We start from the raw sequence: 72,089 nt of genomic DNA on the forward strand, positions 1-72,089 counted from the left end.
ATTTGAATTTACTCTGCAAAAACTATTTTCCAGTATTTTTAATTCTTCTGCATTTCTTCATTAATACACCTCGCACTTTCCGTTGCGTTGTTGCCTTTATTGAACTCATAAAGCAAAATATGCAGAATATGCTCCTTTGACACCTCTGTTATAGCTTTGTAAAAATAACTGTTAAAATCAAACGTAGATTACATGTGCAGTTCATTCAAAGGTGTCCAGTGGTGTGAATGAAATTTTTCATTCACACCACAAGCCCCTTTGAATGAACAGTACATGGAATCTACGTCTCCACACTTTCCATTTGTGACGAGAAAATATGAACTCCTATAGAAATTTACATACTACGGACAGGAAGCAGTTATACCACTTCTACACACCACTTTCCTTGGATAATGGAACTGCAACTATAAAATCTTTATACATTTTAATCTTTATTCATACATTCAGTCTCCTATTTCCCTATATACTCCTCATTTGCTTCCATTTCCAAAATAAATCTTATATTGAACTCTAATATTTCCCTCTATTTAACCATATCACATCATCTCTGATGAAGGGATATCCCAAATATCCCAGAAACAGCTGTAAGACTAACTTTCTCTGTATGAATGTCCTGAAAACCCCACGCAGCCTAGGCTATGTTGTCTCATTTTATTTAACATATACATGTTCATACGAGACCCGCATTAGAATCCTCGCTCGTATCATTATCGAACCGAGAGTATATCTACGGTCCTTCCATTGCACTTACATAGCGTTACCTGCCACCTTAGGTCTTCTTGATACCAACACCTCCCATATATATATATATATATATATATATATATATATATATATATATATATATGTGTGTGTGTGTGTGTGTGTGTGTGTGTGTGTGTGTGTGTGTGTGTGTGTGTATTTATTATGAATGTATGTATAATATATATTTTTATATATGTCTTTATTATGAATTAATGTATAATACACATATTTATATCAGGCCAATTGTGAGGTCGTTCATGAGTGCTATTAATAACATGAAATCCAGTACAATCTGTTGCACGATCGGTCGTCAGCTGCTAAACCGATATTCCCCGCCCCCATTAGTATTACCTGGTGAGGAGGGATGCTAGGAACTCAGCAGGACTAAAAACTAGGTCACTGGGAGTGAGGAACCACTTAACTTTTGTTAAAGCATGTCTCTAGGAGAAATTCCCTCTGCTATAAAACCAGATATACAGGGAATACTATTGGACATTTCGGGAACCTTTTGCTTGCTCTTGAGATCATGAAGCTCCCACATTCCTGAGATTGCGACCCTTATTGACAATGGATATCTTACTCTCGCTTGATCTTGAATCATGTCAGTAGGATGGAGAGAGTCTATTAGGTACTGCACAAACCTTATTGGACCTAATAATTTATGTTGTGGCATCACAAGCGAGGTGACTATTTGATGCCCGGTCGAGAAGGAAAGCACTGCAGCAAACATAGAAGTCGCAGGTCCGAACTCGGGTGAAGCCAGCTGCAAGTGCAATAACCGTGGACATTGCTGGACCTTTGCATTGGGAATAGTCAGTAATGGTCTTCCTCGGTCTCGAATATACAGCCATCATCATCAAAATATATCTATACATAATTTCAATGGGTTTTCGTGCAGTTTCCGAGTAACAAGTTGGTTCATAATATACTTATCGGTCCCTGGCAATATTAGAAGTCCCTTGGTCAAGGTGCCGCGCTGTGGAAGTGAACTCGAAAGCAACTGCTTGCAAAGCGAACTTCTTAGGAACACAACACCTTCACTGGATAGCGTAAACCTTTATATTAAAAGCATTATAGCAGAGGTAATAGCAGTATATAATATGGATTTTGAAACAATATTTTCAGTTACTTTGTATGTTGAAAAATAGCTATATTTCAAGAATGAACAACACAAATTACAGCGTAGGCCTTTTCTCGAATCCCTTTTATTTTATAAATTCAATACATGTTTAATTGCATGAAAATAAGCTTTAATGCTACGTTTGTGATTAGATAACATTGAAACAAAGCGCATGAGATTTCCAAATTATATAATTATTTATACCAATAGTATGAGTTTTATCTAATATCAATAACATTTAAAAATCATTATATATTTATATTAAATAAACGCAATGAAATGCAGAAACATATTATTCCTGTTATATAGAAAATATTCAGTTTGAATATTGAGAAATAGGCGCTTCAAATAAATTGTTTTAAAAGGAAGAAATTGCTATAGAAATATTAGATTATTAAATTTAAGGACATGATACAAGACTTCCTTGCTGGATATTTTATGAAAAAGAATAAGCAATCAGTTATTTGAACAATATACTCATAAATATTTTACATTTTATGTTGATATATAATTTGTTCCTTTGCTTATAAGTTTCTCAAGTAGTATATATCTACAATACAAAAACATAATCTTTACAGGAATATGTATATACTATAAATTGCATATATATATATATATTGGGAGAGAGAGAGAGAGAGAGAGAGAGAGAGAGAGAGAGAGAGAGAGAGAGAGAGAAAGAGAGGGAGAGAGAGAGAGAAAGAGAGAGAGAGAGAGAGAGAAAGAGGGAGATATGCAATTTGTATTATGTCAAGGGATGGCATATGGACTCATTCCTCATTGAAGCCAGCAGCCGCAGTTTTCGAGCTTCCTCAGTACGCTTTTTCAATAGGATATAGATTTGGAAGTCAGACAACGGAACAAAACCAGCAAAGAGACCGGAAGGGTAGCTGAAACAAGCTCAATGTGACTGTAGTTGGTAAGAGGACCTTCTGAAACATTTCCACAAGTGAAGACTAATACAGTCCATGCTGCTCCACTCAGAGGCATACAGGCTAAGGGGCGAAACGTTTGTGGCACTGAGGTACCTGTTCACGATGTGGAAGGATTTCCAGCATTGCAATGAATTTAGGAAAGCTTGTGAAAACCATCAGTTGCTGCGGGAGGCAAAGTATCTCTAATGTATATTTCACCGATAAATAAATATATATATATATATATATATATATATATATATATACACATATATATATATATATTTATTCATATTGTTGTCGACTCAGTCTCATACTGCTCTGTATACGATAATCAGCAAAGTTATGAATTTCTCTTTCACTTAGTCATTTTATCCCTGCCTGCTTCTCTCCTTCTTTCTCTTTCATATACATACATACACACACCTGCATGTATGTATGTATGTATGTATGTATGCATGTATTTATGTATGTATGTATGTATGTGTGTGTGTGTGTGTGTATGTATGTATGAGTGTATATTATTTTACTCTTTTATTCTTGCTTCATTTATTACACTGGAGCCACGCTGGGAAACTAGTTTAGAGCATTTTTCATCGAATGAATCAACTTCAATACATTTTTAATCCTGGTACTTATTCTGTCGGTTACGTTTGCAAGCCGCTAAATTACAGGGATGTAAACACACCAACACCGGTTATCAAGCGGTTGTAGGGACAAAGGTACAAAGACACACGCGCACATAATACACATGCACACACATATATGTATGTGTGTGTGTGTGTGTCTGTGCATGTGTATGTATGCGTGTGTGTGTGTGTGTGCTCAACACAAACACCAATTACAGAACAGAAAAAGGGCATTTCAATTGAATTTGAGCCGCAATTTTGCGCGTGCGCATCAAGAAATAACATAATTCGTACATATATATACATGTATATATATTTTATGACTAATTTTGCATTGACTTCCAAAGAAATGGAGGACTGATAATTTCATATTTTCTAAGAGTATTATGGTCAAGGTTAAATTGGAAAGGGCATGTGCAAAAGTTGAACGTAAATTGAGGACAGAACATGACTCATCTGCAACTAACTATCTATTGGTAAAATTCATTCAGTATTTTGTTAAATGTAAATTTCTAGATAAATCATGTCTGCATATTTACTAGAACATCTCATTTGATATTCGGATGCAATATAACCTTCTTTAGAAAACTAAGAAACCAAAATTTGTCCTGTAATCTATATTTCAGCACATATAACCTTTATGCTAAATATACCGTCTTATAAATGATTCATGCTCGTGTATATGCGTGGTCGTCTGTGTTTTCATATCATCATTTAATGTTGAATTCTAATCTTATATATATATATATATATATATATATATATATATATATATATATATATATATATATGTTACTTTTTTTCTTGTTTTCGCAGCTCAGTTTATGTTTCGATCACACAATAACAAACACTACATTTGAACTCTTCCCTGAAGTTACAGGATTTTTGTGTGGGTCTCTATTTCATAAAGTGTGTAAGATCCTTTCAAAACAAGTAGGTAATAAAGAGTCGCCAATTTATTCGCAGATAAATACATAAAAGAAGGAAAACTCTAAGACTATTGTAACAAATATAAGGTGGAACCAAATACAATCTAATTGCCTCAAATCAAACCCAAATACGTGGTAGCCATTCAGTGGTTATACATATATATATATACATATACATACACACACACACACATACATACATACATACATATATATATATATATATATATATATATATATATATATATATATATCCTAATTCCAAGGATAAGTTTATGCGCAAAATTGTACGTGCGTAAATGAAATTGTCGCCTGAGGGGCACATACAGATTTTGATAATGATCGCTAACAACAAGAAAACAAAATAAAATTTTTTTTTTTCTTTATAAAAAATGTTAGCTAGATTATATCAAGTGATTCAATGCAATCTGCATAACATATTCGGTGAAAGAATTTTATTTCAGCGATATAAGACTGATTGTGTCTAAAGTGGCATCTTCAATATTACTGTCGAACACTGGGAAATGAAAATGCAATTTTTCATTCATGATAGCCAGCAAAAATTAGCTTTCTTGGACATTCTACTTATTTTGCTGGTTTTCTACTTTATGCTCTTATTTTTAGCATATTTTTTTTTTCTTATTGCTCGTTCAAAAAATGTATCTTGTATTACTTTCCACTATTTTGGTTGTTTTGAATTGACTACGGGACGTGTAACATATATTGCATGTATTCATAACATATATTTGATGAGGAGGTTTATTTATCTGAATAGATAGATAGATAGATAGATAGATAGATAGATAGATAGATAGATAGATAGATAGATAGATAGATAGATAGAAATTATTGTATTCTTTCACCTATACTCTTGCATTAGATTTCACTAACATCTTTTGAAAGCGTATGCAAGTATTTCTCTCAATCTGTTTCACCAAATTTATCTCAGAAGGAATAAATCTCTTTCTTTAGAAATCTTTCCGAAACTAGGAATTTCCAATTGAAAGTTAGTGATTACTTTTTCCGTATATGTGTTTGCTATATATATATATATATATATATATATATATATATATATATATATATATATATATATATATATATATATATATATATATATATATATATATATATATATATATGTATGTATGTATGTATATGTATATGTATATATGTATATATGTATATATGTATATATCTACATATGTGTGTATACACATGCACACACATACACACATACACACACACATACACACATACACACACACATATACATATATATATATATATATATATATATATATATATATATATATATATATATATATATATATATATATATATATGGATGGATGTATATATGTTTGTATGTATGTATAATGCTTCATTGAGTAGTATCTTTAATCTTTGAAAATATTGAGAAGTCGAGAAATACAGAATGACTAAGATGTACAACTTATTTGCTATTTAACAGTTTTGTGAGTTCCAGAATGAGACCTACGGTCTAGAAGTAGTAATATGCAATGCTGCATAATCGAATGTTTTCCTGTAGATGTGATCAAGTATGTTTGAGTATGTAGCAGCAACACCATACCAGTGGCAGTAATACTATCCAATTGTGAATATTATGTTTAGAGATACAGTTTCTGTTCTTAGCTAGGGTGTTTTCTGGACCTAAAGAGGAAGACTCACCTACAGGATTTCTTGTTTCTTCTTTATTTTCTTTTGTTTCGCTTTGTTCTTGTTTTCCATTTTACAAAACTGAGAGTGCCAGGTCATGAGTGAGCGTGAGGTGCAGCCATTAGTAGGGACTTTTAAATGAATAATTTATAAATAAGCAGTAATTTTTCTTTGAATGTGTTCTTCCTTACATGTATTCGTAGTATATTTTTTCCATCCATCTTTATACCTCTAAAACTTGCATACGATGCCACGCAAAATAAATAGATATGAAGATTAATTCTAGCATAGTTCCCTTCTCCATTTTCACTACATATTTGCAAAATCGGAATAAGCTCTATTTGTTCTTTCAAGATTTATATAACTTTTATATCCACGAAGAGCGGAGGCGTAATGGCCCAGTGGTTAGGGCAGCGGACTCGCGGTCATAGGATCGTGGTTTCGATCCCCAGACTGGGCGTTGTGAGTGTTTATTGAGCGAAAACACCTAAAGCCCCACGAGGCTCCGGCAGGGGATGGTGGCGAACCCTGCTGTACTATTTCTCTCACTCTTACTTCCTGTTTCTGTTGTGCCTGTAATTCAAAGGGCCAGCCTTGTCACACTGTGTCACGCTGAATCTCCCCGAGAACTACGTTAAGGGTACACGTGTCTGTGGAGTGCTCAGCCACTTGCACGTTAATGTCACGAGCAGGCTGTTCCGTTGATCGGATCAACTGGAACCCGCGACAGAGTGCCAACAACAACAATCCACAAAGAATGTAACCCACAAAGTTACACCTTACATATCCATGAAAGATGTAACTAAAGTTTTGATTTAAGAGGATTTTTTTTAATAATTCAGTTTTATTTCAAGTTTTTATCAACTTTCAAATAATGGTTTCTGATTTAGGCACAAAACCAGTACTTTTGAGGGGGAGGCTGCTAGAGAAGCAAGAGTAAATTATCATGCGATCTCTTTCTCTGGAAACCCACACATAGACATTTGGGTATCGGTAGACTAAGAAGAGCATATAGTGATCAATTGTGGGAGGCTGCATATCAAGTTAATATGAAGACTGTTATGGAAGATCGAGACAACTGGCGAGGAAGAGTTGCATTGGTTCGAGCAAGTCGATACCGGATTAGTACTATATTTTATCAACCTCCAAGAGTAAAGTTAAGCTCGTCCAGATTTGGTTTCATAACTTAAGGAACCGGCCGATCTTATTCCGTCCGTTTAAGTTTGACTTAAGGATCAGACTCAGTCTGCGCAAGTACTTAAATGTTTCTGTCATTTCTTTTTCCATCAATTTATCCATTTGCACAATCCCCCAAGTACTTATAGCCCGTCTCTTCTATCTGCTTCATAACCTCCCACGACGGTATCGTTAGCCCGTCCATACAATTGATTTTGCCTCTCTTCAAGTCTACACCACACTTTCTCAGTCCGAACTCCATTCTGATATCAGCGCTGAAGGTGTACGCTGTATCAACGAGGGAACTGACTTGGGCTTCATCTTTACCATAAAGTTTGAGATCGTCCATGAATACCAAATGGTTGACATTTTGTTGGCGGCTTTTGAATACAAACCCAGCTTATGCTTTCCTCAGAATCAGTGTTAGTGGTATCAAGCACAGTACAAAGATTAGTGGGGACAAGCAGTCCCCTTGGAAGATGCCCCTCCTAATTTCTACTGTCCGTAAACTTCTTCCGTATGCTGTCAGTTCCGTCCTCCAAGTCGCCATACTTTTTCCAAGCAATCGCTCAACATTCGATGCAATACCAAATAGGTTCATACACTCCATAATCCAAGAATTGGGATCATATCGTACGCCTTACGATAGTCGCTCCATGACATGGCTAAGTTACTTTTCCTCTTCTTGCAGTACACTTTTGTCTATCGGGAGTTGATCCTTGTTATCTCTGCACTTACGCTTGCAACCCTTCTACTCATGTGGCAGGACTCTATTTTTTCCCCAGATGTTTGTACATTGACTCTGCGAGTATTCTAGTCAATAATTTCCACATAAGTGGCAAACAGGATATCGGCCTGTAATTGTCTACCGTATTGCCTTTTTCGATTTTTTTCAGGCACAGCACTGCCCTACCCAATGTCAACTAATCTGGTATTATTTGGTCAGCATTTAACAAGGCTATTCGTGCATATTATTATTATTATTATTATTATTATTATTATTATTATTATTATTATTATTATTATTATTATTATTATTTAAGTCAGCGAGCTGACAGAATCGTTAGCACGCTGGGAAAAATGCTGAGCGGTATTTTCTCTGCCGCTACGTTCTGAGTCAAATTCTGCCAAATTTGAGCTGCGCAGCTATTCGTGCATGACATTCACCAAATTGTTTGATCCAGTAGCTTTGAATTCCATTTGATCCCGGGGCCTTCCAGTTGCTCAATTTTTTGCTGATTTCCTTCACTCCCCTAACTGAAATGACTAGTTCTGCCTGTTTTGGACAGACTACTGTTTGTTTCAGTTCTTGCAACTATTCAGCATCCTTCTTGTGATCCTTGTCTTTGCTCCAGATGTCACTCCAAAACCTTTGACTTTCAATGTTATCTGGTATCAACTGTTCATCTGTACACACTCCATTTATTTCTTTATAGAATCTCTTCTACTCTGAATAACCTATTCTAGTAGTAACCTTTCATTGTTTGGTCGCATCTTACCATCTTTGCTTTCTTTGCAACGAGGCGCTGTTTCAGTTCCTCCATTACTACTTTCAGGCCCTTTCTTTCAATATTATACTTCCTTTTCAGCGCCCTGTATTTTTTTACCTGGATTATTATTATTATTATTATTATTATTATTATTATTATTATTATTATTATTATTATTATAATTATTATTATTAATTATTATTATTTTGGTGGTAGTCAAAAATTATTTCAAGTAAAACTATGTCAACAGTATCTGCAGACGTCCGAATTTCTGTCGATATTGTTATCCAAGAATGAAGATAGCAATATGTAAAACAATTTCGAAGCGTATATTTTGTTAAAAGTATATTTTCAGATTACAATAATCAACTTAATAAGACTTTCTTTAGTTAACTTTCATCGGTGCTGATTGTTTTTATGACAATATAACCATAGTTTTATTTTAACGAAGCAGAACTTCTAAGATTTGAAATCAGAATAGTAAAAGAGCGAATATCAGACTGTATATATGAGTATCAGAAAATTCCGTCCCGGCCATTTCAGCTAAGTTTGGTATTTCTTCCATTGATTTCATGTAATAAATAATGGTGATTTAATTTTTAAAATTTTACATGAGTTTTTATTGGATCTAATTATCTAATATGTGACAACTGCATCTATGCGAGCAAATAAGCCTCATCAACAGTTTTCTTATTTCGTTTATACATATATATATATATCTATATATATATATATATATATATATATATATATATATATATATGTATATATATGTGTGTGTGTGTGTGTGTGTGTGTGTGTGTGTGTGTGTGTGTGTGTGTGTGTATATATATATATATATATATATATATATATATATATATATATATATATATATATATATTATACATCTGTACATTTATGTATACATATATACATGTATACATACAACGTTTATTTTGGGAAGCCGAACAATAAATCTGGCTTCGAATACGAGAAATATATAATTCAATTTAACCGAATTTTAATGCATAAACACACGAGGACATATATCTCTTATACACATAAGTATATGTATAAGTATATTTATAAATATACATCCACACACACACACACACACACACACACACACATATATATATATATATATATATATATATATATATATATATATATATATACACACATATATAAGAATGTATGAATGTGTGCATATATTTATGTACGTGCGGATGTATATATATATATATATATATATATATATATATATATATATATATATATATATATAGAGAGAGAGAGAGAGAGAGAGAGAGAGAGAGAGGTATATACATAGACACGTATGTATATGAATACATAATGCGTACGTACATATATTCATATATACAAAAGCTCACAAACGTACATGAGCAGAAAGAGGGGGAGGGACAGTGAGAAAGAGGCACAAAAATTTAATTTAAAATTCCATCCCTTTCTTGATACTATATTATACTCCTTTATTGACACGATTTGATTATCTGATTTTGAATATCAGTTACAAAAAAAATCTAGATGTTTATTTATTCCTGTTGAATCTTAAAGAATATCGAATAATAATTTCAGAAAACAACTTGCAAACGATTTTTCTGAAGCTGCTGTGGAAAATGACAAAAAAGGAAACCAATTTCCTTGAACTTATTATAAATTAAACCAAAGCAAATATTGAAGGCAGATTTGTTTTTCAAATATTTTGCTGAATTACTCCAGAAATATTCCTGCTTATAGCGCTTTTGATTTATTTTCTCGTGAATTTTAATTTAACCGGAGAAGATATGAAAATATATTAACGTTGTGTTTACTTTGAACTTAATTATTAAAATTAAATTTATTTTATTTTCTACTTAATTAAAATCATTCGGCCGAAAAGATTAGACTATGTATGACATGGTAAATATAGTAGCAAGATGCTAGTTGATGTTGTACGTCATTTAATTATTTAACAAGAAAACTGACATTCACTTCAACAGATTATTTCATAAACTTAGATTATTTAAGTCACGAGCCTAACGTCTTTTGTCTCTTCCTTGTGTTTCTTTCATTTGTTTACATTAGCAATTGAGATGATTAATTACTTTTCATTATTGTTAACACTATAGCTAGCTAGAAACCACATTCGCTGCTTATGATTTCTACAATTTTATGTGAACTTACTTTCATTACAATAATATTCGAAATATTTTTTTTATTGATATTCTTTGTAACTAAATTTCCAATCTAGTCGTTAATTATTGGATTGGTTGATATCATCAAATAAAATTACGCTTTTCTTGGCAACACATTTGATTAATTTTCGTTGTGATTGTTGTCGCTGCTATTGTTGTTGTTCTTGTAGTAGTAGTAGTAGTAGTAGTAGTAGTAGTAGTAGTAGTAGTAGTAGTAGTAGTAGTAGTTGATTTGTAGTAGTAGTAGTAGTCGTAGTAGTAGTAGTAGTAGTAGTAGTAGTAGTAGTAGTAGTAGTAGTAGTAGTAGTTGATTTGACGAAAGTTGCGACGGTGGCGATCCTAGTAGTTGTTCATGCTATCGACAATGATACAGCGTTTTAGCATTCACTGTACCACGAGGCATACTAACAAGGCGATATTTTATATTTTCCTTTAATTGCAGATTTCTTTAATTAGGAAAATATCATAACTTTATAGAAACCTAATAGACGTAGTACAATTGGTCAATTAACCTCACTTATAACTGCATATAATAATCTAGTGAAAGAACCTTTGATAATAAAATAATGAAGAATAATTCTGTAATTCGTAAGAAAGAATCGTTTCTGTGAATACCCGAGTTAAAATCACAAATGGCAAAATTATATTGTTCATTGCTTTCAAGCAACAAAAATTTAAGCTATATAACAGAAATTGTTATCTATTTCTCCTATATTCATTTTTCTGAAAATATTCTAACTACTTAAACTCTCAACTATTGCATAGAGTGTATAACATCAGTTTTTGTAGTTTATATAGATATATGTAATCATGAGAGTGATTGTGACTATTTTGGAGAATGGAAATGAAACATACCTATGATCAAACGCATTCCAGCCGTGACCATCACGTATTTGCAAGGGTATTTTTGACTGCATTATCTGGCGGAACATTCGCATTTCTGATTCGATAGGGTGAGTTTGAGGGAAAAATTTCTGATACTGCTAGCAGGTTGAGAGGCCGTGCCGAAACTCCTTCGTTTATTTTGAAAGTCACCTTAAAATGATATTCAACTTACAACTTCTCATTGTTTCCTGAAAGCCTTGGTTTCAGTGCTTTATTTTAAAGCGACAATAATTAAATATTAATCATCATCAATTCCTCTTTCAAAACACAATTATTAAAATCCACTCGTTGATTACAATAAGAAAGAAAATCAATGAATTTATGGGCGATTGATGTAGGATACTATATGCCACATACAGTCAAAAGCATGATCAATCTAGCTATCGAGATCGAACCAAATCATTCATTTTTCATAAAACCAAATAATCTGGTATGGTATGAAATAGATACATGACAAATACTTCATCCAGTTAAATCAAACCAAATATCAAAAGCGAAGTCCCTTGCCGTCAACAGCGACGGATCATTAGCAATACACCAAATCTCCCTCATGGTTTGGTTACTTAAGTATTTCATATCTGGCTGCATCTTAATGTGGATGTTGCACTCAGTACCTTCTTCAATGTTTATCCAACTTCTGTACTATCCAATGTGAACCAACCCCTACTGACTCACAAATCCCCTTCACAACCCCTATCCACCTCACGTTCGGTCATATCCAGAGCCCAAATTCATTTGCTAATACTGAGTAAACCCATAAATGTTCTAACGTTGAACACTCCCAACATTTCAAAAGAACTCAAAGATTAACTATTGCGTATCACCTTATTTCTCTTTTTAAACTATTTCAGAAATTATCTTTTAAACCTCAAAACAAATTTACTTCAACAATCATTTTAAGAAGATTAATCTCCTACATTAGAGAGTTTATAACAGCGAAGAATACAAAGTTTACAAATTCTATTCTGATGGATAAATCCATCGCTACTTCAGAACCGCCCTACTTGAGAAATTTATTTTCTCTCCTTGAAATCCATTCAATATTTCCTTATTATAGGTCCAAGCACTTATGAAAAATATGCGATGCAAATTACCGTCCCAAAATAATATATCGCTCGAACAATAGTTATTGGGAAGTACGAATTTGCTTTATGGAGTTAAAGTTGTATAACATTTAAATGTGTAATATATTTATCTGCATGTTTTTTAAATAACATTACCCAATGTCCAATAAAAATTTTACTGTCGACGAAAAAGTTATATCCTGTGTAATATAAACACCTGTCCTGGGTGTTTAAATGCATTGAGAAAAAAATACATGACTAAAGTTCGTTGAAGCTTGCTACAAATCTTCTGCTCTTACATGAAACTGTAAGAACAGAGCAAAATCATTATTAGATTTCTGGTAGCTGATTCAGTGTCGTTGTTTCCTCAATCAAACGGAAAAAAATTCAAATTTACGTTTTTATAAATTATTTCTAATTTTGAATTTAACATTTTATTACCAGCTATCTAGCTAACTTCCATTTATCTTCGTCAGTATGAGTATAAGGAATGCACTGACGTATTAAAGAGAGTACATTACTCCCTCGAATGGGAAGCTAGCGTTTCGCGGCTTACTTTCCATGAAAGGTATTCAATATATTTCTCCATATCTGTGTAGATTTAAGCATTCTAGAAATAAGCACTTGATATTGAATTAACACGAGGTTGTTGCAGCAAATTTGAATTCATGAATCAATCACCTAACTAACTGAGATAATCGAAAACGAATATTTTGTATTTTATAAATAATTAACGTGATAAGAACTAACAGAAAATCGCGTGGCAATTGAAAATGTTTGATATATCGAAATGTTTGAGTCCACAATGATCTGATAATCGTTGCATTATTTATGACTTTTGAAGTAGATCATTTTTCCCTTGTTTTAAAATAACATGGAGTGCATTACTAATTATAATTTAAAATATTGCTGTTGCAGTTTTTGTTAGCTTTTGCTTGATGTTACAACTACTGCTTACCTCTAATTCAATTAATATGGGGCAATACTAATCTTTATATTCAAGTTGTAACCACGCCACCTTTATCGCCAAGGAATAGCAGATCTAGAATTTCACGGAGAATTGGTTGCTGTTTTTAGACATCGTGTGACCGCATAGGTTTTTCATATCCTCGCTGTTGTTTTAATTTGGGCATGTCTACGCTGTGCTTATGAGTATGCAAATCCTTTATCACACATAGCATTAGTTCCACTGATGAACGTATGTACTTTATGTTTTCTAACCAGAATCTGATTTTCGGCCACACACGTTCTTTCGGATCTCAGTAGCCATATTTTTTTATTTATTTTAGATGAATCTGTGAACAATGTTTGTTGTCACTGCAGCATGGCTGTTCCTACGTTACTACCATTTTTAACCCCATCGCTTGTTTTTCTATATGTTGCGAGCTAAGACGAACTGACTGCTATGTCTAACAGACAGGTGTCCAGTACAGGCGAAGGGACATACTCTGTAAGCAGACTTGTCACTGCTAGATGGGAGTGGCTCGCGTCTCTGCTCACAATATATCGGACAAGGTTGTATCGATAACGAGGTGGAGATGTGGTGAGTTTAAAAAATGATAGTAACGTAGTTCCGTACGGAACAGCCATGTTGCTGTAGCAACAAACAATATATATATATATATATATATATATATATATATATATATATAAGTTTGAAAACGCCACTATATAAAATAAATTTTAATTTATAATTTTCTCAGAGATATTTTACATGTTTCGGTTCTTGAAAAAACGAACTTGATCAAAAATACATATTTTTAAAACAATGTAATTAAACGAAAAGTTCATAATTGTTTCTTACTGATGTCAACATAGTCCACGTGGGAGCGTTTTTTGTGTGGGGACATAATGGCTGTCTAGTGCGTTGACTTGAATCTATTAGGGTTTGTGGATAATTCTTATTTTTTAGTGTAGCTCTGAGTTCCTGGAGACGTGTGTGTCGGGTGTTTGTGTCTGATACTATGGTGAAAATCCTTTTGTCTAAATAGAAAAGGATGTTCATTCTCGTGTGCCTAGGGTGACATGAGTCAAATGGTAGGTACTGTTTAGAGTTTGTCGGTTTATAATAGATATCCGTCTCTATTTTGTTGCCGATTTTCTTCATGAGGACATCTAAAGATGGTAGTTTTTCCTGGTTATGTTCCATTATGGATTTGATGTTTTCATTAATTCCATTTAGTATTATTTTAAATTCCTCAAGTTTTTCTATGCTTTAATCCCAGAGGATGAAGCAGTCGTCGAGATATCTTTTCCAGTTGTTCTGGATATAGTTGGAGAAAGAGTTTCTATATTTTTCGACTGTTTTCTGGTAAAGAACTATGTCGATGTAGCCCATTACTAGGTTAGCAAAAGAAGGTGCAGTACGCGTACCCATGGCTGTTCCCGATTTTTGCCTCTCTCCTTTTTCAATTTTTCCTATGTTTTCCCAAAATACGTCTCGCTTATCCCCGGAATCAATTCCACATAAGTGTGACCATTGTTTCCTAGGACACTTAAGCAACATTTAGCTACCTTGTAATTATTCCCCTAGATCTTTCCTTGTATAGATAGATAGATAGATAGATAGATAGATAGATAGATAGATAGATTCTTTTATTTTTTTACTTGTTTTAGTGATTCCTCTACGGCCATGCTACAGCACTTCCTTGAAAGGTTTTCATCAAACAAATCGACCCCAGAACTTAGATTTTAAAGCCAAGTGCTTATTCTATCGTTTTTTTTTTGTTTTTTTTTTTGCCAAACTGTTAAGTCACGGAGATGTAAATACACCATCACCCGCTGACAAGCGGTGATGGGGCATTTCCAAAGTGTTGATGTGCCATTTTCTGTCATTCATAGAACTGTCGGTATCTTTGAGGATACGGGTATTTCATTATAATTATACTTTGTAAAACAGAATTTTCATCTAGAAAATCGTTTTAACGAAAATTAGTAAGGGATGAAACGCAATGTCAAAGGAATGGACAACCATGGACAACCCTTCTGTTTTTCAGATTTTGTTTATTCTAACTAAATTATTCATTGTCCATTTATAAGGTGATTGTGTGTGATCTATAAAACATTGGTTACTATTCTTTGTCGGTCGTGCAATTATCAGGTATACCTACACGTTGTCTCGTAATCAATAATTGTTTTCATTTTTTCTCAGGTGTTTTCTATAAAACAATATACTACGTATAGTAAATATTTACTTTTTATCTTTAATTTGTAAAGTTAATCTAAATTATTTATGTGGCTGTTTTTACTTAAAAATAAATATTGTTAATCATTTATTTAGATTGCGAGAACAAAAAAACTTTCTAATTAAGGTTAGTCTTCTAAGAATTATGGCTTCAATGATGCAGTAGAGTATTGATTAACTCTATTGTAGTATCTATTTCATACTTTACGGTTCTTAGTTCAAATCTTCACCGAAAACACTGTATTTTGTTTTGTTTTATCCATACGTTTGCAAGTTTCTGTTATTCTATTCTTTTAATCAATATCTATTATCATCAAAACAACAGCTACGAACAGAGAGAGTGCGTATACATTCATGTCTACATATCATCAATTACCATTATCATCAATCAATACCTTCATCATCATAATTTTACGTCCTCTTTCTGTGCTAGCATGGATTGGACTTATCGCAGACCGAATCAGTTCTTATTTGGAGTTATTGATTTTCTATGCGGGACTAAGGACTACATCTTGCTCATATACTGCATTTTTAGATAGATTTCGACGGCTAGATGTCTTCTTAACATAACCATTTTATAAGATTCTAGCTGGACCCGTGCCGTCAAAAATGACGGCTAATTGTAGTATTTTATAGAAAAATAGGGATGGTAAATCAAATTAATACACTTGTCTATGTTATCTAGTGGTTGTCTTTTGAGCACGCACACACATACACGCATATACTCACACAGAGTTGAAACGTTGTTTGATTTTACTTTTCGGCGTTGAATGTTCATCATCCCACTTCCATTGCACACACATACACACACATATTCACACACCTCCCTTGATAGCCTTTTGCAACTGCCTCAGTATTGTACTCTCCATTGATGACGTGGCCCTTTTGAAGATAGTCATCAAAACAACGCCTTTTACATCCCCCAAAACTGAGACCATCACCTGCCCTACAGATGAAACGAACTTGGCCTTCTTTGGAGCAAGTGAGGAGAGGTGTTCCCACTGCATGGATTGTCTCTTTATCTCTGGCTCAAAGTGATAAACCCAACACTCATCCTGGGTTAGGAAACGTTGAAGGGAATTAGCTGGATCTCCCCCACCCACCCCAACAGTGTCAGATTTTCCCGTGATGTCATCAGCCTGATGTGTTTTTGATCGGGTGTCAGAAGACGTGGCACCAACCGAGCAGAAACCTTCGTCATTCCAAGTTTATTGTGCAAAACATTCTCGACTCTCACGGATTATGCTAATAGCATTGGCACTTTCAGGACATCCAGCCCTCGGGCCATCTTCAAGACACTTCTTTCCTCTCCTAAATTCAGCTGCCCACTTTTGCATTGTTGATAGAGCCGCTAATGTAGCAACCATATCAGCATGAATGTCTTTGGGTGTTAAACGCTTTATTTGCAGGAGCTTGATAACACTACGATGTCAAATCTTGTCCATTTTCAAGAGAAATCGCTGCTAGTTTTAAAGTCTTCTTTAAAAGTTTTACATTCAAAGTCTTTTTTGAATAGTCAGATGCCAGTTTACCTGCAAAGAAACAATGTAGTTATTAATAAGTAGTTTTGAAATGAATGCATGCAAGATTTCACAGCTCTAGCATCACTACTTCATAGTCAACTTATGAATAATATATGGTGAATGAGGAAACAGAATGGCGATCGATAGAGGCGTAGATGATACGTGTGTGTGTGTGTGTGTGTGTGCGTGTGTGTGTGTGTGTATGTGTGTGTGTGTCTGTGTGTGTGCGTGTGTGTGTGTTTGTGTGTATGTGTGTTTAATTGTGTGTGCTTAATTGTACAGCCTGGATTTCATTATAGACATTTAAAAAACCATAAAACAAATTAAAAATCTAAAAACGACTGCGAACCTACTAGTTGGAATCCAACTATACATTTCTGGTTTTGCGGCAAAATAATTTTTTTTTTCACCATTTACTGATTACTAACTTTTGTTTTATTGTAATTCTTATTTCTTTATTGCCCACAAGGGGCTAAACATAGAGGGGACAAACAAGGTCAGACAAATGGATTAAGTCGATTTAATTTATCGACCCCGAAAGGATGAAAGGCAAAGTCGACCTCGGCGGAATTTGAACTCAGAACGTAACGGCAGACGAAATACCGTTAAGCATTTCGCCCAGCGTGCTAACGATTCTGCCAGCTCGCCGCCTGATTGAGTAGAGATGGTATTTGTCTTATTGCAGTTATTTTTTGGTTTACTACTAAACATTTTTACCATGCGCTTAAATATATCGTCTTTTTACAAACGGTATCCTTCGGAAATTTTCCAGAGACATTATTTTAAGTTGCCTAAAGGCGGCGAGCAGACAAAATCGTTGGCGCATCGGAAAACTGCTTAATGGCATTTCATTCAGCTTTGCGTTCTGAGTTCAAATTCCAGAAGTTGACTTTGCCTTACATTCCTTCGAGGTTGATAGAATAAGTATCAAGTGATTACTGGGGTCGATTTAATCGACTAGCCCCCTATCCCCTAAATTGTCAAACCTTTTGCCTATTGTAGAAAATATTTATTATGTTGCCCAAGGGCGTCGAGCAGTCAGAATCGAAAAAATTAGCAGTATTTCTTCCGGTTTTACGTTCTGAGTTCAAATTCCGCCTTGGTAGACATCCTTTTCGGAGTCAAAAAAATAAGTACCAGTTGAGCGCTTGGGTTGAGATAATAGGCTTAAATATTCTTCTCTGCTAACCTGGAATTATATCTGGAAGCATGGATGTTCCGTTCATTATGTTTAAACAAATCTTATTCGGGTATCTTATGTGCGAGACGGGCCACTCGACTTGAAGAAAATTCTAGCCTGCAAAGTCATACGCTGGTTATCTTGATGTGAGACCACCATGTCACACACGTATGGTCGTGAGGCATGTTCCTGGTGTAGCCTTATCAGACAGGTAGTCGTGATGACTATATTGGGCTTCGTATATTTGAACACCAGCGTCATTTTGATAGCATATGTTTTTCTCTCACTTGATAAGAAGAAGAAGAAGAAGAAGAAGAAGAAGAAGAAGAAGAAGAAGAAGAAGAAGAAGAAGAAGAAGAAGAAGAAGTAGTAGTAGTAGTAGTAGTAGTAGTAGTAGTAGTAGTAGTAGTAGTAGTAGTAGTAGTAGCAGTAGTATTTCTTATTATATATGTGTATATATGTATGTATATTCGGTTGGGAGTATATGATTTTTGTTAATAATTTTGGATCTCGCAGGAATATCTTACGGAAGTGATTTGTGTTTTATGCCCTGGTTTATCTAATGTCGGCCCTGATTGAGCTGACAAGGCGCGATCATTCCCAGCTTAGCTCAAGTTACATCGAGGATTATTCTGAAGACAATATTTTAACTAGGCGCGTGATATGAGAGAGTTTTGAATAAATCCAGTGATCACATGTAGGTCACTTTTGCTGATGCTTGTGTGCGTGTTCGTGCGTGCGCACGTCCATACGTATGGGGTGCCATAAAATTGTGTTTTCTTTATAATAGCCGAGACTGACTCGTCTTCCCAATTGAGACGATTCACTTTTGTTAAATCCTGTCTGCAATTGACGTGTTGTTATTCTGCAGATATACAGGATATTCGATGCATGCAGGTAGTTTCTTTTACGATAAAACTAAATCCACGCATCTGATATTTATCTCAACCAAGCCATTATATTATACCTGTTTGCAAATTACTAAGATAACTGGAAATGATTATTTTTATTTGATATTTAATATTGGTAATGAGCCATCATGTCGAGCACATGTTTGTTTCATCTTCCTCCATAATTACAAAGAATGTCAATAATCTACAGTTTTATACATAATCATTCATTAGAATATATGTAATAGAAATTATTGTGCTTACACAAATCACAAATATATGACAGCAACTATTTGATTAAAATGCTAGGATGTATCCCTTGAAATATATAGCGATACAGATGTAATATCCTGCCTGTATTGATCACAGTGCTTATTTATCTAACTTTAGTTTTATATTTACTCATTGAACTAAACTAAACCGATGTCGAGCTTTTGGAGATATTATGTGTTCCAATATTAGAACTATAACATATAAATTTAATCTGGATATATTTTGTTTGATGAAATGTATCTACCATTCATTGGTATAGCATTATAACTACGCTTAACAGCATGTGTTAATATACTACTTAGTCAACTTATTAATAAATCCACCCAGGCATATTCCATACAAGTAGATATTTTATTTGATAATCACAACATATATTCTACAGCAGGTTCGGAAGTTATTAAAACTACAAATTGAAAATACCTCTTTACTTCATACTCTCTTTCATTCTCTTCTCTCCTTCCACTCCTCTCTCTCTCTCACACACACACACACACACACAGTGGTTAGGGCAGCGAACTCACGGTCGTTGGATCGCAGTTTCGATTCCCAGAACGGGTGTTGTGATTGTTTATTGAGTGAAAACCCTAAAGCTCCACGAGGCTCTAGAAGGATGGGGGTGGTGAAACCCAGCTGTACTTTTTCTCTCACTCTTTCTTTCTGCTTTTGTTGTACCTATATTTCAAAAGGCCAACCTTGTCACACTCTGTCACGCTGAATCTCCCCGAGAAACGTTAAGGGTACACTTATCTGTGGAGTTGCTCAGCCCCCTGCTCGTTAATGTTTCTAGCAGGTTGTTCCGCTGATCGGATCAACTGGAACCCTCGTCGTCGTAACCGACGGAGTGCCACGATTCATGAATTGTAAGTAAATGCAAGTGGTCGTATTTTGAGGATTATACTTAATTATTGTTGCTAATATGTTCCACAGAATGTAGCCATTTCGTTGTATGCTACTATCTAACCAATAAGATATATTGATAACGTACATTAAAGAATAGTTACTGTAGATAAAATCTTACGAGAATTAACTAGAAAGAAGAATGTTTTTTTTAAATTGTTTTCTTTTACAGGACATGAATTGTTGATGCAGCAAATATAATTCTTCACTTAGAGTGTCGAGTTGATTTTTTTCATTCTTTCTTTAATTACCCCATTTGAAAATTCCTGAATTATTAAAAAACTATATTCTTGTTATTTTATGCTCTTGAAAGTACGATGAAAAATTACTCCTTCCGAAACACGGGCGTTGGCAAAAACACCTTGTGACTTATTAATAATCATTGATTAGGAGAGAAGTGAAAACATTTCTTCGGCGTAATATGAATGGTAGTTTGAATCTATTAGCTCTAAAGTAATTCAGAGAATAAGAGCTCACACGACTTTATTTCTTCTTGTATTGATTTCAACACCAGAAAAATTTCACTAGCATTCTTGTTCCATTCTAAAATTCATATTTTAAAAGCATATTTTTTTTCAGCAGCACAATAAAGGCAGAAATTTTGAACATTAGTGGTATAACTTTGAAAGACATTTCTGATTCACAAACTTTATCGAAAATATCAATCAATTGTCTCATTTGGATTTGTTAATGTTAAACCCAAAGAGAGTTGTATTTGATGTTAACATTCATTTCCTGGATACATCCGTTATTTTCCATTCCGTTCGTGTCCCAAATGATGAGTTACAATGCCATATCATGAATTATTTATATAAATCATATTGTTAGCAAACAATTGTATGTGCTGCAGGTTTAAAAATTGCTTCTTGGATCTGGGATCCGTGCCTGTCATGCACCTAAACTTGGGCTGTCTATAGATCATGTATTGCATATATAGACAGCTTATTTTTGTTTTCTGACGTCTACTCAAAATAATTGGATACTCCTATTCAAATCGACAGATAATTTTCTGGCATTCTGTCATAGCTACCCTAGATAAAAGGAAAAATCTACAACTCTGTTTTGCTAGGTTATTTATGAAATTTCGCTTACGTTCAAAACTGAATATAAATAATGTTTTTGGCTATTGTAAAATTATACGAGCTGAGTTGAAGATCTTATAAAGATGATTTTATGTTTTATTTAAAAAGGAAAACTTGCTTTGATGAGGAATTTATAACATTAAAGTATATGTATGTTATCCTTCTCCTTTACAGATAGCTAGTAACGGTATAATGAAACCTTAAAACTTATTGTAATATTATATTTCATTATATAATATGTCGCGCACAGAAATTCAGGAAAGACGAGATTTTGAAAAATCATATGTTCTTGAGTAAATGTTTGTATATACACAAAGCAGCGTATATACAATAGCTTTTCAAACGCGTAAATTGAAAATTAGCTTCTTTAGCTGAGATAGATTGTTAAAGCTGTATTAAAGGGATTATTTCAAATAGCAATGGAATTAATTTTGAGAGCATAGCACCACCAAGTGACGCCCTGATTTTCCTCTTTAAATATGATTTTATTTTATTCAGGGAACAGTTTTTGATAAGGCTTTTCATATCAGTGTCGTTTCAATTACGTGAAAGATAGATTTCTATAAGAATGTATAACTTGTGAAATAATGTTAGTGGACATAATGATGCAACAATACAAATATAACGGAGAAAAAGAGAACTTGATGCGATGTCTATTCATATCGTATTTGCTATGAATAATGTAAATTATAGTTAATATTAATCAAATTTAAATGTTTATATATATATACCTTCTCGAGTTTCGAGTAGATTTATGATTTTGATTTAGCCTTTTGGTTTTCTGTGGTATCCCCCAATTTCTTCATGGATTAGAAGGATAATGTATAAGCTGGCTACAGATTACGTAATATTATATAAGGCTATAATTAATATCCGCACTTGCTTTATGAATTATTAATCTGCAATGTACCAATTTTCAACAGAAGATAAGATGAAATTAAAAGAAATAGTTGACATTTAACTATCTTTTAACAACTGTATGTTGACAATTGAAAGCAAACATATACGTTGTCTGACATTAAATTTGATGGTATGTATGGACAAGGCAAGAGAAATCTTAGCGCATAATACATTTAAGCGGTTTTCTCTTAATTACTTCAGATTCAGAGGAAATATTTTAACAAAAGTATTCTAAACACTTCTTAGTTATAAGTACTTTCGTTCTATACAGCACAGAATTAAATGTATTTTGTTGTAGTTATAAATGATTTGTAGCGAGAGCTAAGTATCTTTTATTCAAGTCTGGGAGAATCTAACACCTCTAATGGCTTCGCTAGCTACAGACCGTTTTGCATGCAAACATTCATGTATACATAGGCACAGGAGTGGCTATGTGGTAAGTAGCTTGTTTACCAACCATATGGTTCCGGGTTCAGTCCCACTGCGTGGCACCTTGGGCAAGTGTTTTCTACTATAGCCTCGAGCCGACCAAAGCCTTGTGAGTGGATTTGGTAGACGGAAACTGAAAGAAACCCGTCGTATTTGTGTGTGTGTGTGTGTGTGTTTGTGTGTGTGTGTGTGTGCGTGCGCGTGTGTTTGTGTGTTTGTGTGTGTGTGTATGTGTGTGTGTGTGTTTGTTTGTGTGTGTGTGTGTGTGTGTGTGTTTGTATGTGTGTGTGTGTGTGTGTGTCCACCATCGCTTAACAACCGTTGTTGGTGTGTTCACGTCCTCGCAACTTAGTGGTTCGGCAAAAGAGACCGATAGAATAAGTACTAGGCTTGCGAAGAATAAGTCGTGGGGTCGATTTTGTTCGACTAAAGGCAGTGCTCCAGCATGGCCACAGTCAAATGGCTGAAACAAGTAACAGAATAAAAGAATACATACACATCAATAAACATATTTCCCTGTTTCAGCTGTATCCGTGCTTAATGTCACTGAGACTTGTATGAAAAACAAAGAAACTGGGAGGAAACGAAAACTCCGATTTCTCGAGACAGGTTGTGGAGCTCTACACGGTTGCTATGCCTCATAACAATAACACCTAAATTACACTCGTATCACACTCTACTGCAGTAGTTCTCAACGCTTCAGGCCTAGCAGTGCGCCAGAGATTGAATAATTACTGACACAATGCAGATTAAATTTTTTAAATCAGCACTGGTGCTCTTCGCATTGGAAGTTAAACAAAACTATATTCTACATTAAAAGTTACTTAGATTACTTAGATTATTTAGATACGTTTTAGCCGAAGTTAGCCTAGGACATATCTAATTTAATAGCGCCACCTGGAAGAGATACACAGTCAGCTCTTGGACTCCATAGCCCATTCGAGCAGAGAGTTATTGTTTTCAGAGACATATCCGGGTGTTGGCGGTTTGTCTGGTATTTATTGAAGGTAATCCTCTAGGGACCGTTTGAATGCCGTGAAATCACTTTCCTTCTTTATGTTGGCTGGCACGATGGTGAAGTGAGCAGGGCCAGTTGAGGTGAAATAGTTCTGTCTTAGTGTTGAGATACAACACGAACATGATTTCTGTAGTGGACGGATGGCACGGGGGCCAAGCCTCGGATGGATTTTAAAGATGATACCTATATCATTTGGACAACGTTGATGGAATATTTTCCCACATTATACAGATGATATAGCGCTCCCAACGGCGTTGGAGGGAGTAAAGCCTGAGCTTTTTGAGTCGTAGCCAAGGCTTGTCATGTCATCTAATTTTTGGTTTTTGTGTGTGCTATTGATCTTTGGGGAGCTTCAATTTTCCTAATATTCTGTATCGTGGTGGGGGAGCACAGCGGACAACAGTATTCAAGGTGGGAGCGAGCAAAAGTAGAGAAAAGTAGAATAACGGTAGGGGTATCTCTAGACCGGAAGGCCCTGAGGATCCAGGAGCACTTCGAAAACTTTCAGAAAACTACTGCTTACCTAGTTTTCATAAATCATATTTGTGTGTAGAAAAATTATGAATATCACATTTTAAAGAGGTTCAAGTATTTGTATAGCTCTACTAAATCTTTAAATTATATATCTTAGTAATCGATGATACATCATACCGAGCACCGCTTGAGAACCACAGCTCCACTGGCTAAAAAGATCTAGAAGTATAAGTCTGAGTACAGCATCTCATGACTGTTAGTCCAAAAAACTACATCATAGTTAATTTCGAGTTAACTAGAGGAAAGAACCCCCAGTTTCGGGATCCATCACTTAAATAAAAGTGTTACCAATGGATTGAGCATATTACAACATGCACATTCATGAAATTCTTCCAGCGTCAATATCTAATTCCGACAGAGTACGGCTCTCAGGCAAACTTTCCGACTGAAACTGCGGGAAAATGCTTTAAAGCTTAACTAGTGATTTTCTAAATGCAAAGTACGTTAGGGAATAAATTTACAGTTTATCTAATTACTATAAATAGTATTTACTGTAGTGAAACAAAAATATGAGTCTCTTATCAACGGACTATACATGGCTTGCACAGAATGAAAACTCAATTCATATAATAGCGTTATCCGTATATGAAAAAAGTCACGTTTTAGGGAATATATTTTTAAAAAAACAGAACAAAACAGAAACATTAAATCAGTCATTTATAACATTTTCTTTCAGTGCCAGTTTTTTTCTCGGTGATTTTCTTTCCTGTCACTATTTTTTCTGGAATGGTAGCACTGGTTCATTATATTCACGTTTTTGCAGGTTGCTGCGTCTATTTGCAACTGATAGTATAGAAAAGGTTGTATTAAGGCCTCGCATATAAACGTCAAAAACAATGTGTCAAAAAAAGGCAATATTTATTGGACATCGACCAGCGCAAATTACAAACACTGAGGTTTCTTCACTGTCAACAATTTATTATCCTTGTCATGCTATCCATGTCAGAACGGTTTTGGTGTTGATCGCAGGCCATTGTCTATCAAAAACAAAAAAAGGATTTCTTAGAACCGAAATAATCGCATACATCACATTAAGTGACTTTAACACCTATTGTATGTGTGTATGCGTGTGCATATACTTAGACATATATATATATATATATATATATATATATAAGCAAACATGTTCATTTATATATAGGTATGTATGTTCATATATAAAACTACATACGCATACATTTATATGTATATATATACACACACACATATATATATATGCATACACGCACACAGATTCCTTACATATATGTGGATGGTACATATACATATACACACATGTAAATGTACATATATGCATGTGACTATGTGTGTGTATATATATATATATATATATATACACACACACACACACATTTTAAACACACATACGCACACACATATGCATACGCACACATGCGCATAGGTACATTACATACTCACACACAGGTACACACAGATGCACGTACACACACACACACACACACACACACACACACACATTCTGTATTTTTGCATATAGAGAACTTATTCCAGCATGATAATTTTATTTGCCCACAGTTTATTTTGAAAATGTTACAAATTCACTGTAACTTTTTATTGAATGATTCGGCACGAATTTTTTCCATTAGTGATTTTAATGAGAGTCTGTGCTTTTATATGGAACAGATCAACCTCAAACCACAAAATCAAGATAGGAAAAGCAAAACCATGTACCTAAATAGTCACTGAGATAAATCACTCTTTTGTGTAAGCTTAGCTAAACGATTTGTGTTCTCGTCCAGAACGAGAATTCCGTATTGAAGCTTTTCAAAATGTTAATACCCAGAAAAAAAATGAACAAAAAAACAGAATGTCTGGAAATCTAATTTCAATGAAAGAAAGAAAAATAAATTAATATTTGTTATCTGCATTCAACGACATTATTTCGATATGTCTAAAAGTATATGAAGATTTGTACCCAATGACAGGATATCAACAAATATATTTAATCGAATTTAAAAGTCTAAACCAGAATTTTGCTAATATGTTTTTGCTTGTTATTTCTTTATTTCATTTGACTAAAAAAAAAATTAATAAAATTGCTTATTTTCAGATTGATTTTATTTAAGTATTTCAGCACTACAATAAATTATTATAAATTCTGAGAGTCTAAATTTTTGACGAGACAGAATACACTACTATATCTTTTCCTGTACCGAGGCCTCCTCCGAATTCATCGGTGACATCAACGCAGACTCTTCTTGGTTCTAATACTCATCACATACAAGAGCTACTGATGCAAAAACCGAAGCTTCTGCCATCAACAAACAATAAGCTCGTTAATTTCACCTACTACTAAAAACTGACTGATATATGGAAAGTCCAAAGGTGCCTGGTCTATTTCTCGCCTTCGCATCGAACCTCTGTCAAGACATCCCTGTATCGGCATTGAACTACAAATTGTCCGATCACGTCCTTTCGCGACTACCCAAGAAGCAGCGATAAAACGCCTAACTATTCCCGGAAGACTCATCATATCATTTGACTGGTCAGTGCTGCGCCAGGCCTAGGTTAATTATTTGTGCTAGTATATGTTCTTTATGTTTAGTTTATCAGAAACAATTACGATAAATACTAAAGCCATTCACTTTAAAATGTTTTTCTACACATCATCCGCACAAGAAAAACTCATAAACCGAATTTCCACAGGGGGTTAACTCAAATTTATGGCGCAGAAATTCAGGCAAAGAATATGACCTACAATGTTTGGAAAAATTCAGACATTTGGCAATCCTTAATTTTGTGAGACCATCATCGAAAGTGCGAAGGATATCTTCATACATCAAGCAAGATCGTCACCTCCCAAACATCAGCTGATGTTTTTGATCTCATGATAAATGAGACCAACCTTTCGGGAAGCATACTTTCCTCAGCCAACCTTTGAGGAATCATCCTTTCCTCTACTGCCAAGGATGACTCTTCTGTAAGTAGTAAACCGGCTGAGAAAGCATTGACTATTGTTACCCCATTATACGACTAAGCATTAATTGCGTAGTAGATCTCAGAGATTTGTGTTTGAAGTTTTTAAGATGTCTCTAGTATTCGGAACGCCGTATTACTGTATTCACCTTTCAATATAGTTTTGGTCATTTTGTCTTTTGATACATTATGAGCCTTCTTTCTACAGGTATTACTGTTTCCAATTTCTGTCAAAATATACTTTCAACACGGAATACAAATATATCCGTTGTATATGTGAGTGTACATGTGTGCGTGTGCATATTTGTGTATGCGAGAGCGAGTGTACGTATATCTATGTTTGTATTCCTTTGTGTGTGTGTGTATGTGTGTGTGTGTGTGTGCGTGCGTGTGTGTGCGTTTAAGTATTTACGTATATGTACTTTCTTTTGTGTATACCTATGTTGATTAGAATCCAAATTTTATTTTCCTGTTGTTTAAAATTGGTGAGCCTATCTTGTGCTTATCTATCATTCTATTCTATTTTATTTGCTTATGTGTATAGATTTCTTTAGGTATAATACTCACATCTAAGCATTAGGCTTTGAAGTTCACCTTCACAATGAATTGTTATTGTCTAGAAGATCAGTTTTATATTGCTTTTGAGTAGAAGCATATTCTTCAATTACCGAGTCGCAGAATAAATATTTCTTCACAGTCACCATAAGAATATAATAATCTCTACTGCATTTCTTTCGTTACTTGTGTAGTTACAGATTCTGAGATTGTAATCTACTGACTTGAAAATCAATATATTTCAATTGTGATAGGCGAGAAACATGTACGAATTATGCCTATAAAGATGGTATATGATTCTGAAGATCTTTCACTTCAATGAAGCTAAATTTCTGAAGATATCCTCGTGTCACTAAGATCTTTTACATTAATACCAAGTGTTTGTAGTCTCAAAACCATGGATTACTGTGTCTTTATCATTTCCAGGAATTATATTAACTCAATATTGTACGATCAAACAACATAGAAGCTGTCGACGAATTAGATTTAACATTTTCAATACTCCTTACAATAAATTAGTGATTGAACTGGACCTTGAAATATATCTAAATTATATTATATTAGATATATATCAACAGCCATTGTCTTGATGAGAAAATATAGTCGCATTTCGCCATATTAGTTTGAAACTCAATGTTAAGAAACAAAGACATAATATATTTTGAGTAACTTTACTGGAGGAAAAATCAGTTTTAATACAACTGAGTGTCTACTGAATATGGTTAAATAAATGATTATTACATTTTTATTCTAAATTGCAAGTGGTGAAGGATAACGTCTTAATAGTTTCCAGTGGGCTAATCACTAATACATTGCATTTCTTGTGACGAAATGGGGGCAAAGTGGTCCCTGGAACTCGGCGCCGAAGAATTATCTCTCAGGAAAACATCTCCCATATTCATATAGGCTTCCAACCCATAGATTTTAGTAGAACATTTAACTTATCATCTTATAATGAGTTTTTCAATGGTACTGACAACTATATTAATAAAGTACTAGTATTTACTGGATTAAAAGCAAAGCGTATTTATAGCGAAAATCCTCCACAATAACATACTAAGACATGGATACGAAATTAAAATACCAAAAGAAAAAGAATAGTTTTAATTTCTTCTTAGCATTTTGTTTTATTTCCTACTAAGTATCATTTCTTTTTTGTTCCCTCTTTCACTCAAAATGTTCTTTTCTTTCTCCTTTCGATATCTATTGATTGCAGCCGGTAACTTCACAATTAACTTCATAATTTTTCGACTATCCATATTTTAAATTAAAAAGAAATCACTCTTAAGTAAATACGACGAAATGTTCCCATTATTTTTATCTCAACAAGCACAACACAATAAAAAAAAAGCCTGTGGAATTAGAATATTCAAAATCTTGTTACAATATAGTTCAAATAAGTTTATTGCTAGTGTGTGTAAAGACTTTAAACATTCGTGAAAGTCTAGTACGTGAGTAAACTATCAGCACATCGTATACAGCAATAATTTGGCAATAACGTAGCTTAGAAAATAATTCCCGCTTGTGTAAGATCAATTCCGTAGTTAATAGAGACAGAGAGATGTCTAACATATATCTACAGACGTATTTCAGTTAAAGAAAATAACAGTGGGGAGTGAAGACAGCTATAGCCAAGGGGAAAGCGAGAATAAGTTTCTAATATCCCCGAGGTAGAGAACCAGACGTAGGAAGAAATAAATAATAGCCAGGAAATCAAAATGATCGGCGGTGCGACATTGCTACACTACCAACAACTGGTATTGCAATAGCAATATCAGCGTCTGAAATTCAATATCAGATGCAACTATTATATTTGTTACGTTTCTGAATTCCATCTATGTCTATATAGCTTTAGCCACCAAGTTCATGGCTCAAATGATGAAAAATAAATTATAAACTGAAAATGGAGAACATATGAAAGAAACAAAATCTTAATTTAATAAATCCAACATACAATAAGTACAACTGATAAAATCGAGTTACGAATCTCTCATCCTTTATCCATCTCATTCCCAACCTCTCTCTTTCTGTTCTCTCTTTCTCTTTCTCTTCTCTCTTTCTTTCTTTCTCTCTCTCTTTCTCTCTCTCTCTCTCTCTCTCTCTCTCTCTCTCTCTCTCTATCTATCTATCTATCTATCTACCAACCTATCTATCTATTTCTTTGACTTTTTTATATAACAAGCTTACACGTTCTCTCGTTCTACACACAAATATGCATCTGTATATATGTGGTTTTAACTTATGAAATTCCTGTTTTTGATTTGTATATACATTCTCTTGTGTGTTTGTGTGTGAGTCTGTATATGTGTGCGTGTCTGTATGTGGAGAGTGAGAGAAAGAGAGTATAATAAATTAGAAGCCAGTCCAATTGAAACATGAAAAGTAAAAAACTCTTTTTAAACCGCTGTGTTTTTCATAATGATTCAAAATCACATTCACTGGTAACATAAACTCGTAAGGCTTACTAAACATTTTGCAAGTTTAGTAGCATTTCTTTCATGGACTTTCAAACAGATATACTAATTTGCTTCTACCACTGTTTTTGCTTTGATTTTGTGCCAGTGGGATAAATGCAGCCCATAATTTTTGTCAAAGCGATGTTTAGCTCAACAGTAAATGGATATAAAGGACAGTAGTAATCCGCAGGTGCCGTTCTAGCTGTATAGCTACTAGTGTAGTCACAGATTCAGAGATTGTTATCATACAAGCTCCCGTGTTACTTTTCCGATATGTGACCTATGATGACTAGCTATCCTTTATCATTGTATCTAAATTTTATTCTTTCAATAATTCTCTCAAATAAGAGCTGATGAAAGAATTGAAGTTGTATTTCGGCGCATTGTACATGGTAGCGTTATATCACATGGCTTTAAAGTAGTTCGCAGAATAATAATATACACTACTATAATTTTCTATTGACTTCAACTGCAGTGAAATTTCACGGATATTTTTATTCCATTCCAAAAGCAGATTTTTTTTTTTTCATGGCACAAGGACAGAAACTTTGAAATTTAGTGAGAAGATAACTTTAAATGACATTACTGATTCATAAACTTTATCGAAAAATCAATTGTCTCATTTGAGTTTGTTAATGTTAACCCCCAAATAGAGATGTATTTGATGTTAGTATTTATTTCCTGGATACATCAGTTATTTTCTATTGCATTCGTGCCGAAAATTATGCGTTATATCTTTTCATGAATTATTTATATAAATCATATTGTCAGTGTATTATTGTATGTGTGTTCTTGGCCTGAAAACTTTTTCTTGGATCGGGGTATCGTGTCATTCATGCACCTAAACTTGGGTTATCTAGATGTGATATGTTTCCGCAAACTGTCTTTCTTCTCTGAGGACCAGTCGAAACTGATCGAATATTCCTTTTATTTAAATTGGCAAATAATTTTCTGGCACTCAGCCATAGCTCCCCTAGATGAAAAGAAGAATTCTAAAAATCTGTTTTGCTTGGTTATTTGTGAAATTTCGCTTACGTTCACAGCCGAGTATTGATAAAGTTTTTCGCCATTCTAAATATACATGTGTAGCATCAAAGATCATATGAAGAGACTTGTAGGATTTATTGAAAGTTGAACTCACCGTTTTCTTTAGTGGAAGAATTTGGAATAATTGTATTCATAATACATACTTATACATGCAACCGTATACATGCGCGGGTACGTGTGTGTTTGTGTGTGTGTGTGTGTGTGTGTGTGTGTGTGTGTGTGTGTGTGTGTGTGTGTGTGTGTGTGTGTGTGTGTGTGTGTGTCCACCAACGCTTGACAACCGTTGTTGGTATGTTCACGTCCTCGCAACTTAGTGGTTCGGCAAAAGAGACCGATAGAATAAGTACTAGGCTTGCGAAGAATAAGTCGCGGGGTCGATTTTGTTCGACTAAAGGCGGTGCTCCAGCATGGCCACAGTCAAATGGCTGAAACAAGTAACAGAATAAAAGAATACATACACATCAATACACATATTTCCCTGTTTCAGCTGTATCCGTGCTTAATGTCATTGAGACTTGTATGAAAAACAAAGAAACTGGGAGGAAACGAAAACTGTGTGTGTGTGTGTGTGTTGGTGTATGTGTGTGTGTGTGTGTGTGTGTGTGTGTGTATTTCTTCGGGATTTATTTAATTTTTTCCCTTCTAAGAATTCAAGTCACTCACTCTCACAAACTGGTAAACTTCGTTTGCTTAAGCCAAGAGAGCACTTAGGATTTGTAGTTATCTGAATTGGTTGGTGTGACTATGCGCGTGGATAAATTTTGTTTAATGGGTTTCCTCACCAAGTTAGTACACACGTGTGTGTGTTTCATTACAGTTTATTATATGTATGAGCGTGTGGGTATATATAACAGTGCGTATGTTTTGCCGAAGAACATCAGCCGGAGAATAAATGTTCAATATACCTTTAATTGAGTGTATTTATGAAGTGCTTAAAAGTTTTCTCTGTACTTTTTTGGAGAACAATATCAATTCTAGGATTTTTTATTGCATGTGTGTTCTTGGCCTGAAAGCTATTTCTTGGATCGTGTCATTTATGCACCTAAGCTTGGGTTATCTAGATGTGATATGTTTCCGTAAACACGTATGATGAGGATAATATATACAAATGAAATTTTATAACCTGATTATATGAGCTTTAAATTTTTAATTAGTTCTCTGTAGTTAAATTTTTTGACAGATTATTTCCACATCTTTTTTCCTGCTGATTACTACAAGAAGGTGTGGTTTTGTTCCCTATCCGATATCACAATATCAGGCCTATTGTGCTGAGACCGAACTGCTGTTTTTATTGGAATGTTCCACCAATATTCTCTATTGTATATACACTGGTTCTGTTTTGCTTTTGGTATGGTCAAGACAATCCTTTATGCGTATTGCATTATTCATGGGAAGGTAGTATCATTATGCGTACTTTTTGACAGCTTTTGATGGTATGGATATATATCTTCCATGTTGATATGGTACAATCGATATATTCTGCCTCTACGTAAAGGTCTAGGGGAATCCTTTTCTCTCTTGCTAATCAAATATTTAGTAGCTCTCTCATGTTCCTGGATAGCAGATTCGTAACCTTCTTGGTGAAATAATTTATCGCTGGCTCAGAAGAGGCTACCCATCTTGTCAATATTATTTCTATTCTCTAGTTTGTGGAATATGTAACCATACATTATTTTTGCTGGCATAATGAGTAATTATCATATGAGATGTAGTCAAATCCGCATGGGCCACCTCCTTTCAGTGTAAGCGCAAAACTTTTCGTACCTGTAGGTTACGCCAGTCGCCCGTATTGACGCGTTGAGTACAGGCGTGAAGAATGTGCTGTACGATTTTTCTTTTTGAGTCAAGATGACCGAATGTATTGAGCAACGATACTATATCAAACTCTGCCAAAACCTTGGTGATACGCAATCCCAGACTATCGAGAAGTCATCTTTGGAGATGATGATATAAGGAAGAACACTAATAAAAGTGTAGTACAACAGGTTCAAAGATAGCCGCACCTCAGTGGACAGTGAGCCACCTTGCAGCAGACCATCGACAAGTAGAAACGACGAAATACTACCTGAGGGTCCTTCGTCGCCTTCATGAAGCTGTGCGGTGAAAACGACTCGACCTTTAGGCAGCAAAGAACTGGAAACTGTACCATGACAACGCACCCGCTCATTCCGCCCAAGGATTTCTCGCCAAGCAAAACACACCACTTGTTCATCAGGCTTCCTACTCCCCAGACTTGACTCCGTATGACTTTTGGCTATTCCCAAAGCTCAAGAAAAAAAAACAACACTCAGAGAGAGAAGATTTGAGTCAACAGCAGATGTTAAGCAAAACTTGACGACACAGCTCAACAGCATCCTAAAAGGTGATTTCCAGAAATATTTCCAACAGTGGTAGGAACGCTGTCAGAAGTGTAGACTCCCAAGGCGACTAAATCAAAATGTTGAGTTTTTAAATATTACTTTTGTTTTGGCCGAAGCTCAGATACTTTTTGACTATACCTCGCACTATGTACGCTCGAAATACATGTTCAGGCGTTCTTTACCTTATCTATTTCATTGTTACTTTCCTTATCGATGTCACTCGTGGAATCGTTTCTTACTTTGCTCTTCGGTTGAAATTGTCTTAGTGGCACAATGCAGCATTCAAAAGCTGTCTGTACGTCTTTAATGTCACTACCTCCAACTCTCCATTTAACATAGATCCTGTGACACTGTGGTGTGGACTGTACTAATCGTGGCTAGTTCTTCCTAGTCTTGATGTCCAAGCTGCAGATTTTTTCAAGTATTCTGTCTGATATACCAAGTATCGATAGTAGTACTGGCACAGCAAAAACAATGTGGAATATGGGTTTATAGAATACAGAAAGCTCTGATTCCATATCTACTGAAGTCTGCCGAAATTATCTTTTCCTCAACACCAGGCTGGTAAGTGCATGCTAAAACTTCCAAACTTATTCTGATATATTTCCTCACACAGGAATATAGAAAAATGGTATATGATAATCATATGCATGGCGTATAAGTTATGCGTATATGAACATAGCAACATACGCGTATGACCTTTCAAACGCACAGTCAGAGAGGGAAAACGTCTAATATAGCCATGAATTTTTATGGGCATATAGAAGGAAATTTTACAAACAGTAATAGAACCAGTTTCGAGAGCATTATATCGACAAGGAACGTACCCATTTTCCACAAATATTTATTTATTTTATTCATGGATAGGTGAATCCCTTAATAAACAAGAATTTTGTTATAATTTTCCTTTTCAGCATCATTTTATTTTCCATTTATGCTAGTTTAGCTTCTATAACAATGCACGACTTCTTGAACGAATAATGTTAATGAATAGAGTCGATGTTGAAATATAATACGCGGAAAATATTCGAAGGGCATTTGTCATGATGTCTGCCATTATATTTAGTTTCTATTGGATATAATTGATGTCAATTATAGTTAGTACTATATGATATGTCAAAATTCTTTTTATATTCTTTTTCCAAATTTTAAGCTGATTTATGACTTAACCTCTTGGCCTGCCATGGTACACGACATCTACATGGATTAGAAGCTAGCCGCAGATTATGTAATATTATGCAAGGGTTATAAATCATCTTAGCACTTTCTTCATAAATTATTAATGTGCAATTTTGGTATTTTCAGAAGATAAAAGTTAAGGAAATAAATATTTGGCATTTAACTTTCACTCTGAGAATTGTGCATAAACTATTGCAAACAAAGTTTGTGTAAGTCGTATAATACATTAAATTTGATGGCATAGATTAACATCAAGATAAACCAGTGAGAGAAATTGCAGAGAATACATTTGAATGGGTTCCTATTAACTTCTTCATATTCAGAGGAAACATTTTAACAAACGTAAGTTTAACATTTCTTAATTATACGTGCTTCCGCTACATACAGGACAGAATTAAGTGAACTTAACCATAAATGTAGATATACAACAAGATCTAAGTATCGTTGAATGAAGAATGGGAGTATCAATTCGACAGATCTAACGATTCGGTCAGTTACATGTGATGTGTGTGTGTGTGTGTGTGTGTGTGTGCGTGAGAGAGAGGGATGAGGAATGGTGGAACAAATATGAGCAATAGAACAAAGTACATAAGAGTATGTGTATGTGTATGAATTTACGTGTGTGTGTGTATATGTGTGTATGTCTGTCTGTCTGTGTTTGTTTTTCTCTGTGTATGCACATGATGATGTACATACTCATTCATTCTTAATACGTTCAGTCATGAATACGCAACTCGCTGTGGTATTCTCTCCTCAGAAAACAACTCCTTTTAGACGATGTTGATGTACAACACAGCCGGTTCATTGAAGTAAGGGTACATTGAGGCACAACAGCGTTTCGATTTAGTTATGCCATATCAGTGGAAGATACACAAGATCAAGGAATATAAAGAAGAATATTGCCTCTTGTTTACAGAAAACAACAAAGAAATTATGTGCTGATGCTTGCTGATGTCAACCAAACTGATAATATGTCGCCACACGCATGAGAACAGCGAAAGTCAAAACAATAACTAATATAGTCATTTATAGCACCCTCCGGCAGTTTCGAACGTGAGTATACTAATTGCTGTTCTCTTTGACTACGGAAACATCTTTCAAACAACGCGAGTTCAAAACGTACCCGATTCATTGAGGTAAGAGGACTTAGAATATGGAATGCAGAAATGGGTAAATAGAGAATAGAGAAGAAGTTCTACCGACTCCACTTCAGTTGATTACAAATAGCTGGCAGTTTTAGAGGCAAGTTTTTCAAATTTTGCAAATAAGAATCCAAATCATGAACGACATGTAAATATTTCCCGTGGTGTGCAGATCCTACAGTGAATCGAACAAAGCAATGGTGTACCATAAACTCCAAACAACATTGGCTCAGTTCTTCACCTTTAAACCAAATGATGACGAGGAGGAGGATTATGATGATGATGATGATGATGATGATGATGATGATGATGATGATGATGATGATGACGACGACGTCGACAACGATGACGTCGACTCCAACTACGACTCCTATTACTGCTGCGACGACAACGATGACGACAGAAGCGATAGAACATGACATAGTACCGTTCTCCCTTCCAGTTACTCCCATTGCTCCACCTTACATCATACAGCAGTCAACATCTTTTACTACTGTATTATTATTTATTCGTTAATGTATTTCTCTCCAGATGTTGCTATATATACATAATCTATTGAATGTGCTTAAATATTACTTCCATACTCAAAAGTGGTTGTATTACTCTTATCTTCTCGAAAAGATTCTCTCGGAATACGTCTCCATTTAACACATTGAAGTCAATAGGAAAATAGGTTTCATGTAACAGAATTCAACCTTATGGCAAGATTTTTTTAAATACAATCGTTACATAACGTGGGGTATACCTGAGTATCTAAAGCAGAAATAAGTAAAAGAGTATTTCTTACCGCGTTTTAATATAATCTTGTTTCAACTCAAACTGGACCTGATATGGTTTTTGTCATAGTTGTTATTGCTGTTGTTGTAGATATTTAGGACAACATAATCTAATGAGGTACTTTTTACTTTCATTATTATGGTACTGTGTGTGAAGGCGCGTGGCTTAGTGGTTAGGATACTCAGCTTACGATCGTAAGGTTGTGAGATCAATTCCTGGTGATGCGTAGTGTCCTTGAGCAAGATAGTTTATTTCACGTCGCTCCAGTCCTCAAAGGCGGTGAGCTGGCAAAATCGTTAGCACGCCGGGCGAAATGCTTAGCGGCGATGCAATCGACTAGCCACTCTCAAATTTCAAACCTTGTGCCTATAGCAGAAAGGATTATTATGGTACGGTGTAAGGTAGCGATCGGACAGAATCATTAGCACGTCGGGAAAAATGCTTAGCAGTATTTCGTCCGTCTTTACGTTCTGCGTTCAAATTTCACCAAGGTCGACTTTGCTTTTTATCACATGGGAGTCGATAAAATGAGTACCATTCAAGTACTCGATTCGATGTAATCGACAACCCTATCGCCTTAAAAACTGCTGGTTCTGTGCCAAACTTTGAAACCATTATTATGGCATAGTGTGACTTAATGCTGGTTTGGCTGCTATTAGTAGCAGATCGAGTAAATTGTAAGCACACCATGTTCTAATACAAAATGTAAAGTGTGTATATACGTGCGCAATTGTATAACGTGTGTTTGTATGTGCGCATACACACATATACATATTTTACTCTTTTACTCTTTTATTTATTTCAGTCACTTGACTGTGGCCATGCTGGAGCACCACCTTTAGTCGAACAAATCGACCCCAGGACTTATTCTTTGGAAGCCTAGTACTTATTCTATCGCGAACCGCTAAGTTACGGGGACGTAAACACACCAGCATCGGTTGTCAAGCGATGTTGGGGGGACAAACACAGACAGGCAAACATATACACATACATACATATATATATATACATATATACGACGGGCTTCTTTCAGTTTCCGTCTACCAAATCCACTCACAAGGTTTTGGTCGGCCCGAGGCTATAGTAGAAGACACTTGTCCCACGCAGTGGGACTGAACCCGGAACCATGTGGCTGGTAAGCAAGCTACTTACCACACAGCCACTCCTACGACTACATACTTGTTTACTTACATATATATATATATATATATATGTATGTATGTATGTATGTATGTAGGTAAGTATGTATGTATTTATGTATGTATGAATGTATGTATGTATGTATGTATGCCTGTATACGTACGTATACACCTGTGTATGTATACTTTTTAACAAGTGACATTAAATGTAAGAAAGACATTTTTTCCCACACGTTTTCATTACACGTAAACCATTCAGAAAAATACGGGATGTTAACTAAAGTTTACAACATTATTGTTTCTAAGTATATAACTTGACAAATGTTCAAATATCTCAAAACAATACTGAGAATAGTAATTTTGCTTTTCAAAGTGATGCACAACTTTTATACGGTTTCTTTGTAGCTTACTATAAGGAACTATTTCACACGTTTTATTTAGAGTCACGTTTGCGGCTGATCTTCTCCGAGCGATCATGCAAGGAATGTTATATGTCTTCCAGTGAATATAGTAACGATCAATAATATCTGTGTCTATGTGTTTATATATATATATATATATATATATATATATATATATATATATATATATATATATGTATATGTATATATAGCCAATACTATACAGGGATAGAGATAAATATACACAGGGTGTGTATTTGTGTGTATATCTCTATATAAATGAATGAAAATGTATATGCGTATGTGTGTGTGTGTGTCTGTGTGTGTGTGTGCATGTGTGCGCGTGTGTGTCTATTATTTGTATCAGTTTCGACAGATAGGTATAGTTGGGAATATGTCTGCCTCGAGCATATCGTAGCTAATAACATACGAATACACACACACACTGTGCACACGTTTGTGTGTGAGCGCGCACGTGTGTGCATGTGTGTGTATGTATGCACGTATGCTATATATATATATATATATATATATATATATATATATATATATATATATACATACATATGTATATATACATGTATATGCATATAGACACACACACACATATATATATGTATGTATGCACGTAGATACACATATAAACACATACGTATATATATATATATATATATATATATATATATATATATATATATATGCGTTGTATGTGTGTATGTATATACATGTGTGTATATATTATATGTATGTATGTATGTAAGTAAATGTTTATTTCTATGTTATGATCCTTTCCACTATAAGCACAAAGTCAGCAATTTCCGAAGAGGAACTAATTAATTACATCGACCCCAGTGTTGAACTGGCACTAAATGTATCACCGCGAAAAGCCGTAAACTACAGCCAATCACGGCGAAATTCGAACTCAGAACGAAAGATGGACGATTGTATAAGACAGTTGTGCATTTAACTGGAGGATTACTCAATACATTTCGTAAAGTACAAATTTAATTTTCTTAAACAGGAACACTATTGAGAGCTAGGTCATCATTGGACTGTCGGATGATGACTTAGCTGATCGAAACTTCGAAATCACTGTCAATATCATTCGAACTCATTTTTTTTCATTCTCACTCTGTTTATTTCCTCTTATTCCTTTCTGTCGAAGAGTGTAGGCTTGAAACGTAAAAGACTTTTCCATTTTTCCCGAGCGTCAAACTATTACACTTGCTTGTTTTCCCTATACTTGTCTTCGTCTTTGTTTTTCTATAAATTTGAACTATATGTATGTATATATATATATATATATATATATATATATATATATATATATATATATATATATATATATATATATATATATATATGCACACCTCGTTCGTGGTGTAGGAATTGTGTGGTCGAGTTCACGTGGAATCTAGTACTTTTATTAGTCTATAATCGTTCGATGAATAGAACTCCAACTGTTCGATTGGACAGAAACAAACCCACTTCAAACTTAAGGCGTCTGCAGTCTGATGCAGACAACAACAGCTACAACATGTGTGTGTGTGTGTGTGTGTGTGTGTGTGTGTGTGTGTGTGTGTGTGTGTGTGTGTGTGTGTGTGTGTACGTGTGCTATAAAACATATAATAGATACACAAACAAGCAGAAAACAGATACAGAAGGTCGCGTTTGTTTGCACACTTATGTTTTTTAACTTATAATTTGACGGAACGCCACGTACTTTTATTTTGTTTACAGTAATTGTTGATATATATATATATATATATATATATATATATATATATATATATATATATCGAGATTGTGAGACAGACAGACAGATTCATTTAAATGAAGACACATACATAAATGCAGTTGTGCGAAGGCAAACTCATCTTACGTTCAAATCCCAGTGAGGTCAATTTGTCAATTTCCCCTTTCATCAGTTCGGGGTCCATAGAATAAGAGCCAATATATGTGTGTGTGTGTGTGTGTGTATGTGTGTGTGTGTGTGTGTGTGTGTGTGTAAGTGTTCGTGTGTGCATGTGTGTGTGTGTAGGCTGATAGACGAATACATATGAGTGTGTATGTATATGTGCATGTATTCTTTATATATTGATTTTTTTAGTAAGGTATACATCAACAGGCTGCCATTTGTTTGAGTGCCTGTTTGTATATGCATGCGATTCTCTGCATGCGTGTGTGTGTGTGTGTGTGTGTGTGTGTGTGTGTATGATTGTGTGCGCATGCTTATGTGCGTGTATGAGTCTGTGTGTGTGTTTGTGCGTATGTGTGCGCATGCGCTCGCGCGCATGCATATGAGAGATGTGGTGCAATAGGAACAGCCGATGAAAAAATTTGTAACCCTTTTGTTGCTATTTCACTTCACGTATGCCACTAACTTTAACAGGGAAAGATATATATATACACATACTACAGTTCCTATTATCTCTCACTCCTTCTGTATGCTTTAGATTTAATATTCACGAGGTTACTCTGGTAAGGAAGCAGTCAGGGAATTAACGTTTTTTATCGCGCTGACATGAAGTGACTAAATTATTCATTTATTCATATTTCTTCTTATGCATTACAAATAAAAAAATCAACAGAAAAGATGTCAAGACAGCAACAACAATAACAGTAATGATGATAATAATAATAATGATAATAATAATAATAATAATAATAATAAAAATAATAATAATAATAATAATAATAATAATAATAATAATAATAATAATAATAATAATAATAATAATAATAATAGTTTCTTTTATGTACCGAAAGGGTGAGGGATGAAAGAAAAATTACTAGTGCAATTTACAAAATGTAGTGTTTACATTGAAAGAAGATGATTGAAAAAAGAAAAAACTGCAAGACTGTATATATTTTATATAAATGTGTTCTAGAGGCTTCGACGACATAGAGTGCCACCTACGGGCATTTAAGGAGCCACGCCCCAAATCTAGTATTTTACTGATTATCAAAAAGTATGTTTCACCTTTCAGCTGTTATGCTCCAGCCTGAAGCAGTATTCCAAAAGTTGTCTTATTCACTTGTGTTGTGTTAGCCACTTTCATTCGAAATTCAACAACTATAGTGTGGGACAACACCTCCGTTTTCACTTTCGCTTTTTTCTCCAAGAATAACATGAAGTGATTACAGCACGGCTGAAGGAAAAGTGTTCGTCTTTGGTCCTTTCATTTGTGTCCATCACACAATCTCTTTTACCACAACTAGCAAATACAGGAACACCCACTGACCTTCCCCGCCCAAACTGTTATCACAATGGGCTTGGTTTAATGTGAGATCCGACCTAACCGTGACACTCGCTGCTCAGCAATCACCCACAAACCAGCAATGTCTTGACATTAAATGAGTGAATGCAGAACAGTTTCGTCATTCTGCACACGTTTCAGACTGACCAGGCTAATGGTAATAACCCAAGGAATACTGCCTAACTAGAGATTTATGATAGCTATGTGAAGCAGGAGTAGCTGTGTGGTAAGTAGCTTGTTCACAAACCACATGGTTCCGGGTTCAGTCCCACTGCGTGGAACCTTGTGCAGGTGTCTTCTACTATAACTTCGGGGCAACCAAAGCCTTGTGAGTGGATTTGGTAGAAGAAAACTGAAAGAAGCCCGTCGTATACATGTAAGTGAGTATCTGTGTTTGTACCCCCACCATCGCTTGATAACCGATGCTGGTGTGTTGCCGTCTCTGTAACCTAGCGGTTCGGCAAAAGAGAACGATAGAATAAGTTGTAGGATTACAAAGAATAAGTTCTGGGGTCGAGTTGCTCGACTAAAGGCGGTGCTCCAGCATGGCCGCACTCAAATGACTGAAACAAATAAAAGAGTCCCACATAGACTAGCCAGTTGAGTCAAGTCAACACCTAGAATTTCCCTGAAAACACTGTCATCATTACCTCTACTGGTTTACACTATACTAAAGTGGAAATTCTAACAACCGCGTAACCCGAGTGGTGGAAGCTTGCGACCATTTATCTACATCTTTTATGCCTGGCGCCTATTCGTGATCTTCGCTTGATTCGACGTCCCAGTTTTGAAGGGTTACCCCTTAGCTTTTGGTTTGACAACTCCGCCTGCGTGTTTTGAGTTGATTTTATTTTATATCCTTCGCTTCAAGGCAACCGCCACCATTTACACAAGATCATTCTCGTCAAATTCCAGTGTATGTAGTCATCGAAGATGCATGTGTTTCTGAAATCCTAATTGATATGAGCGCATCTATGTCTAGTGACCTGAAATCGAGTAACTAATCTTTTTCCCAAGCCGGCCTCGTGTCACGTCCATTCACACAACAAATGCAAATATGGTCATGTTGTCTTAGAAAATATGCACAAGAAAAGCCACTTACATCGAAAAACTACTGAAGTGTCCTGTCTTCAAGTGCTTTCAAAAGTCCCTGCAATATGGTGCTGTCTCTTGTTTGTCAGAAACATTCCACATATTCGTGAAATGTTTCCTGTAGATCTCTACACAGTTCTGGCATTATCGACACCAAACGTTTACCGGTTGCCGTTTTCAGAAGAGATTCATTGTTGCATCCCCATCTTTGGTTTGTATGGTATTGCTGCATTATTGTGTGTATTCCTTCAACATTACGTTGGTAATAGCTGTAGTTAAGAAGGTGGTATGTGTCGCTCTTGTTGCTGCTGGTGCTGCTGGTGCTGGTGCTACCGTTGCTGCTGCTGCCGTTGCTGCTGCTGCTGCTGCTGGTGATGATGATGATGATGATGATGATGATGATGATGTCGTCGTCTTCGTCGTCGTTGTTGGTGTTTTAGTTGAGGTGGCTGCGGGGATTGTTGACGATGCTGTTCGCTTCTTTTTATCTTGGGAGTTATAGTGCTGGTGGTTTTTGTAGTCGACAAAGGAGACAGTGGTGACAGTGGTGTAAGGAGACAGTGGTGCTACTGCTGCTTTTACCGGTGGTGTTTGCGATGATGCTGACTGTGATAACTGCCTCTGTCACACGGTACCATCGCACTACTTTCAATGTCCATGGTAGTTACAGATACTTAAAGAGGACTTGTCCACTCACTTCCACCAATGAATAACCAGCAGATCCAAGAGACCGTTCTATTGTTACTCTTGCATAAACACCGATATTAAATTAGTTAGACTCCTAACATACCACTAATATCTCCAGATTTAAGCCTTTACACTAGAAAATATAAAATGCTAACTCATATGAACCGTGTAACCGAATAAACCATAAACCTAGAAGTCCGGGAGTCTAAGTGTCGCAATTCTTAGTTTCCCTGACGGCTGCCACGTTTGAACATTGACTTTCAGCTGTATCCAGTTGTATTCCTCATTTTTATGGCTACATCACATTCTAACCCACGCAGCTGGCAAACAATCTTACCTATATTCTTCTTCCACCACCTGTCTGTCATCATCATTACAACATGCACACACATCAGTAGCAGAAACAAAAACAATTTGCAGAAGCTAAAAAAGAAACAAGGCTTTTCCACCAAAAAGCATAAAGAAGTTTCACAGAAGTCATCATCACAATCACCAATATAGGTGCTTCAATACATAGTTTCAACGTAAATGTAGATACTTCCAAAAAACGTATAGCACAAGAAAAATCTAGAAATACAAATTCAAATGCACAGCTCAGATAACCAGTTTGATAGAAGAAGAAAAAAAACAAGACACAACATCAAACCAAAAAGACCTCTGCCACATAACCTATATCAAGTAACTAAATACAACAAAAACAAATAAAATAGACAAAAAGCAAAAAACTAGCAAGGACGTATATCCAGTGTTAACAGTTAAACAAACTGTAAAACACTACACAAAGTAATTAACAACTGTAAGAACGTCCAAACCACATCACTTATCACAATAACAACTTCAAGTAACGAGCTAACCAATAGCAAAAACAATTAACTTACGTAACACTTTTTCTAATTAGTCACTAATGAACACACACACACACACACACAGTTGAAGATATATACCATCTACCTAATTTACGGCTTTGGTCCTTATCTTTTGAGTGACATGAGAAAAGCAATGAACAAATTCCAACTTTCAATCTTTTCAAACTTTTGCCAAACAAAAGCTAAAAATATAGGGTGACCCAAAAGTCACAAGGGGGTTAATAATTCATTTGTTTTACATTTACGATCATTTTAGCACCACATACAGTCTGTGTGTGTGTGTGTGTGTGTGTGTGTGTGTGTGTGTGCGTGCGTGTGTGTGTGTGCGTGTGTGCGTGTGTACATTAAGAGTCACATTTTGTGAATTACGTATAAAAAAATTTAATTAAAGCAAATTTATTAAACTTTTAGACCCTCTCTGTGACTTCTGGGCCACTTTGTATATGCAAACATAACTATTTTTCCTTTTTTTCTTTTATTATTTTGATTTATTGAATTGAATTAAGTAGTTTAATAGTGTTTGTCTCTCTTCCGTATGGTATATACGAGTATAGTGTCGAATAATAAAACGATTATGTTCATCACATTAGTTACGTTAATACGTACGTCATTATTATCCCAACACACATTCTTTTTAACCTATGCGTACACGAACTTCTTACACTACTACAAATCATACATGCAGCCTCAGAGTTAGATGATATCGATATCACATTTTTGCACCGTTCTCTACAACAAACGCCTAAACAAAACTTTGCTCAACTCCTCCAACACTAGATCAATCGCCTAAAACCTGTCTACAAAATGACAAACTAAAACAGCACTTACCAAATTCGCTATCACCTTTTTTACTAATAATACCCGAGATCGTCAAATATGTATAACCAAGCTCATTTATTTAAAATATCTCGTATATATAACAAGACTACTAGGAATAAATCCAACGCCTTTTTGGCATTCTCAGGGTGTACGTTCAAAGTAAAAAAAAAAAATGAGATAACCATATTCAGAGCTTCATGTTTAAGAGGCACCGGCTGTTGCTTGTTTTATTTGAACAAACAAGAGATCATAAGACAGCCACATTGTTTTATTCCATTTCTCTTTCAGTCTGCTGCAGTCGGTAACCATGTGTAGTTTGTTTCACTTCACTCTTTCCTCCCTCTCATTACTTCTCTCTCTCTCTCTCTCTCTCTCTCTTTCTCTCTCTCTCTCTCTCTCTCTCTCTTTCTCTCTCTCTCTCTCTCTCTCTCTCTCTCTCTCTCTCTCTCTCTCTCTCTCTCTCTTCTTTTTTATCGCCCCTACTTCAGCAGGCATTTGCTTTCCTTTATACCTTGCCTCGACAAAACAGAACCCATTCTTTTTGGCAGCCTTAAATCACACACAAACACAAAACTGTACCACTATGGTTTTATTTGTTTAAATTTTTGTCCACAAAATTAACTGACCATCACGTTTTCTTTCCTCCAGTTGTAGAGAAGTTATATACCTCCGGTCATTTAAACCTAAAAAGTCGCCTATACTGCTAAATGCTTTATAGGTGTGAAATCAATGGTCAGTCTCTGATCGGCCATAACAATCGACCTTCGATATATATATATATATATATATATATATATATATATATATATATATATATATATACATGTGTGTGTGTGTGTACACATAGATATGTACAAATACCCAACGGAAAGGATATTTATATTACTGTCAACGTAACTTTGCGGGCTTAATCTCTGAATAAATTTTAGTAAGCTTATTCAGTTCACGTTGCTCCAATCTGATAAATAGAAACGCGTACCAGCTGAGTGCTATGCAGCCCTCTTTTCCTTTTATTCTCATATCTTCAATGTTCCAATGCAAGGGCCGAGAAAGTGTCCACATTTATTTGCAACAATATCTGTGTAAGGGCTTGAGGTATCCCATGGAGTGAAAACCGATTAAGTGAAACTTTGAATGGAATGGATTATTTATATACGAATTTGAGAGTAAATTGCTCTTCTATCACTTCTGAACTTTAGCCATATGAGAATGGTATTCGTTGGACTGTAGATACTAGACATTGCCTTGAATGCGTAGATTGATCATATCGAACTTAGTACTTAATCTATTAACTCTCTTATTGCCGAACCACTAACCTTCGTGGCGTAAAGAAATCCAACACTAGTTGTGAAACAGTAAAACGGCGAGAGAGAAATACAAAGACGCATGAAAACACAAGCATGTGTGAGAGAGAGAGAAAGAGAGAGAGTCTCTGTGTATATAGGTGTGCATATGAGTGTCTGTGTGTGTGCATGTATGCCTGTGTGTATACTAGGAACTTCCACACACTTTCCCTATACAACATTTACTTAAACAGCGTCGGGCGGACTGAGGTTATGCTAGAAACCACTGTGAGGCTGAACTCAAAACCAGGTGGTTACGAAATAAACTTCTTAACCATAGATATGAGTCTGTGCATACTATAAGGCGCCATTTTTAACAGAAGATCATTCGAGCTGTCATTATTAACTTACTATTTATTGTATGTGTGTATGTATGGATGTATGCATGTGTGTAGGTAGGTAGGTAGGTATGGAGGTAGGTAGGTAGGTAGGTAAGTAGGTAGGTAGGTAGGTAGGTAAGGTTCCTCAGTTTCTACTGCAGATTGATTGATAGGTTCTGCGAGTTACTGGGTAAATGGAAGTCGTGTAAATTGAGGGATGTTTTTAAAGATACTAATTAAAAAGCACGCAGACAAAATTTAAACAATTTTATAGTGAAATGGGAATGATAAATGCAATAAATCGTATTTATTATCCCCATTAACTATACTGGTTTGGACTTTTATTTCTTCACCTTTTGTTGTTGTTGTTGTTGGTATTTTTTTATTGATTATTTTTTCCGAATTGTTTTAACAGCTGCCTCGTCTAGATTAACATGATTTAAAGTAGATTACCTTGTTTAAGGCGGCGAGCTGACAGTATAGTTTACACGGCGAGCAAAATGCTTAGCGACATTTCGTCCATCTTTACGTTCTGAGTTCAAGTTCCACCGAGGTCCACTTTGCCTTTCATCTCTTTCGGGATCGATAACATAGGTACCAGTTTCATACGGAGTCGATGTAATCGACTTACTCTCTCCCCTGAATTTGCTGGCATTGTGCCAAAATTTGAAACCAATATATTACCGTATTTGATGGCATAAAAGACACATGTACATATCAGATACGCCCTAATTTAAACAGCGCATATTCAGGAAAGAAGTTTTAAGCACACGAAAGCATGTAACATACACTTAACCTCGCACATACGATAAAAGGGTAGATTTTGGAGTTTTTCCCCCGTTTTTCTTTTGGACAAATATGCATCTGCCGCTATAAAATATGGTAATTTTTATTTTCAAATAGTGTGACTGTCTTGACATTTGGAATTCAATCATTGAATCCCGAAGATTATAAACATAAAAACAAATAATCATTATAACTTAAGCATTAATTGATGCTACTTTGGTATGTGATCTACAAGAGTCAAATTCTACTTTATATTTTTATACATTTACTCTTTTACTCTTTTACTCATTTACTTGTTTCAGTCATTTGACTGCGGCCTTGCTGGAGCACCGCCTTTAGTCGAGCAAATCGACCCCAGGACTTATTCTATCGGTCTCTTTTGCCGAACCGCTAAGTTACGGGAACGTAAACACACCACCATCGGGCTTCTTTCAGTTTCCGTCTACCAAATCCACGCACAAGGCTTTGGTCGGACCGAAGCTATAGTGGAAGACACTAGCCCAAGGTGCCACGCAGTAGGAATGAACCTGGAACCATGTGGTTGGTAAGCAATCTACTTACCACACAGTCACTCCAAAAATTAGAATAAAGCAGATATAAAACAAGTTTACTAATTTTATGAGCGAATCGAAGGAAGGGGCGAATGGAATCAACATCAGCTAGAAAAGTAAAAAATAGATAATTAAAATTTGTATACATTTTATACATCTATTATTAAAAAGAAATTAGAATGAAGCAAATTTGAAACAAGTTTACTAATTTTATCGTTTATACATTTATTACTGTTGCAGATTGCAATATAATACACTTATTATTGTTGTAGATCGCAATATAAAGTGTAGATCGCAGTTTCATGACACATTGATCGTATACCAATGTAGCAGCCATTAGTTTATAGTGTATTCCAACTCACTGTAGGAGAATTCAAACGAAAGTATCATAGAGGGGAAATGAAAAACAAAAACACGAACGCTGAAGTGGTGTTCCTGTAGGCTTTGGTAGAGGTGGGAATCGAACTGCTCTAGAACATTAGTAAAATGAAATCATGCAAGACGTGTGTCGAATGCGCTGAGTCACAAATGTATATATAAAATTCTTGTAAGACAATGCACACGGGCAAACTTGAGGTTGTGAAATAAACTTCATAACCATATGCTGTTTACACTATATATATATATATATATATATATATATATATATAACACGCATAATTGGGCACAGGACGTCACAATCCGTAAACAACATGAAATATGAAAACAAATGAGTTGACAACGCAAACAACGAGAGGAACAAATGGGAAACAGGACAAGTAACATAAATAACGACCCTTCATCAGTTGTTGGCTGTCCATCTACACCTCATTTTGAGCATTGAACGACAATATAAAGGCAGTTGCTCCCGCAAAAACCAATATAAAATTGAGATTTGCGGATGGTCAAAGTTGGTAACAAAAACAGGATAGTGGACACATACAAGGAAACCAAACGAAAACAAGCATGGAGGGTCGCTAGACCAGGTGAAGGTAAAGTAGCGAACGCTTTGACAAAAGAAAAGGAAGAAGAGAGAGACAGATAGGATACATAGAGTCTCTACAATAGCCCTGAAGGAAAAAAAATATGATCAACTGAGGAAAAGAAAGATGGACGATGGTCACGTGTGAACAACGAGAGAGAGAGAGAGAGATAGAGAGAGAGAGAGAGAGAACGGTGAAGGGGATAAATAAGGAATTAGAGAAAGGTTGAGAGAGAAAACGATAGGGGGAGAGAACAGTAAAGGCTAGAGTCGCATCAAAAATATTAAGATAAACTTACTTGGAAATGGATGCGTGGCGTTCAATCAAATAATAATATGAATAATATATCAGGTCATCCCTTAAGTTCTGTCCGAATTTTGAATAAAGAAAACAATTGATCAAATGTTATGTTTAATTGAAATTTAATCATCAATGTACTTTCCCTGATTATCTATGACTTCCTTTCATCTATTTACAAGCTTTTTAATCCCATCAATGTAAAACTCATTTGCTTTCAAAGCGAAGAACTTTGAAATGTCAGTTTCAACCTCCTCCTGGCTTGCAAAAGTTATGTCCCCCAAATGATTCTGTAAACTATGAAACAAATGGTAGTCTGAAGGAGCAGGGTCGGGAGAATAAGGTGGATGAGGAATTTTTTCCGAACCAAGCTCTTTGATCTTCTGTGATCTTTGCAGTCTGGGGTCGTGCATTGTCCTGGTGGAACATCACTCTTTCTCGATTCACTAAAGCGAGTCTTTTTTTTCTTCAAAGCTTGGTTCAAATGCTCTAATTGCTGACAGTAGACTTGAGCATTGATTGTTGCATTAGGTGGTAACCATTCTAAGTGAATTACTCCTTTGCAATCCCACCAGATAGAGAGAAGAAGCTTTTTCCCATGAAGTTCCCTTCTCGGTGGTGGTTGAGCTTTTTCCCTTTTACCAAGCCACTGTTTACGACGTTTAACATTTCGATAGAAGATCCATTTTTCGTCACCAGTCACAAGTCTATCCAAAACGTGCGAAATGAGTTCGCGAGAAGAGAGAGAAGAGCAGATGTCAACTCGGGATTTGTGGTTGCTTTCGGACAATTCATGAGGCACCAATTTTCTAAGTTTAGGAGCCTTTCGAAGTTGTTGAAGATGACGATGAATAGTTGTATGGTTTGAACTAAGCTTTATTGCCAATTCTTCAACTGATAATGCAGGATTTTCTTCAAGTAATACCTCAATGAGCTTATCATAAAGGCTGAAATCTCCACTTCTGAATTTTGCAAGCCATCTTCTGCAAGTTCTTTCATTCAAGCATTCTTTCCCATAAACTGAGTGTATGTTTCGAGTCGCTTCGGCTGCAGAGTTTCCTATTTTTTGTACTCATAAAGCATTATGTGCCTCAAATGCTCTTTGGACACTTCCATGTTAGAAAGGTTTTACTCAAAGAAATTTTAATTCTATTATTCTGTAAAATAATATTTAACTAGTTTAAATGTACACAAATGCATAAAAATTATTTTTAATTCCATTAGACACTCTAAAATACTATTAAATTTCATTCAATTTTAAAAGAAGTAAAATCGGACAGAACTTATGGGATGGCCTGACATATATATATATATATATATATATATATATATATATATATATATATATATATATATATATATATATATATATATAGATAGATAGATAGATAGATAGATAGATAGATAGATAGATAGATAGATAGATACATACATACATACATACATACATACATGCATACATACACATATGTACATACATACATACATATACGCATATATGGCTACAGAACGTCACAAATCGTAAACATCATGAAATACGAAAACAAATGAGTACGCAAACAACGAGAGAAACAAATGGGAAACAGGACAAGTAACATAAAGAACGACCTTTCATCAGTTGTCGGCTGTCCATCTACTCCACACACACAGACACACACACACACAGACACACACACACACACACACACACACACACACACACACACACACACACACACACACACATATATATATATATATGTATGTGTATGTCTTTGTGTCTGTGTTTGTCGGCACCACCGCTTGACAACCGGTGTTTATCTCGCCATCACCTAGCGGTTCGACGGAAGGGGAGGATAGAATAAGCATCAGGGTTTAAAAATTAAATAAGTACTGGGCTCTATTCATTCGGCTAAAAATTCTCCAATGCAACACTCCAGCCTGGCCGCAGTATAATGTCTGATACAAGTAAGAGATAAAGATAAAATATAGAAGTAAAAATTATTTTATAATATCCTAAAAGTTTGAGACAGCGCACCATCTATAAAGGAGAGAATAGAACACTCGAAACATCGGACAAACCAATTCTCCGACTCCAGCGCATATTCGAAATTGCAAGGTCGAGAGCCTTAGGTCAAATTTTCAGAACATTTTTTTAAACAGTATCAATAGGGAATCAATTTGCCAGCAACTGTGACTGTGGTACAAACCACTAGATTGTTCTAACACCAATATATGTTTTGTGTCTAGTCAAACAGAAATTATCGCTTCAGTGTGTGTGTGTGTGTGTGTGTGTGTGTGTGTGTGTGTGTGTGTGTGTGTGTGTGTGTGTGCGCGTGCATGCGTGCGTGCATTGGTGTGTGTGTGTCTGTCTGTCTGTGTGTGTATGTGTATGTGTGTGTGTGTTTATCGGTAAAAAGATAGAAAACGATATAATTACAAATTAACTTATAAAGGTAACAAAACTTCAAAGACGAATCGGTTGCTAGGGAATTTGCTAGACTAACGACAACAAACCAAAGTAAAATATTAAAATAATAGAGAATAACAAAATTTCAAATACTGTTCTCTTGTAGGTGTTGTAACCTCTCGCTCATTCCCAATGTTTTAAATTCCGTTTTCGTGTTAATCGATAACCTTTCAAGGGAGATAACATACCTAACTCTACAAGAGTTACCTCCCCTACCTAGAAATTTATTTAGATCTGTGATTATGGTTGAAGTAAATGAAATTAGTCCCAACAAAATTACATTACAGGCGGAAGGAATTATTGTTTCTCATGTATTTCCTCACAAGGTAGATATACCAGCTTAGTTGAATTAGGGGCATCATTTACATTTTTATAATTGTTTTATATTTATTTAGATAGTAATGTAAGCGCTAGCACACTCACAGTATCGTCATTTTATTAACATCACGTTTAAATATAACTAACTTTAGCATATAGTAATCATATAGAACATTTAAATAGTGTGTACAATAATTAGAACCCAGTGTAAAAAAAACAATCTAAACCTACATAATAAACACATTTTTTTCCGTTATTTTTGTTTTTATTTCTTTTCATTTGTAAGTGAACGATAATTTCATGTACTCAACACTGATCTTTTATATGTATGTATGTATGTATGTATGTATGTATGTATTTAAATGATAAACTTCTGGAAAAATTTTACACATTTCCACACTTCCAGTGGCGTATTCGATCCGTAGCCTTTGAATCAGCTTTCTCCTTTCTCGTTTTGAGTAGCCTAATTTTTCAAGATTAGTATTTAAGTAGTATATTACGTATCCCATTGCTCCAAACTATTACAGGTATAAACCTGAACTTGTAATCTGGATAGAGTAACTGCAGATTTCTCAATATTTCAGCGTAGGTATTCCCCTTTTCCCTGATCTTCAACTTTATGTTAACATCCGCTGGGCAGCTGATTTCCGCAACTTTACAGTTTCTCGTCTCTATCCCAAATCATTATGTCAAGTCTATTGTGTTTACACTTTACTGAGGTTTTCACTGGGACATTCCACCAGTATTCCTTTTTATTAAGAGTAGCTATGGCTTCCACAATACTTTGGGTCCTTATTTCTTTAAACTCGAGGTTATCCTTCCGATGGATCTCATTATACAGTGTCCTAGGTATAGCATCATGTCTCATCAGTAGATAATACCGTGTTGACATTTTCGGACAACTGTTTATGATGTGGGTGATATCTTCGGTGTCAACTCCACAAAGTCTGCATTGGTTGTCAGTTCTTACTGCTTTTTCTGCATCTCTGTCCCTTTTGTGCTTCAGGTATTTGATAGATATTTCCTGTATTTGGCTTGCAAATGCATACCCTTCAAAGTAGGAGGTAGTAATCCGGTTGTTGGTCCATGATAGACCGCTTTGATAATCAATGTTACTATCATCTAAGAGCTTTCTACTAACATATCCATGCATGGTCTTCTGCTGATATACTCTCATCCTTTCATCTGATGACACATTGTGGTAGAGTCGTGCGATTTCTATGGGCATGTATTTAAGATTATCTGACAATAAATGCTGCTCAATGAGCTGCTTTCAAAGTCTCATGAAGTTATCAAGTTATCAGCCTCATGTGTATAAACATGGTCAAGGGATGCACTTCGACACTTGGTGGTTAATAGATTTGCCGAAGGCATATACTATGACATTCAAATTGATCGATGTAAAACCTTTGCTGCCTTGCTTTCGTTTTAAGTAGAGGCGGTCTACGTCACTGTTGATGTGGAAATTATGTGTATTGGTTAGTATCTTCCGGGTTTTCACATCAATTACTCGGATCTCATCAAACGTCCAATCAAGCAGCACAAATGTTAATATGAGTACTGGCACTGGAAACATATCGTGAGCCACTGTTTTATTGAATGCATAGAGTTCCGAGGTTCAAATTTTCTTTATTCGACTGTAATATTCTTTAGCAATACGTGTTTTGTTACAGGTGCCATTGTAAGATATTTTTTCATCCCCTTAGATGCATGTAACATTCCTCATGCATGCATACAGACATGCATACATACATACATACATACATACATACATACATACATACATACATACATACATATATACATACATGCATACATACATACGTACGTATGCATCAAGGTATGTATGTATGTATGTATGTATGTATGTATATGTGTGTTTAGAGGGATATATTATCCAGACGGATACTGTGGTAGCTCTTAGTTATGTTCCAGGTTATGACTAAACGCATCGATTAGTATTTAACGTCTGACTAATAGGAGTGTCACTCATGCTATAAATTACTCCGATACGAAAGTCCGCGTTCGTTTCACTGGTTGGTGGTATTATCTGAATGAATGTGAAGAATGATACATCCTCAAAATTTATTCCCTCTTATTTTACAATATCATACAGCATACTTTTATGATTACAACGACCTACACCTGATTCTGCTGCACAGAGTATGAACAGCTGAAAGACCTTGAACGAAGCTGCACAAAAAAATTTTCCCTGTTGTATATGTAACTACTTATACTCTGAGCTGCGGAAACAGGTGTGGATCGTCGTGAGCATAAAATTACGCTGTATCATATTGTAAGATAGAAGTAAATAAAATTGAGGATGTACCAGCCTCCATATTTTTTATCGTTATATACTGCAAATACACACACACACGCACACACACACACACACACATATATATATATGCAAATGTGTATACACACATATGCATGCACATGTGTGTGTCTGTGAATGTGTATGAATATATGTGTACATGTATATATATATATATATATATATATATATGTATGTATGTATGTATGTATGCATGTATGTATGTATGTATGTATGTATGTATGTAAGTATGTATGTATGTATGTGTACGTGTATATGTATGTATGTATGTATGTTATCAATCAGTTTCATTTCTGTATTTCTTGTCCATAGAGAAAGAGCCGGACTCTAACATAGATTCAAGGCTCCTTCATTGGAACTTTTATCAACATCATCTAGATATGTGTGCATATGTGTGTGTGTGTGCAGTATTTGGTGTTAGTGTATGCACAGATTTGTATGTTTGTTTTATGGATGCGTTTTTATGTATATATTTTCATGTCTAGATGCATGCATATGTATTTATGTGCTAAATTTTTGGAAAGTCTTACATATCTTTACAGTTCCATTGATGGCTTGAATCTGTAGTCTTCTAATCAGCCTTTTTCTTTCAGGTTTTGAGAACCCTAATTTTTCCAGGTTTTTGTTGAGGCAGTTCGTTACATATCCCAATGCCCCAACAATCACGGGTATGAACCTGAACTTGTAGTCTGGGTGGAGTATCTGCAAATTTCTCAGTAGCTCGGCGTGGTTGTTCTCTTTTTCTCTAATCTTTAGCGTGATGTTGACATCCGCAGGACAGCTGATTTCTACTACTGTACACAGTTTCTCTTCTCTGTCCCAGATTACTAATCCGGTCTATTATGTCTGCACTTTATTGAGGTTTTTATTGGGACATTCCACCAATACTCTTTCATATTGTGAGTGGTAATGGCCTCTACTTCATTATGGGTTTTCATCTCCTTAGCCCCGGGGTTATCCTGTCGGCGGATTTCATTGTAGTGTCTTGGCCGCAATATCATGTCTCATAGGTAGGTAATACCGTGATGATGTTTGTATGTATGTATATTTGTATGTATACGAATACATATACTTATACATACATACACACATATATAAGCTTAGCAGTAAAAAGTGAAGAGAACATCTTACGTGTCTGCAGGAAATACTGTCTTCCTGATGACCTTCCATACGACCCCAAGACACCCAGGCTAATATACCTCAAAGAATACCTGGATGTGAAACGCACATCATACCAAAAAAAAAAAAAAAACATTTTGCATGGGTGTGTTTCTCGAAGACTTCAGGAAAACTGTAATAATGTTTTCAAATTTTGGCACAAGGCCAGCAATTTCGGAGGCAGGGGTAAATTGATTACAGTGACACCAGTGCTCAGCTAGTACTTATTTTATCAACCTGGAAAGGATGCAAGGTAAAGTTGACCTCGGTAGAATTTGAATTCAAAACGTACAGTCTGACGAAATGCCGCTAAGCATTTTGCACAAGGTGCTAATGATTCAGCCAGCTCGCCACATTGGAGAAAACTGTAATACTGATATGATGTTCAACTTGTTTTGGACTCGTGAGTGCTACATCATATCCCACTTCGAAGGCCTTGTAATTCAGAACAAGCGATTACTCGAAATGCCTAGAAAACAACACAGACAATAAAGCCCTTGAAACTCCAAGATGCAACCTGAAATGTAGATTATGTTATATTTCTGTGGAAGACATCACACATGTGATTAGCAGCTGCCCAAAAATGTCGTCAAAGTACGACCTCTTAATGTAACACGCTGTTGTCACTAAAACAGTACATAGGAAAAAAAGCTTGTAGTGGAATAAATATAAAGAACTGTGCTCAACTCGTATTTATTTTATCGATCCTGAAATCATGAAAGGTAAAGTCGGCGGAATTTGAACTCAAAAGGTAAAGACGGACGAAATGCCGCTAAGCATTTTGCCTGGCATGGTAACGATTCTGCCAGATTGTCGACTTAATGTGATGGTAACATAACTTATATTACAAAACACTGGATTTATAAAATAGTCTTCGGTAAAAATAATTTGCGGTAAGTATTTATTTGCAGTTATTTATATTCTGAGTTCAAATTCTGCCCAAATCTATTTTGCTTTTCATATTTCCGAGGTCAATGAAATAAAATATCAGTCAAGTAATAAGGTCTATATAATCAAATATATCCACCAGTTAAATTTGTGACTTTGCGACTTTGTAAGAAATCAATATTACCTTAGACATAGCCCTATCCAGGAGCAGATTTGTATCTCATCTGGTTAACGCTATGACCACTCATTAAAACTTTGATCGTTATTATAAGTAGGAAATTTGGAGACATAATTCTGACCATCAACGCAATTAAATACACTCTAACCTTACACAAAATTGTAATTAATCAATAGGATTTCCTATATATCTTTCAAAAAACTATTTAATGAATTAAAAAAGATCAAAGAAGACGGAAAGTTATGATTAATGTGTTATTAGACATTATATAGCTTATTTATATATGTTATTTATTGTTTGTTTATCTATTAATTATTTTATTTTATTATTTAATTATTATTTTATAACTTATTATGTGACCAACAGCGTTGTTGGTTTAAACTTTCCAGCTAGTAATCAATCAATCATCGGTTCACTTCATCCTGAAGGAGACAAGAGACTAATTTTGCAGCTCAGATCGGACGAAACATGTACCGCCAAAAGGACTTTTGCTCGGAAACACCAGTCTAAAATCATACAAAGTTTTATACCCGCCACCAATAAATCGACAGAAGATATAAAAACGCATATACATATACATACATATATTAACTTTATCACACCTATATATATATATATATAGACACGCACGCACGCACACACACACACACACACACACACACACACTCACACATACACACATATACACACACAAGCATGATTTCGAGGACTTATTTTGTAATTTAATAAAACAGCTCTAATCTAGCAAAAACCAAATGTATTTTAATTTTTTTTTAATGTACGCGAAAAACTTTCTTATTAGATTTTATAAATCCATATTCAGCACCAATGAATTTAATTCGGGACTGCGTATGTGTAGGCGGGAAAATGTGGGGATGGGAATTGGTCAGTGCTGGTGTGTGCGTGGTGGTGTGATGTGATGTGTTGTGCGGTATGGTGTGAGGATGTTGGGAGGTGGGGGAGGAGAGAGTGGGGAAAGCGCGGGTGAGGTGCGAGTTAGACTGCGCTCTTTCACCTAAACATAGCTTACAGCGGTTTTAAACATATGTCTAAGTACATTTGGAAGAATTGGAAAATTCCGCCTATACCTGATTAACTTGTTGATATCTTTCCAGCCTTATAATTTAAGGTCTAAGGGAGATAACTCTTTTACTTTTTTTCACCTTTTACTCTTTCGTTTACATTTTCTGTTTTTTAACCTTGCATGTTTTCCATATGCTTCCTCCTCAACTTTTCGCGTTTCTTCCCTCATTTAATTTTTAGTTCATTCTGACATGTGATTTGTGTCTGATGAGTATGTTTGAGGTATTTCTTCTCATATGAAACTATTAGTAGCACATAAAAACATGTATTGTGTCTATTAAATAACATATATATATATATATATATATATATATATATATATATATATGCGTGTGTGTATATACATACACAGATATTATATATATATATATATGTATACCTATATATATGCGTGTATATATACACACATATACGCACACACACACATTCACGCACACACACACATTTATGTATATATTCATATATCATTTTACTATATATGTCGTCGGCAAGGCTCATATGATAAAATCAGTAAAAAAATGTCCAGTAAGCTTGCCGTGGGGAGTGGAAAATCGAACGTTTCGAAGAGAGATATTCTTCAAGAAAAAGTTGAAAGGAGAGAAATTAACGAGAGGCAGCAGAATATGTATATACGATCGTACCTATGCATGTCCGTTTGCGTGTGTGTACATACATAAATATGTATGGATATTCCTTTTAATCAAAAACATATACCAAACACCACACACTGTTTACAAACACAATATCACTGCCAAACACAATATCTTCTAGATAGCGTGTTTACTCTAATTTTAATTACAACTAAACATATTGCGCCAAAGAAAGTGTCTGTTTGTGGTCTCTCGATGTGCTACAAATAACAATCAAATTTTCTTCCTGTACTAGAAGGTAAATGACTGTGAAAACAGGGTCAAAGATGTACACTGTATTAAAACAAAAAAAAAGGTGGGATGGACGTGGCACTAATGCTTTCTATCATAGATCTACTCGATCAGGACTGACGTAGGGCTAAACAATAGCATCAATAAAGCACGAAATTTGTTCAAATCTACAGAAACATTTTCCCCTTCTAATATGTAAGAAGATTAACTAAGTTAAATTTTATGTTGAGAACGTGATAAGACTTCGATTCTAATTTCTTTTCATTTATGCAACTATGCTCTTCTACGTCTTAAGCAGTTCAACATAGTAATTTCCCTTTCCTGAGGCCTTATGTTTAATTAAATTGAATCAATATTTGCTGTGAATAATTGAGAATTCTAATTTTTATGAATTTTCGCTTTAAGTATATAAATGAAAACAAACCGAATTAATTAATTTTCATATGATAAATGTATTCAAGATAATTGGAAAAAAAAAAGATACTCGTGTAACAAAAATTGACTATATATATATATAGTCAATTTTTGTTACACAAGTATCTTTATATATCTATATATATATATAACTAGATAGATAAGCAGACGTTTGAAGGATATATATATATATATATATATATATATATATATATATATATATATATATATATATGTATGTATATACATACAGAGAGTGAGTGAGAGAGAGAGAGAGAGAGAGAGAGAGAGAGAGAGAGAGAGAGAGAGAGAGAGAGAGAGAGAGAGAGAGAGAGCGAAATGTCAAATACAGGGAAATTTAGCTGGAAAGCTAAACACAGAAGAAAACAGAAAACATAGTTAATGTGTAATAAGAATAACAATAATTGGCTTCATCAAAATTTTTTAATGTTATAACTCATGATCCATACAGTTTATTTTAGAACGTTATATCATATACAACCAACCATTAATCCATTAATTATTAAAGTTTAATTTCTGCTCCGGCTGTCTTTTGAGGGATTAGTGGGTTTATCAGAGGTTAAATCCTATATAAAGGCTGTTAGGAAAATAATTCCAAACTCTGGCCGCTTTGATACTAAATATTGAGGTGGCGCCTGTTGCTTTTTTTTTTTTTTTCTCCAGCTTCGTATTCCAGCTTCAGTTTCATTAATATGCATAGTTCTTTATGCCGCTGATTTACAGTAAATATCTTCTTCAGAAAGCAGTATATACTAGAAAGTATTTCCGTTATTTAAAATCTAAGAGACTGAACCATCGAGATTCGAGTGCATTGGTCATTGGTTCAGAGCTGTACCAAAGATAGGCTACGAATCGTTGAACAACTCAGTTGGTATTTAGACTCCGTACCGACTCAACTAGTTGCAACACTATGTTTATAAAATAGCCTGACAGAGTTGAAAGAAACTTTGTCAAGTGTGACAACCTCAAAAAATGAAAAAAATTAGCTAAAGCAATTAAAAGGTTAACAGAAAAACAGTCAGAGAGAGTGGAGTTGGTGGTGAAAATATATAGATATATTTATCAAAACAGTTTGCAATTATTTAGAAGTATTGAAGACAAACACCCTGAAATGAAAATTGTAAATAGATTTCCAAGTGAGTGATAAGTCAAGCCAATATAAACACACGTCTAGGATTGATGTTTTCGGGGTTATATAAAGTAAATTACCTCAAACAACCTCCCAGTCATGATCTCTGCGGATGAAATATAATCAGATAGAATAGTTCTATCGTCTGTTATTTATACTGAGTGACAAATGTCAAATACATTATAGCTTTAATAATAATTTCATGTCTTGATCAGGTTAGCTACATAGGTCTAGCTATGTGCGATATAATTATTGCCAACTAACAAAGCCACCCGATGATTTGATGTTGAATAGTTAATTAAACCCCATTAATGAGTTGCGTGGCGACCGAATTGATCAAAGAAACAACACGAATTGGCAAGAACAAACATTTCTAAAGTTATTTACTTGGAAATTGTTATTTTAGATTCACACACTTATTTTATCCAAAAAGCAAGGAGTTTCTTAAAAATGTCAAAAATAATAACAGAAATTAATTGAACTTATTTTTGTTGTTCTGTTATAAGCAAGTTATTGTTACTTTTGTTATTGGGGGTGTTAATATGATATTCAAATGCGAAGTACGGTTCTCATGACCTTTGTATTCCTCCCTCTGATTAGAGGGATCAATGCGGTTGATGTTCAATTTTTTTTTCTATCTGGATGTCGATGTATGTAAGAACAAATAGGAAATTATAAAAAGTTGCAGCTGTGAGGAGGAGGAATTGGGTGAAGTATTTAGTGCAGAATCTGGGAGTGCGACACTGTCAGAGTCACGTAATGATAAGAATTAGTTGGATATCTCTGATTGGGAGAGTAATGCAATTAGATAGTTTAGAGGAGTAGGACCGGGCTATACGAGAGGTGGAACAGTTAGTGAGATGAAACACAGCATCTGTAAAATCTGACTATTGTTTCTGAATGAATCAGATTTATTTAGTTAAAATGGCTTTCATTCGAATGGTGGATAGGATCTTAGTGTGTATATAAGTGATAATCCAATGTAGTTTTTACTTAACATTTGTAGAATTCAGTTAACTGATAATGTCTAAATATTTCTTGACTCAAAAGAGGAATCATTGTCAAATTAGGTGTGTGTACTGAAGGAAATCTGTCGAGTTTGAATCAGATGATAGGTGTTCACAACATTTGATAGAGTCTAGATGGACACACGCTGTGTTTATGCAGTTTATAAGAAATTAGTTCCAAGAGGTGAGAGATGGAAAGTCCTAGTTAAGTTGCCTAGTTACAAGCAACTTTTCTCCAAGATTGAGGTTTATTACTGAAGACAAAGAGATTAAGGAATTTGATGAAGGTAGAAATTTGCATTGGCGTATAAACGCTGGCGATCGTGGGTATGTTAATTAGGAGCGATTACAATAGCTTTCACATAAGGTTACTGTTTGTAGGTTAAAGGGAAAATGGACGTATGAAGATTAGTAAATCTGAATGGATTTGGGACGAGTTAGAAAAGTGAAACGTGATTGCTGATGACATATCTTGATTAAGAAATGATGGGGATGAGGGTTTGTCAATGCTGGTAGAACACATTGCAACCATTTTTAGGTGGGCTGACCGTGAGATGCACGAAAGCTTTTTTTTTTTTTTTTTTTGCATTTGTAATGATACGAGGCTTTGATAGATAAAAGTGCCCAAGATGATGCTGACAAAGTGGTAGTGGGATATAGTGGATATAGTGGTATATAGTGGTAGTGGGATATAGTTTTGATTGTGTGAGTGATCTAATCAAACTAGGATGAGAGATTTTGTGAACCTCTTAGATTCTCAGATATATAAAACACATTTTCAGCCAAGGCTATTCAGCATAAAGTTAATGGAGACTCAATCTTTGAGGTAAATTGATGTAGAACAGAGATAGAAGTTAGGGTCGTACGCAGTAGGATAATATCAAGTGCCTTGCCTCAAAGATGAGATGGTTTGACACTACAGAGATTGAGTTTAGAATTAAACAGTGTTCAAGGATATTTAGGATGAGTACAGAAACAAGAAGAGCAGTTGTGTACTCTAAAACTACTGAAAAAGAGTATTTCAGAATGAAGTCATGTGAAATTAATGCTTTAATGCGAGTCGTAAACTAGCCCCGCAAAAATTTAAGTGTTGGTAATTGAAAGAATTTGTAAGTGAAAGAAATACCAGATGATCTTAGAGGAATAGTGGATGGAGATTTTGAGGTAAAGTAGCTGGAATGAAATCAAGATAATATACATGAGTGATGAAGTGAGTGGATTCTGCTTACACCTATGGTACCAAATTTCAGAACAAAGCCAGAATCTAGAGTGTAGCCGGGGCAGCAGAGATTAATGAGAAATAGAAGTGAGTGGGGAAAAATGTCTCTTATTTTTTTGTCATGTTTATTCTATTAATTTTTTGTGTCTATTTTTAATTGCTTTTTTTTATTATTTGGTCACTGGCACTTCGTGAAAACTGGAAAGTTCATAAATTCAACGTAGTATAGAAATTTGAAAATTAAGAAACAATTTCTCAATGAGAAACATCTGTGTAGTAGTGGTCTTTCCTAGTATTGCATTTTCACTGTTTTCATTCTATTTAAACGCTCAATTTGTAGTCCTTAAAAATACCGCAGTCAAAATATAGGAATAATTTTTTTTATTTGTCGCTTGACCTATTTTTATTAAATGATTTAATTTATATGCGATCAAATACAATCTTCAGAAGTTCTGGAAAAGTGTTGCGTTTCTTTGATTTTGTCCTGGGTTTTGGCCGCTCTGTATGGTAACCAAATTAGATGTCCCCTTCCTTAAACGTAACATACCTTCAACAAGAACAAAAATACGTATATACAGATGTCACCTTATGCGATCTGCATACCCCGTACACCCAGTTGCCAAGTGTAGAGGGGAGGTAGGGCAAACACAAAGAGACACACGCGAATATATATATATATGACGCGTTTCTTTCAGTTTCCGTCTACTAAATCCACATTTTATCTGTGATTATTCTGTCTTTATTTATCGAAGTGTACATTATCTACTGTGTCTATTTTTGAAGACAGTAGTATGTTTCCTTTAAAAATATTGGCTACTATTTTTAACAGGTCGAATGACAAGTTAGAGGCTCCTATGTTGGTTTTGCTGGTTATTTATTGTTGTTACTGTTATAAGTACTTCTCTGTATGTTCACTAGATTACTGATGCGGTCGGCTAATATTATTTAAGAAACAAATTTTTCTAGCAATTGTTCAAATTGGTGTTTGCTTACAATAGTTAACCTGTTTGTTTTTGCTTTCTTGGCAATAGATTTCGATATCTATTAGTAGTGGATTCCTATTCCTCTAATTTCTTATTCAAGAGATAAAGCAGACCAGCGATTTAAAATCAATCTTACATCATTGAGCAAACTATTAAAATGTAACATTTTTAAATAACATCTTCCAACACACACCCATATATGTTCTAAAATAGCTAAAGCGTAATTAATTATACTCAGTTCCGGAGAATTTCGTGCTTCTGTTGTCATCATTGCGAGAATCATTAGCAAACATCCTTGCTACCAGCTTAACAATAATTAGTTTACCTGGACAGTAGAACGTGCGAAATTCGTAATGAAAGCATTACAGATAATGGCTTAAATTACCTGCAGTTGGCTACACAATTTATGTAGGAACCTTTATTACTAAACCACGGGTATTAATAATGTCTTTATTCACTAGACCATCGATGTACAAATAATTATTGTCGCAACATAATGTTATTTAACATTACCTTTTAATAATGGCGGCTACAATGAACTAATATCAGCGCTAAGCTTACTTACTGAGCTAACAACAACTGTCATGTGCACTGTTTCTTTGATTTTATTCTGGTTTTCTATTAAATATGGACTTTTCATTCCACAGCAATATACGCTTTTCTTTTTCGTAACATCTGTTCGGCATTCATGATAGCAGTTCGATTTAGCGTTAAAGTCTTTCTTTATTCTGAACCGCCTAAAGTCGTTTTATTCTTTTATTATTTTTCCTGATTTCTGTCATTGGCTGCGGCCATGCTGTGGCACCACATTCTAGGGTTCTAGTCGATTCCAGTCGGCTACTTATTTTATCAGATCAATATTTATTAAATCGGCAAGTTATGCTTTTTGACATAAAGTACACGAGAGTAGCAAGCAGATACACACACATACACACACGCATACAAACTAGCAAACAAACAAACATACACACAGGCTCACTCACACATACACGTATACACATATATACACATAAGGTGGAGTCATCAGAGTCTCAGTTTTCTTTGCAGCAATTGTTTCCGACTCTCTACAGTCTGAGTTCAAATAAGTATCAGTTACGCACTGGGGTCGGTGTAATCGACTTAATCCCTTTGTCTATCCTTGTTTGTCCCCTCTATGTTTAGCCCCTTATGGGCAATTAAGAAATAAATATAGAACGCAGGCATTATATTATAATAATTAAAATACGTAAGAGAGAAGTTTTAAAATATTTCCACAAATTTGTGACAGAACTCAATGAATCATCACGTATTCAGAGAAACAACTTAAGGTTACTAGTAAAAATATGTAGCAAAAATTAAATATAAAAGCACCCATCGTTCGTCAGTCGTGTAAGGTGTATTACTCTTACACGGTATTGCAAGACCACATATTGATCAAAGCACTTCGTCTCATTCCTCTTTACTCCCCTGACTTTGCTTCATTTGACTATCTTTTCAGATCATTGCAGTAATTATTTACAAGGAAAATAGCTTATTACTTTCGGAAAGATATTGAATGTTTCTTTATTTCGAAATCTGAATAATTTTACGCCCGAGGAATTGACAATTTGCCAGATAAATGGGATTATGTTATCAAAGATGGAGAAATATTATCTTGATTAGGTATATCAATTAAGATCAAAGAAGCATTTGTTTCTTTCCCACCATGAAATGCAACCTGACATATGTAGGAAATAATTATATGCCAAAGTTAAAAGTACACAAACTTTGACATGTTTTGTTTATTGCCAGTTAGCTCCGAATGAACGACCCATGATTAAATGAATATAAATATTATTTTTATGTTCAGCGGACATGGGACTGCGTTATTTAATACGTCCTAGTTTTCTAAGACACTAAAGTATCATTTGAAGGCGATTTAGTTGCTATTTCTAGCATATCAGTATTCCATGTAGAGGCTCCCCTATGGTTGGCTTTTTTAAATTGACCTTTCATTCTCCATAGTGGCAAGAAGCAGCGCATGCGTTGATGAACAAAGATATAAAATATGTAACCCCCACATACGCTAGAATGTATAATTAGGTGAATGTATATATGTGCGTATACAAAAAAGTGTACTATTGGATATTCACTGTATTTATTTACGCATGTGGTCTCGGATAGTTTCCTCATATTCTGTATTCTTCCTTGTGTATGTGTGAAAATGTAGGTGTACATATAAGTGTTTGAATTTGTGCAATGTGATTTTAAGTGCGCATGTGTGTGTGAGACTACGTGTGTGCGTGCGTGCGTGTGTGTATGTGCGTGTGTGTGTGTGTGTCTGTGTGTGGGGGGGGGGGGGGTGATATAGAAAACTGCTGTTAGCTTTTCGTACGCAGAAGGCTTTACAAATTTTTAATCAGAAATGACACCCATATTAAATTAAGTAATCTTACATATACAAACACGAATCTCATTTTTCAGTTTCATCCATTCCATACATGACTACCTACTGACCTTTTTCTGATTATCTGCTGACCTTTTTGGTTATATATTGACCTTTCTTCTTGCTTAACAACATCGCTCACCTTACTAAATTCTCGTGTCATATTTTAGTGAAAGAAGTTCACACGTAATGAACGACGGTGAACTATATTCCTGGGACATTAAGTAACAACATAAATTCATCTTCCTTACTAATTTAAAGAGGTATTCCTTAACCTCTCTGGTTATAAATTTTATTCATAATACTCCCGCTAAACTTTACAGATCAAAACATAACACAATACGTATTTGTTTCAAAGTTGCTATGGGTATTTTTGAAATCAAGTAATAATAACGATTTCTTTGACACAAAATTCGTGTAAGTTGCATACTTGCCAGGTTATTATCTGATGAACCCCGAGACGAGCGAAAAATAAAGACTATAATGATTGAAGTCAAGACGCAGTGAGACGAAACCAAATGTTATAAAGCATTTAGCCCAGTGCCCTAGCCACTCTGCAATCATATGACACTGTGGTGGTGGTGGTGGTGGCGGCGGCGGCGGTGAGGAGGAGGGCGACGATGACAACGACGATGACAACGACGATGACCACGGCGACCGACAACAACAATAATGATGATAGAGCGAAGGATAGTCACGCTCTTCCTTCTAACAACTCTCATTGCCTCACTTCAAATCACAAAACAGTCAACATCTTTTAACATTTTCCAATTTTCTTATTTATTCGTTAATATATTTCTGTCCTGAGCTTCCTTGGCGGCGATTAATTTTTGTTTTTACATTCGCACAAGGTTTCAATTTTACTTAAGAAGTTAGTAAATCGATTGTTTAAATTCATGTGCAGTACTGGGGTATAGTTTATCAGCCCATGAATGATGAAAGGCAAATCAGAAGTTAGCTACTAATATAGAAGCATGTGACATAGAACGTGGTTTTAGATATGGGGGTAGGGACAAGTCGATTATTTCAACCCAATACTTGAGTGATACTTTGTTATCGACCCCCAAAAGGATGAAGACAAAGTCCACCTGGATAGATTTACACTATCCTTACTCTCTCTCTTTTACTCTATTTTACTTGTTTCAGTCATTTGACTGTGGCCATGCTGGAGCATCGCCTTTAGTCGAGGAAATCGACCCCAGGACTTATTCTTTGGAAGCCTCGTACTTATTCTATCGGTCTCTTTTGCCGAACCGCTAAGTTACGGGGACGTAAACACACCAGCGTCGGTTGTCAAGCGATGTTGGGGGGACAAACACAGACACAAACATATACATATATATATATATATATATATATATATATATATATATATATATATATATATATATATATACATATACGACAGGCTTCTTTCAGTTTCCGTCTACCAAATCCACTCACAAGGCTTTGGTCGGCCCGAGGCTATAGTAGAAGACACTTGCCCAAGGTGCCACGCAGTGGGAATGAACCCGAAACAATGTGGTTGGTAAGCAAGCTACTTACCACACAGCCACTCCTGCGCCTTAATCGACTGGAGAGGGCCAGTCGATTACATCGACCTCAGTACGCAACTGGTACTTCATTCATCAACCCCCGAAAGGATGAAAGGCAAAGTCGACCACGGCGGAATTTGAACTCAGAACGTAGCGGCAGACGAAATACCACTAAGCATTTCGCCCGCATGCTAACGATTCTTCCAGATCGCTGCTTTAATAATAATAATAATAATAATAATAATAATAATAATAATAATAATAATAATAATAATAATAACAATAACAATAACAATAACAATAACAATAACAATAACAATAACAATAGTAATAGTAATAGTAATAGTAATAGTAATAGTAATAGTAATAGTAATAATAATAATAATAATAATAATAATAATAATAATAATAATAATAATAATAATAATAATAATAATAACAATAATAATAATAATAATAATAACAATAACAATAACAATAACAATAACAATAACAATAACAATAACAATAACAATAATAATAATAATAATAATAATAATAATAATAATAATAATAATAAGGAATAGGAAAGGAATATCTAAGTGAATTCCAATTGCAACAAATTCAAGAATTAGACGAACTAGAAACACCTACAGAAAAAGCTAAGCGCTTGAAAACCCGTGCTAAAATTGCTGCCTTAGCTATTATGACTGAAAAATGGCATGGAAAACCTCTCAATGGCAAATACCCAAAGAGAGCGAATAATGCAGATATTGACAAAGCCCTTACCCACCAATGGTTAATGGCCTCTGGATTGAAATCAGAAACAGAGGGGTTTATCATAGCAGCCCAAGATCAATGCCTACCTACAAAGAACTACCAGGCCAACATATTAAAGAACGGCAGCTCCCCATTATGTCGTATATGCCAACAACAAAATGAGACCATCGATCATGTTGTCTCCATGTGCAGTCTGCTTGCGCCTACAGAGTATCTCAACAGGCATGATAGAGCTGCACAATATATTCACTGGGTAATATGCAAAAACCTGGACTTGCCCCATGATAAAAACTGGTGGGAACACAAACCACCCCCAGTACTTGAAAATGATCACATTGCACTCCTCTGGAACTTCACCATTCAAACTGACAGAAAGATAGACGCAAATAGGCCAGACATCATACTGAAAGACTTCAGACAAAAATCATGCCTCCTCATTGATATGACTGTCCCAATTGATATAAACGTATCTGTCAAGACCTACCAAAAACTGAGCAAATATAACGATCTTGAAATAGAAATTAGCAAAATGTGGAATCTGAAGACGAAAACAATACCTATTGTCATAGGTGCCCTGGGAATGACAGCGAAACGGGCTGATTACTACCTAGCTCAGATACCAGGAAACCCCAAAATGGCTGAAGTCCAAAAGATAGTGCTCATGGGAACTGCCCATATCCTACGTAAAATACTGTCTATGTGATCTCAAATTTTAAAGCAAACATAATTTTCTTATGGTTTCTTAAACATTCACTTGAACAAAACTGTACAAATCCAAATATATGGTACCCTAGGCATAACACCTACATGAACTTCTAACTTGTTGTCTCTTGAGGTCTCTGGGTGAGACTTGGATCCAACTTGTACAAATGCAAAACAAAAGTCAAACATAAAATAATAATAATAATAATAATAATAATAATAATAATAATAATAATAATAATAATAATAATAATAATAATAATAATAATAATAATAATAATAATAATAATAATAATAATAATAATAATAATAATAATAATAATAATAATAATAATAATAATAATAATAATAATAGAGCACCGGGCTGAATAACAGGCTGAATGGAGGAGCACCGGGCTGAATAACAGGCTGAATGGAGGAGCACCGGGCTGAATAACAACATGGATGTGCTACACCGGGCTCCCTATACAAAAACATATCTAATCCAATAACATCGATGGAATTAGCCAAAAGAACCGGTGGAAGATTTGAAGGAAGCGGTCTTTTAACGAAGATAATTTTTTTAAGAATATTTTTTATTCTTAAAAAATGAAGTTTCACTGCAATACAAAGCACAGGACCTCCTATGCACGATGTCTCAATGAAACACGTGCGATCACACACGCAAAACCAACACCGGAAAGTTTACAAACTATATAAAAAAAAAGAAATGGAACAAAATAGTAAGTACATATATTGAATAATTACGCATACACTTGAACGTGTACACAATGATATATACGTTTTGATACCCATAGAACTACACATGCATCTTAATGTTTACAGAACTACGTAAAAATCACAGGACACACTTACGGATACGAAAACACATATCACAAACGAAGCAAAACCAAAACTTTTTTTCTTTCTTCTTTGTTTATTTTCATTTTGTGAACAAATACAGACAGTGAACCATTCATAAGTTTAAAACGCCACACACACACAAAAATACACTATGCCTGGAGATAAATCTATCAACAAAAAAAATACAGATGAATACCGATCTGCTAGCCTTAAAAAACTACGCTACGAGCAATGTTTACATGCTGAGAACTCGGTGACGGTGTTGTCTCAAAAAACTTACCCTAAACAGACAAATCCGTCCCCGAATGTCAACGCCAAAGCTCGTCATGCCTCAATGATAACAAGGCAGATCACAAACCAGAGTGGTTATCGACCGAATCACAAAGGGCCACTCACTCGAAATAGATCTGCTAGCCTTAAGAAGCTACGTCACGAAAGCTCGGAGACGGTGTTGTCTCAAAAAACTTACCCTAAACAGACAGATCCGTCCCCTAGCGTCAACGTCGAAGCTTGTTATGCCTCACTGTTAATAAAACAAAATATAAACCGCAATGGTCATAAACCGGATTATAAAGGACCACTTACTCGGATAATGAACCAGATCCGAGACGAGAAAACTGCTACTGGTTCAAATCTTCCCGACACACAGGAGCTGGAAGTACCCCACAACCGGAATATTCCAACAGATGGACATCCATGCTCGTCATCAAATAACCAAAAGAAAAAGAATGAAAAATGGTCTAGGGAAGATAATAAAGAAGTTCTTAGAGCCTTCTACCGTGCCATATATTTCCCTACAGATAAATCTAATACTGTACAAACCTACTTAAACTGGAGACAGAAACACCTTGCAGTAAGACCCTACATAGACAGTAATAAACTTGCCAACGTCAGAAGAAACATTATAAAAAAAAAATTACTAACTGAAGTAGAGATTGACCAAATTAAGCAAGCAGTAAAGGATAAAAAGAATGAAACTGCAGCTAAAGAAGATACTACAGAGGAAATAATTATAAACCAGCCCAAGGCTGATGAAAATACAGTAATAATTGAAAGAGTTAAGGTAACTGATAGGCAAAATAAAATACTCTCTGAACCAACCATAAACACTAAGGCAGGTGAAAATCAAATAGATGAAGGAAGTCATACAGAAATCGACGCAACAGAACTACATGATCTAAAAAATCAAATCATGATTGAATGGCTGAAAATTAAAGAAACTAGTATGAATGAACGCGACACTCTCCCCAAAATTCGCAATTCTAACCAAAACCTGAAAATAATTGGTAAAATCCGCCTTGCACTTAAGGATATAATTTCAGCTAATGATGTTGATATTACAGATCTCAACCACCTGTACTATGCATCCGCAAGAATCTCAACGATTCTATGTGGTGAAAAGATTAGAAAAAGACAACACTCCCACAAAAAGCCTTCTTGGCAAGAACGCATTCAACACCAAATTAAGCTGCTTAGATCTGACATAGAATGTTTGAAAAACCTTAAATTTGACAAGAGTATCAAACCTACAAAGACCCAAAAACTAAAGAAAAAATATAACATGAAAACCATAGTTGACATTGATGCCACCATAGAAACCATCAAGCAAAAGGTATGTGCTAAAGCTGCCCGCATAGCAAGGTATGAAAAGCGTGTTAAATTCTTCCGAGATAATAACATGTTCAAAAATAACCCCAAAAATTTCTACAGGAAGATAGGGAAAACACCAGTAACAATAAAGTCTGTCCCATCAAAAGAAGAAGTGCAAGAATTTTGGAATAAAATCTGGGCAGAAGATAAAACACACAATGAAAAGGCCCCTTGGATTGATAGAATAGCTACAGACCTAGACTCCTTAGAGGAGCAAAAGTGGGAGGGGGTCAGGGTAGAAGATATAAGATCTGCTCTCGGGAGGTCAAGCAAATGGAAGTCTCCAGGAAAGGATAAAATTCCTAACTTCTGGTTGAATGCCTTCCCAGAAAGCCATGAACTGCTAACAAAACTTTACAACGATGTTTTGCAAAATCCTAGTTTGATGCCCTCTTGGCTAGTTAATGGTTTAACATTCCTGCTTCCAAAAAATGAG

The 72,089-nt window shown here is 35.1% G+C and overlaps 1 long non-coding RNA gene across 1 annotated transcript; it reads right to left on the bottom strand.

The window, feature by feature from the left end:
- Positions 1-25,358: 25,358 nt before the first annotated feature.
- LOC128249824 (uncharacterized) lies at positions 25,359-52,305 on the bottom strand. Its single transcript, XR_008265951.2, has 2 exons — positions 52,237-52,305; positions 25,359-25,695 (listed from the first exon to the last, which is right to left on the bottom strand). It is a non-coding gene; the product is annotated as an uncharacterized LOC128249824 (long non-coding RNA).
- Between the last annotated feature and the right edge of the window lie 19,784 nt (positions 52,306-72,089).

This window comes from Octopus bimaculoides, chromosome 1, assembly GCF_046866305.1.
Source record: "Octopus bimaculoides isolate indiv1 chromosome 1, ASM4686630v1, whole genome shotgun sequence".
NCBI lineage: Eukaryota > Metazoa > Mollusca > Cephalopoda > Octopoda > Octopodidae > Octopus > Octopus bimaculoides.